Source organism: Barbatula barbatula (assembly GCF_947034865.1).
Source record: "Barbatula barbatula genome assembly, chromosome: 6".
Lineage (NCBI taxonomy): Eukaryota > Metazoa > Chordata > Actinopteri > Cypriniformes > Nemacheilidae > Barbatula > Barbatula barbatula.
The window spans coordinates 1,894,371-1,966,459 of record NC_136765.1 but is presented as its reverse complement, the minus strand read 5'-3'; the positions used below and the strand labels follow the sequence as shown (position 1 = coordinate 1,966,459).

At 39.4% G+C, this 72,089-nt stretch overlaps 2 protein-coding genes across 3 annotated transcripts; both read left to right on the top strand.

Moving 5' to 3' along the window:
- The first annotated feature begins 13,267 nt into the window (after positions 1 to 13,267).
- Positions 13,268 to 47,803, top strand: LOC306895617 (connector enhancer of kinase suppressor of ras 3-like). Of its 2 annotated transcripts, none has more exons than XM_079458989.1 (25): positions 13,268 to 13,524; positions 23,176 to 23,339; positions 26,471 to 26,673; positions 27,689 to 27,776; positions 28,999 to 29,040; positions 29,282 to 29,401; positions 29,951 to 30,010; positions 30,473 to 30,541; positions 30,907 to 31,053; positions 31,965 to 32,089; positions 33,116 to 33,297; positions 33,383 to 33,469; positions 33,570 to 33,802; positions 41,050 to 41,087; positions 41,495 to 41,540; positions 44,269 to 44,322; positions 44,418 to 44,457; positions 44,583 to 44,752; positions 44,955 to 45,028; positions 45,114 to 45,185; positions 45,261 to 45,322; positions 45,643 to 45,740; positions 45,854 to 46,169; positions 46,267 to 46,457; positions 46,558 to 47,803. In XM_079458989.1, exons 1-25 carry the CDS (start codon positions 13,473 to 13,475, stop codon positions 46,726 to 46,728), a joined length of 2,904 nt encoding a protein of 967 aa, XP_079315115.1. In that variant the 5' UTR covers positions 13,268 to 13,472; the 3' UTR covers positions 46,729 to 47,803. The 2 variants fall into 2 exon arrangements, with proteins under 2 accessions (XP_079315115.1, XP_079315116.1); XM_079458990.1 differs by having other exon boundaries at positions 13,299 to 13,524; positions 41,498 to 41,540; positions 46,558 to 47,138.
- Positions 47,804 to 53,239: 5,436 nt separating this feature from the next.
- Positions 53,240 to 70,004, top strand: LOC306895394 (otoferlin; the record flags this gene model as incomplete). Its single annotated transcript, XM_079458617.1, has 41 exons — positions 53,240 to 53,288; positions 53,502 to 53,604; positions 54,534 to 54,588; positions 54,662 to 54,793; positions 54,884 to 54,946; positions 55,026 to 55,110; positions 55,203 to 55,362; positions 55,804 to 55,990; positions 56,069 to 56,255; positions 56,520 to 56,743; positions 57,017 to 57,125; positions 58,296 to 58,479; positions 58,555 to 58,675; positions 59,328 to 59,428; positions 59,607 to 59,697; positions 59,785 to 59,901; positions 59,990 to 60,142; positions 61,119 to 61,302; positions 61,392 to 61,516; positions 61,607 to 61,741; positions 61,831 to 61,992; positions 62,070 to 62,189; positions 62,370 to 62,531; positions 62,613 to 62,775; positions 62,935 to 63,005; positions 63,992 to 64,021; positions 64,126 to 64,254; positions 64,567 to 64,624; positions 64,787 to 64,875; positions 64,961 to 65,104; positions 65,330 to 65,467; positions 65,550 to 65,677; positions 65,762 to 65,932; positions 66,024 to 66,184; positions 66,358 to 66,500; positions 66,578 to 66,666; positions 66,744 to 66,842; positions 66,937 to 67,178; positions 67,269 to 67,447; positions 67,960 to 68,060; positions 69,427 to 70,004. The coding sequence occupies 41 exons, from the start codon at positions 53,240 to 53,242 to the stop codon at positions 69,605 to 69,607; spliced, it is 5,325 nt and encodes a 1,774-aa protein (XP_079314743.1). The 3' UTR covers positions 69,608 to 70,004.
- Positions 70,005 to 72,089: the final 2,085 nt, after the last annotated feature.

Here is a 72,089-nt window from a genome sequence, read left to right as displayed (position 1 = left end):
GTTAGTACTCCAAATAACAGACATCAGACACATTAAGAAGACTTGTGAAGGAAAATCTAACCTGAAGCCCATCGCTCGTACGGGTCGCTTTATAGACGGATCCAAATCCTCCTTTACTCAGCATTTTACCCATCTTATACTGACAGTTGTTGATTTCTGTTGAAAGATAAATGTAGTTGACATCTGATCACATGCAAACCACATGCAAGACTATAATTCAGATGGTTTTACTCATGAAAACACAGATCTGGATAAGAACATGATTGCTGGTGTGTAAAATATACTTTTTTGTAGTCTTTGTGTTTTATTATTGACCTAAAGACAAAGTTTATATAGTAGTCAATTTAGCCAAATCCCATCAAAGTGCAAATGTTTTCATCAGGACAGGAAGAACAATGTTCAGAAGACATTAAAACAGTGGCACAGATGTTGTGTCAAATGTGTGTTGTGTATGTTGGGATCATAGAAGTAAACTCACTATAAATCACATTCCCGTCCTCATTATTCTCCAGCAGATCAACACTTTCTTTGTCGGAGACTGAAGAGACTGTGGGTCGGGGGACGTTGGGATTCACGTCAAAGAGAGAGAGAACCGGTGTGAAGAGCCCTTCATCACTGGAGTCAGACACTTGATGTGAAGTCAGCGGGTCTCCGGCCTCCGTCAGATCATCAGATTCATTCAGGACATCAGGAGTTTCCTGCATCTGATCTATAGATGGAAATGATTTCATACAGATGTTGAAATATCAAACACTGTGCATTAAACTTTGCTTGCAGAACATTAAAAAGTGACAAATTTGACTCAGATTCAGGATTTGTTCATTTCCCAGCAAACATCTTCCTTTCATTGAAGAAGATCAATGTGACAGACATCATGTAACATAACAATAATCATACAGAACAGAAGCTTAAGCACAACATCAGGACTATTGTCAACACTACAGTAAGACACATTTAGACATAAATAACTCTTAGCAGATCATGAACTTAATAATCAACAACTGACGCTAAACTTGAACATAATCTCATAATAACGTGTTGATATTATTCACCTTCAGGATTTCTGTCAGACTCTTCTCTCTCACTTTCAGCTCCTCTGGAGCGTACACACACAGAAAACAACATGTTTGACCTTTAGAGACATGATGTGACGCTTCTCGCCCCATGTGTTGGTCTCTTTATAATTACCTTTTTGGTGTCCCTCCAAACAGGCTGTCAATCACCTCGCTTTCAACAGTTCACTTTGGCCTGAAACGAACAAAACTCTTGTGTATAGTCTACATATATGACAATGACAACAGGTTTGACTTGAAGATCAATCTTAGCTGACCTGAAACCAATCGTGAAGCAGGATGTATTTCAGCCAAGTCCGTTGATGTGGATCCTCATGCAGACAATCGTTAATAAACTTGCAGCAGTCTGTGCAGAAAGACGGAAGAAGCCGGTATTACCTCAAACTATGTTTGTTCTGTTAGATATCATTTTGAAATACAGTTGTTCTGATGAAGATCTCACTTTTGGTCAAGCCATTCTTTTTCCGCATTTTCTTGTCGATCCAGCAAAAGGTGTATTTTTCAGGACGATTCTTGCACACCAATCTGTACAACATCAGGCCGAGCGACCACACCGTCGCCGGCAAGGCGTGACACTCGCCCGTTTCCAGCATCTCAGGGCAGCAGTCCTTCTGTGTGCCTGAAACAGATTTGATGTGATTTCTACGGTTACATCAAGACTAAAAGTGAGTCTAATGTGAATTCTGACATCTCAATATTAATGTAAAGGACTCGTCTGAAGAGATAAAACATACCCATATATGTGTTGTAACTTGTTTTTTTGAATAGATCGCCACAGTCAAAGTTGATGAGTTTGACCTCGAATGTTTCGGTGTTAATCAGGAAGTTTTCCAGTTTGATGTCCATGTGGAAAACTCCCCGTTTGAAACATTCAATAACTGCCTCGATCGCCTGCTTCATGATGCTCTTGGCTAAGTCCTCTGGGATGGCTCCTCCTCTGCATTCAATAAATTGACACAAGTCCATGCATGGAGAAGGACACTCTAGGACCATGATGCATTTGTCACCACGCTCCTCCCAGTCCAAGAGCTGGACGATCTCAGTCTCATATTCTCCTTCACTGGCGAGGATATGTAGAGCGATCTCTCGTGGAAGGGGGTCAGGTTCATCGGGCTACAAGAAACACAAGTTTGTCAGGATCAGCTCGATCTTACACAAACTCTATAAAAATGATGATGATGGTTTAAAATGATTAACAGTTTACTTACTATGCAAATGCGATCCAGATGCCCGGTCCTGGCAATTTTCACCGCCACCTGATCGACAAAACAAAGCAAAACATGAATTACAGTCGAGTCATACAGAAGTTATTCATCCTGAACAGACATATAACACATTTAAAACAATAGAGAGCATGTTAGTACTCTAAATAACAGACATCAGACACATTGAGAAGACTTGTGAAGGAAAATCTAACCTGAAGGCCGTCGCTCACACAGGTCGCTTCATAGATGGATCCGTTTCCTCCTTTACTCAGCATTTTACCCATCTTATACTGACAGTTGTTGATTTCTGTTGAAAGATAAATGTAGTTGACATCTGATCACATGCAAACCACAAACAAGACTATAATTCAGATGGTTTTACTCATGAAAACACAGATCTGGATAAGAACATGATTGCTGGTGTGTAAAATATACTTTTTTGTAGTCTTTGTGTTTTATTATTGACCTAAAGACAAAGTTTATATAGTAGTCAATTTAGCCAAATCCCATCAAAGTGCAAATGTTTTCATCAGGACAGGAAGAACAATGTTCAGAAGACATTAAAACAGTGGCACAGATGTTGTGTCAAATGTGTGTGTTGTGTATGTTGGGATCATAGAAGTAAACTCACTATGAATCACATTCCCGTCCTCATTATTCTCCAGCAGATCAACACTTTCTTTGTCGGAGACTGAAGAGACTGTAGGTCGGGGGACGTTGGGATTCACGTCAGAGAGAGAAAGAACCGGTGTGAAGAGCCCTTCATCACTGGAGTCAGACACTTGATGTGAAGTCAGCAGGTCTCCGGCCTCCGTCAGATCATCAGATTCATTCAGGACATCAGGAGTTTCCTGCATCTGATCTATAGATGGAAATGATTTCATATAGATGGTGAAATATCAAACACTGTGCATTAAACTTTGCTTGCAGAACATTAAAAAGTGACAAATTTGACTCAGATTCAGGATTTGTTCATTTCCCAGCAAACATCTTCCTTTCATTGAAGAAGATCAATGTGACAGACATCATGTAACATAACAATAATCATACAGAACAGAAGCTTAAGCACAACATCAGGACTATTGTCAACATTACAGTAAGACACATTTAGACATAAATAACTCTTAGCAGATCATGAACTTAATAATCAACAACTGACGCTAAACTTGAACATAATCTCATAATAACGTGTTGATATGATTCACCTTCAGGATTTCTGTCAGACTCTTCTCTCTCACTTTCAGCTCCTCTGGAGTTTTTCCTCCACAAGCTCTTCCAGAAGCTCTTCTTCTTCTTCTTCTTCTTCTTCCCCTCATCTCTGTTTTCATCCACCTCTTCATGAACATCTGCTCGAGGTGAACGGTCGCTTTCATCAGCCTGAGCAGATCTGCGGTCTTTCCTCCAAAACTTTCTCCCAAATCTCCTCTTCTTCCTTCCACCATCACTGTTGTCACCCACATCTGTGTCGCTAGCGCCCGCTGGTGGAGGCGAATCAGCGGTGGATTGTACAGGTAGCGTGAACACATCCCTCCGATCGCCATCAGCACTTTCAGCTTGAACGCATTTGCAAACTTTCTGACCCATTTTCACTCTCAGATAACAGCAGAAGTCAACCGTAAGCGCGCGAGGAGCAGAATGACGAGAAACGCGCAGTTTGAGGCTTTAACTGGAGTCAACATCATTGTGACGTCATGTTTGGAACTCAGAAGGTTGTCCGGACCAATCCGGTTGAGTTTCACAGCGTCTGTTTTCTCTTAAATGTATATTGTTTTCATGTATCTGTATGTTTTCATGTTAGGCTGTTTTTTGCTTGTTTTCGTCATGTTTGACACTGTGGCTTTGGTGTAGGGGAGAGCGGGGACGATAATAACGAAAAGTAACGAAAGTAACAGCGATTTACTCAGAGCCCGGACAACATTTGCGTTACAAGCTTTGACGTCACGTTCGGCACGCAACCTGACGTTGCTGCCGAATGTCACGTGATTTCGTGGTCGTTTCCCGCGGTTAGGTCCGGAAAACAGTCTGATGGGGTCTAAAGTCACAATGTGCAACTTTGCTTCAAAGTGAAGTTTTACAAAAGGCTTTCAACACTTGAACAAAACACCACCTGGTATTACTAGACCACACTTGTGAGTTACCGACCACAGCAACAAATGAATTTTTGAAAGTTTTACTTTCGTCCCCGCTATCCACTGAATGTACGTAGCTCGAAAATAATTTAAAGATGTCCCAAATATAAACAAGCAATAAGTTGTGAATAAGGGTTCATATACATTCTATTATCATGTTTTGGTATCTTTGCAAATGTTTTGGTTATTGTCATTTCAGTACTGACAATAATAATTCAAGTAATACTCTTTAATGAAATAATATGCTTCAATTGACAGTTTCTGACTATTCATTATTTCAGTTTTATCATAGATAAAAACTTGCAATGCATTTTAATATAATATACCATACACTTAATTTATGAATCGATCATCATTATCGTTTCATGTATAATGTATGCAGGGCTGCTGGACATAAAGAAGTCATTGTCATCGGTGCGGCAGGTTTAGACAAAAACTCAAATGACCTGGGCTGCATCCGAAAGCACTAAAATGCCAAGGTAGGAGGTTATCTTGCTGTTTCCCGAGACACTCGTAGAATTCTGAATGCAGCACTGATGTAGCCTTCACTTCCTTTAATGTCCCACAATCATGTGCGCGGGCCTCTGTATGTATGTATATATCAAACTGAAATCCATTACGCTGCACTAGGTGAAACCTATCATCTGTCATTACTCCATCTTGTGTTTGGTCTCGCAGGACTTCACGTTTGTGACATCATGCTAAAGGAGTCCAGCAGCAGCATGGTGAAGAACCACACACGCCAATGCCAGGTGGGTACAGGCACAAATGTATGTTTACAGGTAGAAACTAAATAAACGGACACACAAAGTATAACTACATGCACTCACAACTGCTACTTACGTGCTTAAAAATAAGACTCAAAGACATTTCTCAAAATATATTTTGCGTTTAATAACCCTAACCCATATTTGGCATTGGAGACATCAGTTCAGTTCAACCAGGAAGACCTTAGAGTATATAATGCAGATATAATGACATGTATCCAGACATTTAACAAATCACATACTTACGCTTGTCGCTTCATACGGAGTGTAAATGTACCGTCTTCTCTTACTTACATATATATAATCCACAGTCTCACAACATATGTTCTTGGACGTCCGTTTAAAGCTGGACAGAACTTACCTGTCTGCACTACTTGCATTTAACATCACATGAGAAGATAAGAAAGAGCAATAGCAAAAAAAATGTGTGTAAGTGAGTCTATTAGTCAGTAAAGAGAAATAGAGCTACTTAGTACCTGATCTCTTGATATACAGTATGTCTGTCATTTACACTTACAGAATATGGACAGTATTCTTACAATTTACTTATTGTGGATCTGTCTATATCTATATTCCTCAAGTCATTTTGTGTTCACTGCTGAGTAACTTAAAAAATAGTGCTGTGCCTTATTTTGAAAATAGCTAGTAAACTCGATTATTAATGATACATTGGAATTGCAGGACAAGATCGGCATTTTTGTTATAGAAACAATAAACGATTTATACATGTAAGAAAATTGTATTGTATTGCATTACAAACGTGTAGATTCTTTAATAAGAAAAACAAATCTGAAGTAAAACAGGGAATCGGACAGTAATCGAAAACAGCAGCAAGAAATCGATTCTTTCGACTCCCAAACCAAACCCGTATCATGATGACCCATTTTAATAAGTGTACTGTTTAGTCTTGTATGTCCTAATCTCATCCTTGATATTATTATCTCTTCTCTTCTCTTTTTCCTGCACTTCTCATCTCTCCCACTTTCCTTAGATTTTTGTAAAACCACTGACCTTTCTTCTGTGTATCTCATATGGATAGTGCCACCTTACCTTCAACCTTTCCTTAATAATACTTTTGATTTCCTTCTTACAAATACTAACACTTATGTTAATATCATTGTTTTTAATGGCTTCTTTTGCTGCCTTGTCTGCCATTTCACTTCCTTTGAAACCAACATGTGCAGGTACCCATAAAAATATCACTATACGTCCCATTATTTGAATTCTGTATAATGTTTTCTTTATTTCTATTAAAATGTCTGGTCTACTTTCCGAATGACTGTATTGTAAGCTAGCCAATGATGAGTCTGAACAAATAACTGGTTTCAAGGGTCTTACATCCTCTATCCATTATTGCTAATAATATTGCAATAATTTCCCCTGTATAAACCGATAACTCATCACTGATCCTTTTCCTTATTGAAACCCAGTGGCGGCCGGCCAATAGAGGGCGCTAGGGCGCCGCCCCCCTTAAGCCACAAAAAAAAAATTAAAACAATTAAAACAAAAATAGTAGGCCTAATAATAATGAGAAAAACATCAGTATGTCAATATTTGTGTGTTTTAAATATGGAATGCACCCAGTAATACATGTAAAATATGATACAAAATCATATTTGCAACCTTTCCTCTGCCTGTCTGACCGCTTCATCAGCTCTGGGGCGATAGAGAAAGCGCCCCAAGGAGGCGGGTCTATGTAGCAGTTAAGCCAATTGCTAATTTAAGATATGAATGTATGACATAAAATTTAGCCAATCAGCGTTCTTAAATAGAATCCAAGAAGGGCGATCATTTTATCGCCCCAAGCCCTGATAAAATAAGGACTGGGCTCTAGGGGCGCCATTTTTACTAAACGACAATGGCGATCGCGGACGTTACTCCTCCAAGACCCAACCCTAACTCGGTGAAATCTCTCCTCCAAGATCCGTTTGAGAGGGGGACTTTGTCGGAGAAAGTTCGGGTGAAAGAGCTGGGCCCAGATCAACCTGACCTCTCAATCAAACAGCAGGCTAGCGAAAAAGGGAAGCAGTATATGCGCGGCTTCTCCCGTAGCTTCACACACACACACACACGTTTCTTTGTATATAGTTGACCTTAGCATAAAAATCATTCAGTTATATATGGTACTCTAAAAAATGTTAATAGTGTGTTTGCTAATATTACTGTATATATGTTTTGTATCAATTAATTGTTGCAGTTCTGGAGCACATTAACAATTAGTTACATTTAGTTTGATCATAAAATACTTTATGCTATTCTTCCAGTCAAAGGTTTGAGTTCAGCCACTTGATATCCATTTCTATATTATACATCCTTTATACAGTGTAAGAATTCCTATAAACTTTATAATAATTTAATGTTATTGTCCACTTTCCACTCTGTTCTGACAGCATGCATATTGTGTTGCCTATTTACTATCAATGGCACCAACAGCCTTTCCAAAAGATGTTACTTATATGTAGAAATAGTCAATTGTTTACAAGTTCAGTTTAAATGCAAATAAAAGGCTTGTGTTTGTGCATCATGATGTTTATGTTTTTGTGTACGAATGCCTCAACTTTTTAATATTGGCATTAAATAATTACTGACTATTTCACTGAGCACTGCTGTCCTGCAGTTTGTGTTAAATTTTATTGCGATGGTTACGGAAACAAAAAAGTATGGCACAGCCCCACCGAGAATATTTTTCACCAGCCGCCACTGTTGAAACCTGAATCTCTGGAACAATAAAAGCAACTCTTATCATCTTATCTCTACTCTTTGATGCCTCTGTGTGAATCTGAACATAGCTGTGGTACTCATTAATATATGTCTGCGCATTACATGACTTACATTCCTTTTCCTTTCTCATAATTGAAAATCTACTATTGCGTCTGAAGGTAACTAAGGCTGTATTACTGGTAACGGTACTGTTGGACTAACTTTTAACTGATTCGTTTTAAGTTCTATTGCTTTCTCTATTACTGTCCATCTAATACTTTTCGTTTTCCTCCTCTCTTTTTCCCCAACTAGGCTTTGAAGTGTCTAATGTTGGATGCTCTTGACTGTGACCTTGTAAATTAGCCCAATAACTCCTGTAACCTTCTCATTTCTAATGACATTTCCCCCATTTCTACCTGTAGTGTTGTAATTGGTGTAGTTTTTATAGCTCCTGTACATAATAATCTCAATACCTGAAACTGTCTAACTATTCTAATTTTTTTCTCTCCCTGATCAAAAAACCCTTAATCCCTGTATACATTTGACCTTTAATACCTAATTTACCTTATTTGATTAATAACCCTTCTCTCCACATCATGTCGTATGCCTTCTCTATGTCAAAAAACACAGCCACTATACTCTCATTATTTATTTGTGCTTTTCTTATTTCATGTTCTAGACACACAGCTGGATCCATCTCCTAAAACCACTCTGATATTTACATAAATATTTATTATTTCCACATAATACAGTAGCCTTTCATTTACCATTTTTTTTACAGATATTAGCTGTCAAAGTGATAGTGTCACGGTTATGGACACAACCCAAGCGCAGGCAGACTTGATATAAAAACAAAACTTTATTTAAACAAAAGACCCACGATGGGGAAACACATTAACAAAAACCAAGACACAAATGAAAACTAAAACTTCCCACAAGGGGGACAAAACAAACGAAGTCCTTAGAATAATAAATCAACAAAATCCACAAATTTAGAACAGGTACAATCCAACAAGGTGACTTCAACAGGGGTGATGATAACAGATAATGACAATGAACCGACAAGAGACAGAGGGAAACCGGGACTTGATAAAGGGAAACACTGACGAGGACTGATCACACAGGGAGAGTGGCAGCAGGTGACAGGAATGAAACTCTAAGGGAAAGCTAATGAGAGGATTGCAGGAGGCAGGTGAGGGAAATGAAACACTAAGGGGAAGATGTACCAGGGCTGGTGACAAGACTAAACACTAATGGGCCGCTAACAGGGAAACAAGGGGGCGGGACTAAAGGACACGACACCGGAGAGAGAGCACTGCGTGACAAACCAAAACAATGTTCTTTCTCCACACAAAACACATGGGACTGACATGAAAAAACCAAGACAAGGAGAGGCAGGATCATGACAGATAGGTCTATAATTTACTGGATTTGTGCAATCTTTCCCTGGTTTGCGTATTGGAACTATCACCGCCTCCTTCCAATTTTGTAGTAATTTTCCTACTCAAATCTTATTGTACATTTTTTATAAAATATCCTTAGATGATTCACTAAGATGTTTTATCATTATATAGCAAGTCTGATCCATGCCTGGAGCTGATTTCTTGGTAATTCTGAGAGCGCTATTTGACTCTGTCTTCGTAAATGGCAAATTTAATTGATCATTAATGTATTCCTTATTCAGAATTAGCTCTTTATACTTCTCTAACATACTTTCCCTTCCTTTTTTCTCCTCTACACTAATATTATTTGAGTTATGAATTTGATCAACATTTTCCGCCAACATTTCTGCTTTCTCTTAATCTCTTACAGCTATTGTTTCTCCATCCCTTAATATTGGATACCCATATTATCTCCATACTTTATCCCATTCATTCTTTTTATCATTCCCCCTATTTGTTTCCCTTCCCACTGTATTTCAAAATTTCCTCCAAAAATCCTTCTTTGTATTTTTAATGATTCCCCTTACATTTGCTTGCCTTCTTTTATATTCAATAAAAATCTGAAATCTTTGATTCTTTTTTTAACATTTTAAATAAAAAATACAAAAAGCATAAAAAAGCACTTTTCCACTCTTTCTGTACTACATTCTTCTATACTTGTATTAACTTCCACGACTTTAGGGTAATGATGTAATCCTCCCGTTATCTTCCCCATAGTGTTTCATCCCAGTCACCTGCCCCTTTCTCTCTCTGTGTAATCATGTCTTGTTAGTGTTTCTCTTTATTTAGCCCCAGTGAAACGACTTCTGAAATGAGAAAAAATGTAGGGCGGGACTGGATAACTGATTGGATCGTTAAAGGTGAAAGATTTGAATGCCAGTTTGCAATCTGTAAGGTGCTGTAATGAATAATTAGGAGAAATGTCTTCTCATTGGTCAAGAAAACAGTCTCATTAAGAAACAATGAGACACAGACAAGTCATCAATGTCCTATAGTACATCGCCACACATGCCCTGATGAGGATTTTAACCCTGCAAGGCAACTGTAATAACATTGTTTCTGTGATGTTCAATACAACCTACTTCCGTTAACATCTAAATAAATGTTGTTGAATGTTTCGTGGCGCTTTAAGCAACAAAAAAGAGGTAGGACTATACTGACCGTCCAATGGCAAGGCGTTTTTAGCCAACCAATCAGGCAAAATAAAGCCCCGCCTTACATTTTTTATCAAAATAATTGAAGCCGTTTCACTCGGATATACGTCACGATATGGAAAATAAGTCAATCGCAACTTCGATTTCATGGTGACGTACGTTTTTGATTAAAGATTACAAGCGCAAATGAACTTACACTGGAGTGTGAAGTTTTGCTTTCAAGACAATTCAGCAATTTATGTACACAGAAAACATATAGAATGTACTCAGTGAAACTGAGGTAACAATTTGCATTCAGTTCCACAGCTCCTAGATTTAACAGCTATAGGGAGGCACCGATATTTGTCATCTGGTACTCGCCGATACCAATGCCTGTACCTTTCCACAACACAGTGAGACTGATAAAACAAGCAACTCCACCTTAAACAAATTATGGATTATGAAAAATTTCATGTGCTTTTCACAAACTTTTAAAGCCAATTTCAGAACAAATTTAAGTAAGTTATGTCACATGAGGTATCAGTCTTTGGTATCGAGTACATGAGCTTAGCCAAAAAAACGCAATCTTAGAAAACTTGGCAACGATGAAAGGTCCTGGCAGATCGCAAGCCAGATAAATTGTAGAAGCGACATTCTCCTTTTGGACCTTTTTATATATGTTGTGGAGTAATAAGTATGATATTTGTCTTTCAAATTTTACTTTTAAAGTACAAGAACTAAGTAAAGTACAGATACTCAAAGGTTTACTTAAGTACATTACTCAGGTAAATTTACGTCATTACTGAAAAAGTCCTTTAATATTAGAATATTATGTTTTTTACTAGAATTTTTTTGTAATCTGTTACATTGTGAGCCACTTTTGTCACTAGAGCCGTTACAGTGGATTCAATAGCACTTCAATGATGAAATGGATGTTTGAGTTTAGTTGATTCACAAAAAAAGAAAACAAAAGGAAACAATTACTATAATGGTATCGTTTAACAATCTTACTCCAAGAAACAGCCAATTGTAACCTTAGGTATGTGGTAAGTGGTGCACCTCAGTCATTCATCAAAACACATTTTGATCACACAGAGACCATCTCAGTGACTTATATGTCACATGTGCTTCTACAGAGGATTCACGAAGAGGCTGCATTAACTCATTGGGATGTTGGCTACTTTGATTCCAGGAGAACAATTTAGGACTCGAGAGGATCTGCCATTAAATTATTAAAACTTAAAACTTTCTTCATGGTGAATCGTAATATCGGCGCTCCATTGATGATGGCTTTTTATAGTCGTGGTGCAAGCGCTTAACCCAGGCTCACCCAGAGTCAATTGAACTAATTCAAATCAACTGTTCTGAAACCAAAAACTCACAACACTTTCTGATTTCTAAGTAAACCAACTCAGAGTTCAAGTTTTAACCTAGAGTTGGTTGAACCTCCTGATCGAAACGGGCCCTGGAGGGCCGGCGTCCTGCAGAGTTTAGCTCCAACCTGCCTGACCACACCTGCCTGCAAGGTTCTGCTGTGCCTAGTGAGATCTTGATTAGCTGGTTCAGGTGTCTTCGATTGAAGCTAAACCATGCAGGACACCGGCCCTCCAGGACCGAACCTAGGGACCCCTGCTTTAAACCATTTGTAACATTGACGTTCTGTTGCCACCAGGTGTCACTATTCTGACATCAACAATAAACCAAATGGCTCGAATAGGTATTCTTACCATGTAATCAAACTTAATGTAAATATATTTGTGTGTGTTTAAACATGTCTTTTAAAAATGTTATGGCGCATGAGAATATCAGTCATGGACACTTCTTTCTTGTGAAAACGAGAAAGCGTCAGAAACACAGAAATTAAATGGCAGAAGCGCGCATGTAGAATGGTTCACAACGCATTCATTCTGTCAACCTATCCAGCAGCACTGAAACACAAGAAATAATGAATCCTATAAATGCAGATCTTACCCTTAAATGAGTTGATATTTGCATTCCTAATGATATCATCACGTTAAACAGAAATGCACCTGCAGCTTGACACTTCTCATCCTGCTGATGAAATGAAAGACGACGGGTCCAGAGATTCCTGCCTGGACATCTTGTGATTCCAGGGCCACACATGGGGTATGTTGCACTAACAAATGACGTTTAGTACATTGGTGTATGTAGAATGTGCCCATTATTAAACGTTTTTCCTGCTTAGATGATATTTCATAGACTTACCACTCTCCAGAATAGCTTTTGCTGAACCAGACATGATATGTTTGGATATGTTTTGCTTATTTAAATTCAGTGCTTGTTTTTTGCCTTTTTGATGTTGGCTTGTGTCAACCACCTTATAATAACAGAATTGATTTATGAACTGTTTAATTCACTTAATGCTAAATAAGCTAAATAAACCACCGGGAGACTGCATTTATTAGATATCATTTACTACAATCATTTCACTTGTAATAACTGACTGTGTTTTACCTTTTTTGTGTTTTTAGTTGTTTCTTGTTTTCCCCTGTTAAGCTGCTTTGGAACAATGCACACTGTAAACGCGCTTTATAAATAAAGTTGTAACAGAATTGATCCTTAAGTGGACATTTATCGCCAGTTGTGTGATATGGATTATTCAATAACATATATTTTTGTCATGCATACACCAGCCTTCATTTAGTATATTTACCAGTTATTGCCAATGGATGAGCTTTTAAAATGATCTTCTTTTATATGCCATAGTCTTAACTATTTAGCTGCTATAATAAAGGTCTAACTATGTTAATTAAATGAATTACACTATATATTAGCAAAGTTAAACTCGCTCGTGTTCGTGGACGCTGCTCCTCCTCCTTCGACGCGTCAGAGGGAGGAGCGCGAGCTGCAACACGAGACTCTTGTAAACTCTTGTCGTCGCGCGAGTGTGAGGATCAGACAGACACATCGGACTGTAAATCAGACACACTTCAGGATGAAAGAAAGCTCGAGCTTCACACACTGATGCTTCATATACGGCTGGACTCTACAGTATTGAAGCGATGGAACCGGTCACGAGGTGGACACCACAGCAGGTTGTTGACTGGATGGGAGGTGAGACTTTATTCGGCTTTTAATGTCGAGTGCGATTAAAACCTCTCGGTGGAGAATAAACCTTTTACAGGCGTGTTATGGTTTGGCATCGTTTGTTTACCTTTTGTGCAGTTACCGTAGTTTTGCTAATGTGGTTGCGCTGTAGTTATTGTCGCGAGACCGTGTTGTCGTGTTATGGTAACTGTAGTAAAAGCGACACGTGCATGTAGTTTACTCGCTGTTTGTCAGAGATTCATCAACACTTGTAAGTTACACGTTACTAAAGGGGTTTTTGCTTTGGATGCGCTATAAATTGTCGGCCGATAAATGGTCATTTTTAATGTTATCGGTGATAAATCATAAATGTTTTCCTCTGGTTAAACTTCTTCAGCTGCTCACGGTTCAAATAAAGTATTTCTGTCGCGATCATTCACTTACCGATATTAGCTAAACATTTGTGATTTATGAATGTAAATGATGGGAACATAAGCATATTGTTTGAATCAGACTTCTGTCTGAACGCTTCGAGACCTGTTAGACTCGTGAAACGAAGAACATCTATAATTTGTTTATTAAATAAAAAATATAAAAGTTCAATCATGTTTAACTAGTGTAACGCAGACCTGGTACAAGATTTTCAGGGGAAAAAGAGAAGAAACGATTACCTTGTTTTCTACAGTGAAGGTTTTCATATAAAAGCAGTCGTCCACATTTTGACTTTTGTTTCAGTTTTAGGAAATGTTATAGTAATATCTAAATACTTTATATCGGCCGAGATATCGGTTATCGGCTTCCAATGTTAAAGAATCATCGGTTATCGTTATTGGCCAAGATGTACATATTGGTGCATCCCTAGTTTTTGCCATTGATTTTCTTTACATGTACATTTAATTGAAATCAGACTCATCAGATTCGAATTTGCTCCTTAACGTTTGTGTCCATCGTTTGCAACATTAAAGTGCTTTGAATCTCCAAAAACAGCAAAAGTAGACTCCATTAATGCCCCTTGAGAAAATTAACCCTGGTTTTTCTATATTAACTAAATGAATAACTGTTGTATTTGTAGTAAATAGCCTTTTACAGAGGATAATAAGTCTGACGAAACCATACTTAACTCGGTCGGGTTGATTTTCTTGATGTTTTAGTTTACCATTTGTTAATCTGTTCTCTAATAGTTTATCAGATGTGGTTTTCATTTGGCAGTGTTTCAAAACCTGTTTTAATTTAGCATGGCTAAATGTTTTATGGGTTCACTTCTCGTGGAATAGTCTCGGTAAAAAAAGACTTTGCTCGGAGACATCTGGTGTTATTTAATGGATAAAACCTCGGGGTTAAACCAACAATGCAATTTAAGCGGCATTGATCTTTAACCACTATTACCGCACTATCACACTGAACTGCATTAGTACGTTTTTGAGCAATAACACTTATAATTCCCTTTTCAAAACTGGTCTTTAGTGTTAATCTTTGGCTGTTGGCTTGGAGTTTATTCATGGGATGTTCTGTTGAAACCGTTGCGAGCTAATTTCACACTTCATCCTCTCTTTCTGCTCCCACACTTCAGAAGTCAATATTCATACTTTCTCTGTTTATGTACACAACAAGCCTAAAGAAAATGTTTTATTAGAAAACAAACAAACAAGACTCTTCATTTTGTCAAATGAATGTAGAGGTAGTAGGCTTTTATCTGGATTTGGGTCAATTTGATGAGAAATGTTTGAGTTCAAATTGAGATCTTCAATAATATCGACTTTTGATTGAAGACTAGGTGCAGATGATAATGAAGGCAAAGTTTCGATTTGCTCTCCATTTAATCACATTAAAATCTAAGAGAAATAATTGAGATATTAAAGACATCGAGGAGGCCTTACGTGGGTTTCTGCTCATAATCTGTGTTCGGTTGTGTGGAATTGATTCTGTTGTGCATCCATCAAATGTGACCAAACGTTTCGAATGACCAATTGTAGTCCTTTTTTGTAGCTGTATTCATGCTTAGTTGTCTTTTCATATCAAACAAGTTTTATCAACTTACTTTACACTTCAGCTTCTATTGTGAACTCACAACAGTTGAACATTAATTGTTAGATTCCCATCTGACCACTGGAACCTTCTGTAAGTATAGTACCATAGATCTAGTTTTGTCAGGAGGAATTGTATGGGCCGGTGGGAGATGTTGTTTGGATGTGTTTTGTAGCAGCAGGTAAAGATATTGAGGATTTCTGATCAGTGGTTCATACCAAACACTTATTCACTAGTGTCTAAAATCGTAATCTGTGTTCATTCGTCCAATAATTCTTGGGAATTCTAACAATAATAGATGTAAGTGGTGGATATGAAAGCACAACATGTCTCATGTGCCAGTCTTTCAAAAACAAAGGTACATTTGGTACACGGTAGAAATTCCAGATGTTGTTTTTGGAACAGTACGACAGCAATTTTTACACCTTTAGTTAAACTGCGTTGTGGTCTGTGCCAGCGGGTTTAAAAGTGATTTTAAATCATTATTGTCTGCATGTAAACATGAAAAACGTGGATTTATCATCATGGACATGTGTAGTTTTTCTTGACGAACTGACATTGCCGAAAAGTGACCTGGCATACAAAATACAGCTCTCTTAGTTGAATTCGCAGATCTGTGTGAACAGGAAACAACAACGCTGTATGTCTGTACGGGAACCAGAACCTTTGCATTGCTCCTGAGCTGCCTGTAAAGTCTATACCCCATCCATAGGTTCTGTTAATTATGTTAAAACTGTAAGCTAATGTTAGTTTCCATTCACATAATCACAACACCATCTGTAAGCCCTTAGATCCACGGCTTTGCCATACGGTGTCTTATTGAGATTCTCGTAAATATTTAATAGAGATTTCACCCGAAACTTCAATGGCAGGATGGCGGCATTCTGTAGTCCTCTTTAATTTTATAGGAGTGCATTGTTGCCGGGTGAGGAGCATTAAAGAAACATTTCGCATTGATTTTGTTTTCCACAAAAGGCGCTTGTTCTCAGCGTGACAGTCCGTCGGTATTTGCATAAAGCTACGCTCCGTTTCCAACAACAACTACAACTACCTTTTTTATTATACGTGGAAAAGATGCATAGCTTTCTGGTTTAAACCCTATAAAAAATTTGTACCAATACATACAATTGTGTATTGTCATTTTATAACTAACAAAAACAAACTTGACCTTCACTTGACTCTCTGGAGATTTACAGGGGCGCTCCAATAATGTGTTTCTGGTGTGTTTTACTCATTTCCCAGGGAGACAAAAGACTCGGTCTCCCGTTTCACGCTGTAAAGGTCACTATTATAATAGCTCTCCTACAGCACCTGTATTCAGATAAACCGAGAGAGAGAGAGGAGTTACTGTACAAGCACAGGCAAAGATCTCCAACCACATCAGGGCATTATGGGAAATCCTGCAGTATAGCCAAAAACAGGTCATAAAGAGACACCTGTTTCTTCACACGCTCAAAACTAACCTCATTTAGTTTGCCGGTGGAAAAAAACAAATAATGATAAATTCCAGTCCAGCGTGTGGCATTCATAAATGCATGTGTATACTTGACTTCAGTCGGATGGGCGTGCGCGTAACCGCATCATGAGTTGAGTCAGCTGTGTTGAAGCAGCCGGTTGTCTCAGAACAGCTTGTGTGGATGTGACTTATCTGCTTATGAGGTCTAATATCCTTCATGTTAACATTCACTCGAGATCATTTCTTAGGCTTGTTTTGAATGACACCAAACAAACACGTGTAAGTAATGGTAATAAGTGTATGGGGTTAACTTACTGTAATTGAAGTAAAAGTTAACACGTCTCTCGCGTGCTGCTTTCATTCCCTCAACACAACAGAATATAATGTTGACACTCTGGAGTTTGGTGTCTAAAATGTCTGTTTTTGTAGGGGAGAGAGAGCTTAGAACGGATCAATGTCTTTGTGATTTGGGTTACTACATTTAAATTATAGGATTTAATAGTGAACTTGACACGACCTCTGACCTTATTTCGGTTGCTTGTAAAGTTTGTTAAACAAATGTTAGTTTTGTGTGATATGCGTGTGTAGGTTCAGTATGAAAACGCTGCTGGCAGGACTGTAGAGAAAGATAACTGTATACAGTCACGATGAGATTAATATATATTCAAATGGCGCTTGCCGTTTTGTTTTATTATTTGCTTTACACCATAACTATAAAGATAACATTTTAAATATCTGAATTGAAGATATCACAGCTAAAAGACTTATTGACCGACAATCAAATGTCATTCTTATTTCAAGGGCTTGCATGCAAAAAAGCATGGAAGCCTAGAATTACACTGCTTCTTAACCAGAGCAGTCAAAATATATTATTAAAAGTGAACTTTTCTATGTTTATTAGACTTTTATTTATGTACACTGAGTTGTGGATGTTTGTGGTAATGCACAGCTTATGTGCGGTACATCATATTCAGTGAATGCGATCAGAAAGTTGCAGATTGACACAAAATCCCATAACAAGATCTTTTCCATTGTATGTTTAAGGCTAAAATAAGTTGCTTTGTTGCGATATGGGGGCAACACGGGAGGTGTGTTAGTGTAATTGTGGTTTGGCTTGTGTTTTCAAAGCGCTTTCAGTCTGCCTTTCACCCGCGGGTGTCTGTGCCGTTTCATTACTGTATATAGAGTTAATGAGGAGAGATCTGAGCCGCTTCTACAGGTTTGTTTAGGAATGGCTGCAGGGCAGAAACGGTCTCTGTGTTCAGATCTCTGAGACGTGTGAAACCCGGCAGCATTGTGCTATTGTGCAAGTTCACATAGTCATTTCTAAAGACTGTAAAGAGACCGATCATCTGGCGAGAATTTAATAGCATCACTATGGCTTTGTGTTCATACAGCCGATTACATTTTTGATGTGCACCATGCATGCACATTAGTAACTAGAAAAGTTTAGTTTTTCATACTTTAAAGTCCAGTCCTTTGGCTGATGTTCTCTAATTGTTCTAAAACATTTTTCTAGTAACGTTAAAAGAGCATTTCAGCAACATTGCTAAACATTTGCAAAAATTGCTAACACAGGAATAAATTGGTATAAAAGGTTATTCTTACATCTGTAGTGGAACCTTCAAAACCTTGTGAAATGATGTTTACATAACTTCATGGAAACGTCAGCAAAGCATTTGTAAAACAAATTGTCGCTAGCTGAGATGCTAGCAACAATACAAAAACACAAATATATAAAGACTAATGTCCAAACGCAACAATAAACCAATCACAACGTAACACATCTTGTGACGATTTTGGAAAACAAAATAAAAGGCGTGAACTGGGAACACATGACGGCTCTAGCTCGCAAGGCACTGTTTCAAGATGGCTGATGCCAGAATCCTTGACTTTCCAATGAGATTTTATTTCAGTTATAAAAAGGCAGCTCCACCGTTTTCGAAACGGCGCTTTTGTAAGAATAAAGAGGTGATAATGTGATGTATTGGCTTACATGAGGGCTTGTCTTTCTAAACATCTGAAGATTGGCAATGCTTTAACTGATTGACCCAGACTCTGTAGCCTCTTTTCCACTGACAGGTGTTTGAGACGTGCTCCGTATTGACCTCTATAACCTGCTGGTCTTAAACCAGAAGGGAGGGGGGATGTAAAGTCCAAAGCATGTTTCTGCTTTACAGCACTTTGTTTACTTGCCCAGTTTTTTGTGTCTAATTTAGCACACAAAGGTTTTTTTTATTATGCATTCACACTAACAAACGTCTATTGACAGTTCTGGAATTCCCACAATGGGTCGCCACCCAAAAACAATGGACATTCCTTCAATCCCCATAGGTTTACTGGAAATCTCGACAGAAGAAGATAGGGTACCAGTGGCTATTGTACCAGCTTTTTGCTTATGAGGGCACAGTGTATGTGTGAAGCGGGAGGTCAGACTCCCACCGGGAGACCCTTCATTCTGTTCTCATGCAATCAAACCCCTGAGAACCACAGCCTGCGTTTCTTTTGACATGCGACCTGGTGCTAGTGTCTCTGAGTGCCTTTGGGAGGGGGCCGAGGACACATCCTGTTGGAACAGATGTGCAGGTTTTAGTTTCAGGCCATTACAGCGAGGTGTTGGACTTATCGGTGATCACATCAAAGTCTGTTTGAGAGAGCCGGAAGAGCAAAGAACATCAGCTGATCTAATTGTGCCCATTTTCCGGAAACATGATACTTCAACAAGTCGTGCTTTAGACCTCCGTTTCAAGTCACCTTAAGCCTATACAGATTCAAAGCAGCTAAAGTTCAGGAATTCAGGAACGGTGATGTCATTCTGTTAGTTGTGTTAGTAGAGAAAGAAACATGCAAGCACTGTTGTGTAATTCTCACTTGAAGGGTCAGGTGCATTGACTCATGTGTGAAGATACACAGTCATTACCTCAGAAATGTTTCAGACAGCTCCGGCACTCCTCCATGCTTCCTAAAACAAAAGACAACAATGTTTGCCGTTTTGGAGTGCTCAGGAAGTTGTTGGGAATGCGGATTGAATATCCAGAGCTGAATGAATGAATTTTTTGTTTCAAATGTATTATTATTTATAATATTTGATATAAACATTAATGAAATATTTATTGTATTTCAAAATAAAATCCAAAAGATCTTTTTTTCAACCTTTCATGAGTATAATCAAAATTTTGTTCTGAAAGAAACTATCGTTAGGTTTAAGAAAATGAATTTTTCAAATCTATTATGGCTCTTCGGCATTCAAATTACATTGGTTATTTTATGTTTCGTGAAGAATTGTCTCGTGATATTTGAAACATGCTAAAACCAGTGAGATTATGATGAGAAAACTGGAGTATCATACCCCCAACTTTAGTTCTTGAAACTAAGATGAACTTTAGTTCTTGAAATGATGATATTGAGCTTTTTTAAAATGCTTGTAAAACATTCTTTCTTTGAAGAAATGTCTCGGGCACTCTTTGTTCACCTCACATTACACTGATCTGGTGTTTTCTATTGAAATGAAAACGGATCTTTCTGTGGTCTGTGTGTATGTAAATACAATAGTATTAGAGCTCAGTACTGTAGGGATAATGGACCGGGAGAAGCTGGATATCCCATCGTCTCATTTGTGATCACTGAAGCTTGACAGGTTCAAAGAACAGGTGAGATGTCCCAGTTAAACGCTTTTGCTTTCCTCAGAATCCCTATTTTGTTGGTATTCTTTAACTGACAGGAGTTTTTAGTGTGTCGGATTGTATTGTATTCCTAATCGCCCCAGATTCTCCTTTAATGACTGGAGTGACCATCACGGCAACAATACATTAAAGATAGAACTGTTTTATTTAGTTCTGCATATATCTCGTCAAAATGATCCCCGTTTTTACTATGGAATATAAAGAAAGATGGCATAAACAGCAAGTGTTTTTTGTCGGGAAGTGTTGATATTAGAAGTGTTAATCTTTAACGGCACACGGTTGTCAAGTACTTGCTCATGCCTATAGATAGGGCTGGCCGATCTTCCCAAAAAAGCTAATCACGATCTTCATAACAAAGATTCTCGATCCACGATCCGAATTGAAATACAGGGCTGTACATGAAGTTGTTTGCACATAGCACCCATGCTACAGAGGTTTGAAGTTTTGTAGCACAGGCCAAACAGTTGTAGCACAAGTATAAAACAGTGCAACACATTCACATACACACAGAACCGGCAGATGACAGATTTCAATAGCAGGATTCCGCATCTGCATCACAGAAATAACAGCGCTCTAGATATAATAATATGTATCCACACATTTAATAAATCATATAAGCACGTTTGCGTTTACTCTTACTCTCTAATATTGACGTATTTGGTTAAGGTGTTTGTTATAGAAACAATAAACAATTAATACATGTAAAAAGAGTTACAGCTTAGACAATTGTATTGAATTAAAAATGTGTTTTTTAATAATAAATAAAATCTGTAGTAGTACAAGGGAATTGAGCAGGAATCGAAAACCGCAGCTAGGAATCGATTTAAGATCGTCGATCGCCCACCCCACCTATAGACTAACCTTGTTATATACATGTGCATGACGTCAGTGTTTCCACAGAGACCATATTCTTTTCAAAAACCTGTTTTCCAAAGTTTGAGGTCCCCAGTTATCATAAAAGGAATTGTGAAAATGCATAAAGATAACATTTACAGCAAAATTTAAATCGAACGTACAAAAGGCTTTAAACTTAAAACCGTGTTAAAGAAACCGCTAAAATGTTTCACCTTTTAAGGGTGAAATCGTTAAAACGACTTAATAGTTTAATGCTTCTAGTTGTCGTTTCTTTGAATGTACAGGTTAATTTGAATGCCTTTGTTAAAATGGTGTCGTTCAATGAACGCATTGAAAAGTTTTACTGTAAGTTTTCAGTTGAAAACTGTGTTGTGTAAACGTTGCCTCGGATGCAAAGTTGTCCAACAATATCAGTAACTAGACCCCAAACATCTAAACCGTTCATGACCTCTGATTCAGTGCTAAAAACACAGTCCACATGATTCTCCTCTGACCCGTGTTTTACTATAAACACCCCCAGAATCCAGCGACTTTTACGCTCTGAGAGACGAAAAACTATGTCGCTATTTTCAAATGTTCTTTTGCCATTGTTATCTTTTGATATAGCGAGAGTTTTCCAAAGATAGACGGAGTTAGTTGTGTGTTGAATATTAAGATCATTAGTTTTGTCTGGGCTGTCGAGGCTTTAAAGCCGAGGGCATGGGGCCAGACCGCTGCAGCTGCCGTGTTTCTGTAGCGCCTTTGAGCAGGCGAGCACCCCTCAGCCCCGTCCCACCGGACCATCCGTCACTGTCCTTCACTTCTGCTGAAGTCTGCCTAACTGAATGCTTTGTGTGTCCCTTCATGCAAACAAGGCTGCTGAGATTATAAATCCATTACTAAAGCTCTGTTTAATGTTAGTGATTGCACAAGTGAAATAAGAAGGAAACACTTCAGCATTTCTATTGGTGTAGAAACTGAATGGGGCCTAACAAGGCTCTGAGGAATCCCGCTACACTGGTCTGTTTGCATTGTGTTCTCGAGGTGAACTTTCTTTCAGGTTTATTTTGACCACTGTAATTACAGCTGCCCCTCTTCTCAAGAAAGTAAACCTGTGACTTGTTGAACCAGCTCGTGCGCACATGTACGCACTCTGACAGGTGGAAACCACATGATGTTTATGGTAACACCTGTTGCAGGGTCAACACAAGGTAAAATGAAGATTTACTAGATCAATCAAGACAGATCTGTTTTTAGATCAACATATTTGCAGTTTACTCACAATTATTTTGCAATACGTGTTCAAGACACCATAAAGGTTGTTACATTTATGCATTTGGCATTATGCATTTATTTATGTGACTTGCATTTAAAGAAATGAGAATTATTTCATGGTGTACTCACCCTAATGTCATTCCAAACCTGTTTGAGTTTATTTCAACATTGCTAACCAAACAACAGTGACCTCCATTGACTTCCATTGTATTAACGCAAAACAACTGCGACGTTTCTCAAAATATCTTCTTTTGTGTTCCACAGACGAAAGAGTCATATACCGGTTTACAACCTTTTGGTGAACTGTCCCTTTAAATCCTCCTCAACAAATGTGCTTATCAATTTACTTTGAATGTTCTCCCAGAGAGTTTACCTAAATGTATTTTTCCTCTTCTTCATGTGAAGGTCTGGATGAAAGCCTTCAACAGTACGTGCAGAACCTTGAGAGGGAGAAGATCAATGGAGAACAGCTACTGAAGGTCTCCCATCAGGACCTCGAGGAGCTTGGTGTGACTCGGATCGGTCATCAGGAGCTTGTTTTAGAGGCTGTGGATCTACTATGTGCTCTGGTTCGTTTCCATCGCCTAACATTTTAATCTTTTGATCATAGATAAGCGTTACACACACATTCAGCTCGTGAGATAGGAAGTAGTTTTCTGTTTAAACCTAGGATAAGGTCAGTGAATAACATGGGACAAATAACTTCAAAGTAAAATGTCTTTAAAGATTGCTTTGCAATTCCAAAAATGTTTTTTATGCATGATCGTTACTAACTTGGCGTGCACGAAGAGAATCAACTGACAAATGAGAATGTTCTTTAACCTAAGACTTTAAAATTCGAAACTCCTATAAAAATATATTTTTGGTGACTTGGAAATAAGTAGTCAAGTGCAAATAACCTAAAATGTTCAACATTGTCTATTTATGTGATGACCTGCTCTTTTTTTAAAGATAATAACAAACGTAGACTTGTACAACTGTAAACTTTGAACCTCTGTAGCACCGATGCTGTGTACAAACAAATGTTGCGTACATGTTAAGGCAAAGCCCCATGTGTTGTTAAGAAAGTGAATAATCACATTTATCTCCACAATACTTACACGTCATTTTAAACAAATTGACTGGGATTCATAAATCTGTTCCCGACTGTTATCTTTATCATTATTGTCTTCTTTTGAAACACTATTCAAACAATCATACATGTCATTTATTTTAAGAAGTTTCACCAGAAACCGGATTTAGTCTTTGAGACCTGTAATAGGCCTCAGAAGGGTTTCGACAGACGTCCGTGATTATGGATGCTGTATGGAGCTAAATGTACAGATGGAAATGTTTAGTTAGGAGTTTGACGGATGGTCACGTCATTTAATATAAATGATACCTTACTTCCCAGTGTCCAGCATTCTTCATTTTATACATGCTGTAATTCAGCCCAGACCCCTCGCCTCCCTTATTCACTTTCATGTAAGTTTATTTATTATCATTCCACAAATCTATGGACTTTGAACTTCATTGAACTTTTAGCTATCGAGGTAGATAAGAGCCATCAATACAGTATGAGAGCGAGAAAGAGCTGTCTAAGGATTTAAACGTGTGTTTAGTTAATGTCTTCATACGATGGACGTCAGTGGGGTTCAGTGTTGTTTGGTTACCAGCGTTCTTCAAAATATCTATGCATAAGAAAGAGATAACGTCCGTGTCGTTGAAACAAACCGAGACTCTGAGATGCTTGATGGTTTCTTCAGATCATCTCTTAAGACAGGTCTGTTTTGTTCTTAATGCACATTATTCTCCTCAATGGAAAGATTCTTCTATTGTCTCAGATCTCTGGAAATGATATTAAAGGCTCTCGGGCCAAACTTTACAGGCAAAGCTCTTTGCGTTAGCAACACTCCAGGTCACTCCTCCGGGGAAACGTACTGAAATCAGTTTCATGCAGGACAGGACGGGAAATAAATTTCCACCCCCATCTGTCAGAGGTTCAGCTCCGAGATCTCTCTACGGTCTGATGAAGAGACAAATGAGGAAAGCAATCTGTCTCTGTTCCTGTGAGGACCACATCGATCACCTCCTCGACCAAACAGAATCCTCTCAGAGTTATGAGGACACCAGTTAGGATTGACTTATTGTCCATGTCATTCTGGAATAAACATGAACTTGACACTGGACATTGTAGCACTGACATGAATATAGAGTCCAACAGTTTGTGTTCTATAGACATTTGGGGTTTGATGGACATTTTCAACGAAAACACAATCAAGCTGTGCCCATGACTACGGTGTTGTTTTAATGCCCAGCTAGTTGAGTTAATGTGTGTCGTGCATTTCGTTTTAGTAAAATATCACTGAGATTTATTGTAGTTAAAGAAATGCATGTCACCATTGTTCAATTCTGTTTTATGGAACTTTTTCATAGAGCTGTAAAAGATCTGTCATTCAACATCAGACTCAAAGAACTGCAATTATGACACAATTTTGTTAGCCTTTGTTAGCACTTTTATTGCGCGCTGTTTTTCTAAACATGTATGATTAGGATCTTTACAGCCAAGAACAAGTTTTAAAGAATGTTGAAGGTGCACTGTGACCACTGTGAATCCTGTTTTTAAACTTTCTTAAGATGCAGTTTCTTGATAAGTTAAGTCAAGTGTAATGGAAGGCAATACCACAAGAAACATATCTGCCCAAGGAGTAAGAGAAAAAACTGAATTCAAAGGGAACGCAAAATGATATTTCCTTTTTTAGAAAGCATATTAAAGGTATAATTCACCCAAAAACAAAAATTCTGTCATTTACTTGTTCCAAATGTGTATAAATGTCTTTGTTCTGATGAACACAGAGAAATATATTTGGAAGAATAGTTGGAAAATAGTTGGAACAAATGAAGGTGAGGAAATGATGACAGAATTTAAGTTTTTGGGTGATGCATCCCTTATTTTGCATTTGCAATAAAACATGACTTGATTTAAGAATGTTGAGATATCGAAAAACAAGACAAAAATACGAAGTCTAACCTGCTAGATTACATTTTTCAAAAGTGAATTGTAAGTTTCAGCCGAACTTACTCTCTCCAGTCATTCCAAACCTGTATAACTTTCTTCAAAATATCTTTTGTGTTCTGCTGATGAATGTCGATGATCAAATGACACCGAACACTGTTGACTTCTAACCACGGAGACATTTCTCTTTTTATTTTGTGTTTCACATACCGGTTTACAAGCACATACATGAAGACAGAATTGGTATTCTTAGCAAAACTATGTCTTTAATTCTGTATTCGAGAGACCTGATGTCAGTTTTTGTTCCAGAGGTGAACAGGCAGGTTTTCTGCACAAGAGAGAATCTTGAATTGGTCAGATCAGATGTGTGCTTTCCAAGATGTAAAATATGTCTCGCAGAGGTTGCCAGGTTTAACAGCTAAATCGAGGCGCACGTGTTGCGGTCAAAAACATTTTCTCTGTCTAAACTGGGCTGACATTTATAACAGTGGAGTTGCATGACATCATGATCACTGGGTGCTGAATTATCAATATGATATCGCTGGTGCCAGAAATACAACTGCCCTGACATATTGAATTAATTGAATGCTTTTCGACCGCCAATCGTCTAGAAGGAGAGAAATGTTTTTTATGATTAACAGGGTTGACAGTATCCCAGTATTCGCTACGGGTCTTCAACTCACCCCGTGTCATTTTCTTCCTCAGAATTACGGAGTGGAGACGGATAACTTGAAGAACCTGGTGGTGAAGATGAAAAATGTGACCAAAAGCCTTCACACTTCAACATCGGATCGCAGAAAGAGCCCAACGCATGACAGCGGCACATCAGGCAAAATCCCAAATCAGTTTCTTTCGTCTGTGGTTGAGCTCATCGGAACGGCCAAGAGTCTCCTGGCATGGCTGGACAGGTACACGCGCTTCCCTATTCACTTCATGCATCACGCTGCACAGGGAATTGAAGTCATGGGTTAAGCCCACATGATTTATTAAGAGATTCATTCTTAAACTCTGTAAGTTTGTAGATTTTATTTGCGGAGCATGGCAGACTGCAGGTTGTGTGCAGACAGTTTTCCAGAGAGAAGGTCAAGAACAGACGGTTGAAATCAGATCCAGTCTGTCTGTCTCCCTCAAACCACATCTCGCTCATACAGACCAGCGTTTCGACGACACGAGCTCCGTTCCAAAGAAGACGTGCTGTCTGCTCCCTACAGAGTCAGCTGTCTATTAAGGCGGCATGCTAACTGAAATGGATCCACAGGATCAGAACTTAGACACGATTAGAGATACGAGAACGCAAACCAAAGCGCAAGCTTTCTTTTGTAAAACTTCCTTTGACAATGTTGGTAATCAAAAATGATTCCAGATCATTTCTTCAAGAAATATTGCGACTTCTATTCTCTCCTTTTGTAAAAGAATCATTATCAAAAACATTTGTACTGAATCACTGTAATCACATATTATAAGATTGATGTCCTTATATTATTTACCAACAACACATGCTAACTTATTAAAATATCAGGACTCCAAACACAAGTATGATTGAAGGGATGAATGTCTAGAACAGAAACAGCCGTATAGAACTGAAGTAAAACAATCTCAATTATTTTCTATGATAATGACCAACATGCCAGTAATTCTCTGTTGAATGTTCCTTTGCTACTGTTCTTACTACTGCTGTTTTGAAACACGATGAGATTCAGATGTGTGTGTGTAATGTGTATAACCTCTCGCGTTACATTCTCATCCATCTGGGAAAGAAAATGGAAAACTTTTGACCGAGTTGAATGCTTTGCTGGCAACACGTTTAGTCCCTTCTGGAGAGTCTTAAAGTCCACACACGCGCTGATGGAAATAACGTTCTCTCTTTTGCTATTGTGAACGTACCAAACACTGATGTTCTGTTCTCTGTCCCTCAATCCACAGAACTCCGTTGTCGGGGATCAGTGACTTCACAGCCACCAAGAACAAAATCATTCAGTTGTGTCTGGAGCTGACCACCACGGTTCAAAAGGTCTGTATGCAAACGTGACGACTTTCCCCTTCTGAAATCTCCCCGTGGGTTGAGTTAATCCCACCCTGAAGCTAGTCATGTTAATACATGTTGTCTTGGGGGGTGGTGGGTTACCTCAGACGGTAATGAGCAGACCCCCCGGCACACGGGACACAGGGTCTTGGTTTACAGTTTCATTAAACACGCCAGGACACTTTTAAAGTTGCTTGCCAACATATCCTCATGAGTCATCTTCCTGACCGTGTGGTTGTGATGCTCATTATCAGAGATGCTCTGAGAGACGGGTGATGACGCAAGCAGTTTATCTTCAATCCGTCTGTCAGGTTTCTGTGATTGCTCAAGTGATGACCGTGACACATGGTGTGAGGTCTCTTTGGCTAAGTCACTACAATATCCATATCTTCACTGTTCTCTGTAGTTCATGTATGACGAAACGCTCAGCAAAGATGGCCATTAAAAGCAAGACATTGAAAAAATAGATAAAAAGCAGGAAATCCTTAAAGAACGCCGGGGAATGCTTGAAGGATTGTGTATGTGACACGGGTCAGGAATGTTTGCTATTTTATTTACTGGGAGTCTGTTGCTTAACAGTGTGGGAAAAAACTCCCGTGAGTTTATGTCATCTGTTAATGGACAACAGGAACGCAGTCTGACAGAACAGAACGTGGCTTTCTTAGCTGACCTCAGTTCTCCCTGTGCATTTCATCTCCGAAAGAATTCAGACGCTTGGTTTAGTTTACGTTTGAGGAAAATCTTGTCTAGTGCGATGCTTCACGCTCAAACTATGACCAACTGCACTGTCCGGCTTCGTGTTGTTAAATCCTTGTTCATGTTCTCACACGACACAGGTTTAAGACTGAGATGTTTTGAGTTTTCGTCCTATAACGAAGACCTGAAAGTCGCGTGGAACACTTCATTACAGTCATGTTGTCTATGTAGGGCAGATACGCAGTTTTCCGTCAAAATGTTTTTATTGAACTCGTCTCTACACCTAATGCGCCAGATGTTTGGTTTGACGTCCTCCTCGTCTTCTCTGTGTCGTGATGTGTTATTATCTTGTCTCGGAGTGGATGAGGAGGTTGTAATTCAAGTCTGAAAGCTGTTTATTTGGCTGGAGGTCTTTCTGTGTCATTACACAATCTTCCTCCCGCCTCTGAACTTTGTGTTTCTATTATTGGCTGTGTGTTCACACCACTTGTGTGTTCTTTGTCTTCCTGTGCAGGAGTGCACCGTGTTTGACATGGAGGAAAAGATTTTGGATGTTGTAAGTATATATTTGCACTGCATTTGTTACACGTTTCATTTCATATTCAATAATCATTCTTGTCATAGAAATAAATCTCACGTTTAACTTTATTTCATGTTTAATATATTTTCACAATCAACACTTTCCACATTAATGGTGACGGGTGATTTGGCGCTTTGAGAATGCAAGGCGAATACAGTTTGTTTGAAAGTCCTGTCCATTCATTCAGCACTAAACATTCTGTTCTCCTTCATTGCAGTCGAAGGTGTTGAACTGTATTTGTGATCAGACTTTGAGGACCACCTCTGGTCCTCTGATGTGTCAGTCTGCATGTCTGGAAGAAGTTCAGCTGACCGACATCAAACCAGGAGAGGGACTGGTGAGAAGACAAAAATCCTCTTTTATTGTGAAAGATTCTGCCATCATTTACGCACCCTCGTGTCATTTCAAACATGTGTGACTTTCTTCCGCCGAACACAAAAGAAGATATTTGGAAGAATGATGTTAACTGGACCCCGTTCAATTGCGTTGGTTTTGTGTTCATACAATGGAAGTGGATGGGGTCCAGTGCTGTTTGGTTATCAACATTCTTCAAAATATCTTCTTGTGTGTTCTGCGGAAGAAAGAAAGTCATACAGGTTTGACATGATAAGAGAGTGAGTAAATGATGACAGAACTTTAATGTCTCAGTCAATTATCATTTTTATCTCAAAAGAAAACTAAGTTAGAAGATTTAGAAAGATGTATATTTTCCAAGACTGGACAAATCTAAATTCATCTCATGTGGTTTTAAACCCGTATGTGATATTTTAAGAAATGTTCTCAATATTCTCAAAACATCTTCTCTTGTGTACTGGATAGTGGATATGTGTGACAAGATGAACAAAATCTGTAAAGATTATATTTAATATTTGATGTTTTCTCTCAGGGCATGTACATCAAATCCACCTACGACGGGCTTCACGTTATCACCGGCACCACGGAGAATGTGAGTAAGAGCTCTGCTGATGAAACTCTTTCATTCATCTCTGTGTGTGCAGTGATCTGTTTCTATATTGAAGAATGACGAGTGTTGGCTACTGATGCTTACAGTTTGCCGTATCTTGACAGTCTGGACCGTTTAGAAATATTCATTTGGTCACATGCTTCTGTTCACAGCAGATATTCTTGACTACATACTTCTGAAACTCGATTCATCACGGGATGATTCATGCACTCCAGATCTGTTCATGACATTGCATGCTTGTGTCATTCTTATTTCCAATTATAATAATAGACAACAATAGCACAAGCTTGTATGAATACACTTCATATGCACAGTGCTGATAAAAGCAAAGCTAAATATAATTCACATGTCAGTCTGTCCCGGTTACTAAGAGCTCATGTTATGTGCATTTCAATTCATTAGAATATCCTGAAAAAGGTCAATATTGTTTGTCACTCATTTCAGTCTGCAGCTGATATGACACACAGGATCCACGCTGGAGATGAAGTCATCCAGGTCAACCAGCAAACTGTGGTAAGCATCCCAAGTTTTGCTCCAAAATGAAGATTGATGACTTTTCAATATTGATATTTTCTGCAAGACTAGCTAAGCTAGTTAGCATAAACAAGTTTAGATTTTCTCGAAAGCAAAACAACTTTCTTCTACTTTTCTTCTCAAGTTGTTACATGACCTTAAAACTTTACTCACAAATGATCTCATGTTTTCTTAATGGTCTACATATTCTGACAGAAATCTCAATCTGTATATTTTTGAACGTGTAGAATGCTTTTCATTGGAAATACACGATAACAAGTGTGTATGTGTGCATTTACACGTGTTGGACCAATATATCCAACTAATAGTGCATATAAATAGAATTCTGTTTCTGTTTTTTTTAGGTGGGTTGGCAGCTGAAGAACCTAGTAGCCAAACTCCGAGAAGACCCCAAATGTGTGGTGCTTCTGTTAAAAAAACGCCCCACAGGGACGTCAGGATTCACCCCAGCGCCCCTGAAAAACATGCGCTGGAAACCACCCGTGCCTCAGGTGGGATTCGCACTTCAAACGCTGGAAATAACTCTCATGACAACCCCATTTATGCCACAGCGCAACAGACATCATGTATTAAACACTATTCTTTTCAATTCAACGTACTTTAAGATTATTCATCGTTAGGCAGAGAGTCGGACTGTACGATTGTGAATTATTGTGCATGAAACATCACAGCATTTTTTGAGACTTGAAGAACAGAGTGATGCAGACGTTAACATCACACGTCTCTCGTCGCATCAACCTGTTCACAAAACACACAACAACAAATGTCCAATAAGTGCTGACTTGTCTTTTGAAGCAACTCATTGTCATTGAATACACAAGCAGTAAATGGACCGCCGCCCTCTTTTGTGAGGAGGTCCTTCTCTCTATAGCCCTTTGTGAAAGAATAAGGTCTCAATCTTAGGCTCTTTGTATCAAACATGTTCCAACATTTGCAAAAACTCAATAGGAGCTTGTTTTTCTTAACCTCCCTACATCTACTGTATAGAAACAACGGAGTGTTTGGCTGTAAAGTCTGTCTCGCACGCGTGTCTTCAAATAGACCATGTCTTAGTTGAAACCACACTTTTGTAAATGTATATTATAATGATTTAAATGGGATTTTTTATGTGGAAATTAGATCACTCTTTTTGTATTCTATGAAGAAAACAGCGTTTTCATCTGAACGGTCCATTTTTATTACAAATTAGTTTTGCAAGTGTAGTTTTGAATATGTAGGCACGGCTGTATTTCAAACATTTGCCTAAAGATCGAAATAATTTTAAGATCGTGAGACTTTTGACCGGTAGTAAATCAATGTACAATCCACATAGCACATAGTCTCTCATTAATACATTCTTACATCTTGTGTGTGTATTCATGTGTGGAGTGAAGAACATGATGTTATTTATCTCTTTATACAGAACTCCAGCTCTCCTAGTAAGAGGCAGTCACCGACTGATTCCAGCAAACTCAACAGCAGGAAAGAAAAGCCAGCGATACTGGACCTGTACATCCCTCCACCTCCTTCTGTGCCTTATACACCACGGTATGACTGTCACCCAGAAACCTCTGAAACATTACATGTTCAGAACTCTGTCTTTCTTGGGCTGGTTTGGATAGTTTACAGTCGACATGAAACGGAAGAATGTTTTTTTTTTTACTTATCACGATGCACACCCGAGTGAAACGACTTCTGAAATGAGAAAAAATGTAGGGCGGGACTTGATTTCATCCACTGATCATTTTTCATTTTATGACGACTTTTAAATAGCTTGAAATGTTGAGGTTTGACAAGTTCAATACATTTGAGCAGAATGCTAACATTTTAACAGGAGGCAAACACGTTTGACTATGATGCTAATATGGTTTAGCATTATGTTCATATACTTAAAGCCAGCGTGAAATTGAAAATGATCATTCTTATTGTTTTACACAGTGTTGCAGGATTCATTATTGATTATTTATCCGTGCACATCATTATTAAAAAGGTTAACGTTAACACCCCCCCCCCCCCCCCCCCCGTGGAAACAACATCTCTTCACTTCTGGTCACAAGGAATGGCGCCAGCGTCGGTCTTCAATGTACTTCAACAATCCAATCAGTACTCGAGGAACGAAATAAAGTCCCGCCCTACATTTTTTTCCTCATTTCAGAAGTTGTTTTACTCTGAAATATGTTGCGATACGGAAAAAAAACAATTGCTACTTCCGTTTCATGCCAACAATAAGCACGATGCTACTAGACTTTAGCATGAAGCTAGCATGTTTTACCATGAAATTGTGTTTTAGCACAATGCGAACATTTTAAGCATCAAGCTAGATTCTTTTTAAAGTGGTGCTAGCACTTTGAACATGAATTTAACACGATGTTAAAATGAAACACCTCTAAGCATGTTAGTTGTAATCTTTTCCTTTAGTAGAAGTCAATGGTTATTCTTTATTCCTGATTTGTTACGAAGGCTAGAGCGGCCCGAGTCACTGAAGCTTTGATGGATGTTGCTTGAAAGCAATAATAATGTCAGGTCAACATCATGATTCAATTTACCATAGTTTACTTTTGTCATATGTTATAGGGAAGTAAGAAATGGATCTTACACTAGCGTCAACGGCAGGCCTAAAGGTTCAGAGTCCCCAAACTCTTTTCTGGATCTGGAGGGCCGCCGGCGCTTCACCGTCACAGATTACGACAAACTGTCCAATCAGCCTGTTGAGGTCAACGTACAGATGCGCCCGAGAGGAAGAACTCCCTCACACGGTCATTATCATCATCAGCTTTATTATCATTGTTACACACATCTACAGTGTAGATGAACTCAAAATGTTTGTTTGCTATGACACAGGTAAACCACGACCCCTGTCTATGCCAGCAGTCACATGTTTAAATGTGACGGATCTGTACGCAAGGCCTTGGGCACACGGACGGAAAGGTATAGATGTAAACCGCATCCAAATTTAATCTTCACACTAAAGAGTCACTAAACAACCCGGCCTTTAATTCCATGTATCTTTGAATGTTCTGGTGTGTAGGTGAAGATCTTCTGCACAGATATTTAAGCAACGAGCGTATAGCGACTATCAGTGAAGAGACCCCGACCCCCGGCTCCTCCTCATACACATCTGTAACAGAGAGAGACCCTCACGGATTCCTTTATAACACAGACCTACACAACACTGCCACCATCCCTTATCACGAGGACTTCATGAAAAAAAAACCAATGACATCCAGCCCCAAACGCTCCCCCGCCGAACCTTCACTACTGGTCAGTTGGATCACACGACTTAAGCTTTTGACTCACTAACGTCAGCACCTGTCTGTCACCTCGCTGCCTTTGTCCAGCTCTTCTCACGTGTTCTTCAAGCTTTCACTCTCCTTCTGCTGGGATTTCTCTTTGTGCCTCTTATTTACCCATAATGCCATTAGACTACATGCCTTAAAATGTTAAACACAACTGGATTTAACCTCACAAAAATATGAATGTTTGGAAATACCTCTGAGGGACAGCGAGATGCATTATCTCTCCTTAATTCAATAATGATAACGAATATAATATTAACATTGGTTTGAAAAGGAAAGCTATTTTGTTTTGTATATAAAGTGAATGTATATCTACCTCAGATATTTTCTCCGTGTTTGTTACGACTACAGTTTGCCTAAAATCTAAGTTCAGAAGTCATTTTTTTAACAAAACCTCATGTTTTTCCAAACAGTTAGGTCAACCCCATTATTTCCATCTTATCACATTTAAAAGAGAAAAAAAACACATCCGCTTGTTTCTCGTTGATTTGCTTTTGCTGATAAATGACCATGCTTGCTTTGAGTTTCATAATATGAATATATTGTCTTCTCTATGTGTTTAAAGTTCCTGTGAACAGAAAGTTACGATCGTTTTTACTTCCGTATTTTGAAGCATTTCACAGATGGAATTTCAATTGAGAAATAGTGGGCGTGGCTTGTGTTTTTCGCTGGGATTTGATTGAATGTATAAAAACTGCTGCTGCATTTTGAAAGTTGAAGGGGAGGAGTTAACAGATGCTCCGCCCAAGCCGTCTAACATGCGTCATTTAAGATGGATCGTCACCGCAGGGCGGAAGTGCATTTTCAGATTTTAACTAAAGATCATGAGGGCACACGAATTTTAAAGAGTGTAAAACCCACATTGATCAACTATTTACAATAAACGCTGCAATACGTCATGGAAAAAAAGCATTTCATTTGTTATTTCACTGGGACTTTAAAGAAACTAACTTATTTTGATCTTATTGTGGTATCATGCTTTGCTTTGTATGGCACATAACACTGGCAATTTAACAAGCCTGACATTTCTTCGAATGCTTCTTATATGTTGAAAGTGTTTGTTCCATCTTGTTTATTAAAGGTTTAGTTTACTCAAAAATGAACATAATCATTTGCATTCTTTCAAATATGTATTTGTCCGCAAAAAGCTCCAAAACATATGGATGAATGAACCACATTTGTAGTGTATTTTTGTATATTTTGTAACTTTACAAACGGTATTGAACGGAGCTTTGCTTTTACCTTTCACGCACGAGACGCAAATACATATTTTTTTGGCACTATGCATGATTATGAACTATACTTTCATCAAAAGAAATCTTTCTTTGGTACAAATGATTAATCCTATGCACAGTGTTTGCTGACTGTGTTTGTCATTGTGGAGATAAAAGGGTTGGTTGATGCAGAAATGAAAATGTCAACATTATTTACTCGCCTCATGTTTTTCAAACCCACAATACCTTTCATTTTTGTCATAAACCAAACACATTCGAACAGAAGTGTTGTTTTTGGAGTTTAGTTACAGTGGGAGGGGACGGTGACCAGCTCTTCTAAATTCAAAAGAGTGCAAATGCTTCATAAAAGAAGTCCACACGACTCATGGCTTGTATTCCAAGTGTCCTGAAGGCAGACAGGCGAGGTACAAACAAAAATAACATTTAATCATGTCTCAGGGTCTGTTTGAAGGCGGTCACCATCCACTCCCATTGTAAACCAAACATGGATTTGATCTGTATGTGTGTAACAGCAGCTGGAAAGTAAAGCTTAATGGCTTGGGATTCCCGCTGAGCTTACAGTTTTATTGCCGTGTCTGTATTGTGCAGTATTAAGGAGTTTTGTACCGTATTTACCTTTTGTACAACAGAAGTGAAGTGTGTCCATTAAATGTGTCGTTCCAGATGTTTCATTTGTGTTGTCTTCTTTTAATAACAGGGTGGTTTTAATGAAATACATAATGGTGGCGCTCAGTAAACTTCGTGGTCTGAATTGTATTTCATTGTTTTGGATTGAATTCTACAAGCAATAAAACTTGTGAAGTTTGACTTTGTATGTAGTGACAAATGATAAAATACATAAGCATATGAGAGTGACATACATTTGTTCTTCTTAAAGGGACAGTTCGCACTAAAATGACAAATCTTTCCTCAGTTGCTCACTCTCGTGTTGTTCCAAACCTGTATACATTTATTTGTTCTGTTGAACACAAAGTGAGATATTTTGAAGAATGTAGGAAAGCACATTTGACTAACATTTACATTTCTACTGTTGCAGTCAATGATGCCCAAGAACTGAAAACTGCTAACATTCTTCCAAAATCTTCCTTTGCTCTCTTTTCCCCTTTAAGATTTTATGATCTCTGTTTCTATGTTTCTAACAGTTTATCTTAATAATTGTTCATCTTAATCATTCCATTTTCACATTCAGTTTCTTTTTATTCGTCCTCACAAGACTAAAACCCCGACTGTTGATAAAATCCTGAATGAAACGACACTACAAGAAATTGTGCAAATGTCTTGAAAGCAGCTACTGTACGATTTAAAGGGATAGTTCACCCAAAAATACAAGTTCAGTCATCATTTACTCCCCTCAGATTGTTCCAAACCTGTATAGATGTCTTTGTTCTGCTAATCACAAAGGAAGAGATTTGTAAGAATGTCAGTAACCAAACAGATCTCTTCCCCCATGTACTGCCAGGGAAAATAAATACTATGTGAGTCATTGGGGGATTTCTTACTTCGTGTTTATCAGAAAAAAGAAACGTATACAGGTTTGGAAGAACCTAAGGGTGAGTAAACGAAGACAGGATTTTTATTTTGGGGTGAACTATCTCTTTAAAACACAGGATCTTCCAGCATTGGATGTACTGAAATGAGTATTTATAAATACATAGTATTTATGCCTGATGCATGGAATTATGAATGTGCTCAGTCACTGTAGCTTTCTGTCTTTCCTCTGACAGCTCTGATATCAGAAAGATACGTCATCCAGTCAGAGACAAACTGAAGCTTTGGATATATACAGCATCTCAATTAATGTGAATATCATGAGAAAGGTCAATATTTGTTGTCACTCATTTCAGAAAGTAAAACCAATATATGATATAGATTCATTACACATAGAGTGACATATTTCAAGCCTTTACTTCTTGAGATGTTGATGATTATGGCTTACAGGTAACGAAAACCCAAAATGTTGTGTCTCTGAAAATATGAATATTAATAATAAAAGGATATTTTAAACCGAAATGTCAGGCTCAATACTCGCCTGTTTTCCTAAGTCCACAGTCAACGCAAACATCTACCAGGGCATTTCAGAGCACTTCACGCTTCCTCCTGCTGTTAAGCTTCATGGAGATGCTGGTTTCATTTTCCAGCAGGACTTGGCACCTGCCCACACTGCCACAGGTACCAAAATCTGCTTCAGTGACCAGTGGTGTCAATGCGCTTGACTGGCCAGCAAACCCGCCTGACCTGAACCCCACAGAGAATCTATGAGAGACACCAGACCCAACACTGCAGATGACCTGAACCCCACAGAGAATCTATGAGAGACACCAGACCCAACACTGCAGATGACCTGAACCCCACAGAGAATCTATGAGAGACACCAGACCCAACACTGCAGATGACCTGAACCCCACAGAGAATCTCTGAGAGACACCAGACCCAACACTGCAGATGACCTGAACCCCACAGAGAATCTCTGAGAGACACCAAACCCAACACTGCAGATGACCTGAACCCCACAGAGAATCTATGAGAGACACCAGACCCAACACTGCAGATGACCTGAACCCCACAGAGAATCTCTGAGAGACACCAGACCCAACACTGCAGATGACCTGAACCCCACAGAGAATCTCTGAGAGACACCAGACCCAACACTGCAGATGACCTGAACCCCACAGAGAATCTCTGAGAGACACCAGACCCAACACTGCAGATGACCTGAACCCCACAGAGAATCTATGAGAGACACCAGACCCAACACTGCAGATGACCTGAACCCCACAGAGAATCTCTGAGAGACACCAGACCCAACACTGCAGATGACCTGAACCCCACAGAGAATCTATGAGAGACACCAGACCCGACACTGCAGATGACCTGAACCCCACAGAGAATCTCTGAGAGACACCAGACCCGACACTGCAGATGACCTGAACCCCACAGAGAATCTCTGAGAGACACCAGACCCGACACTGCAGATGACCTGAACCCCACAGAGAATCTCTGAGAGACACCAGACCCGACACTGCAGATGACCTGAACCCCACAGAGAATCTCTGAGAGACACCAGACCCGACACTGCAGATGACCTGAACCCCACAGAGAATCTCTGAGAGACACCAGACCCGACACTGCAGATGACCTGAACCCCACAGAGAATCTCTGAGAGACACCAGACCCGACACTGCAGATGACCTGAACCCCACAGAGAATCTCTGAGAGACACCAGACCCAACGCTGCAGATGACCTGAACCTCACAGAGAATCTCTGAGAGACACCAGACCCAACACTGCAGATGACCTGAACCCCACAGAGAATCTCTGAGAGACACCAGACCCAACACTGCAGATGACCTGAACCCCACAGAGAATCTATGAGAGACACCAGACCCAACACTGCAGATGACCTGAACCCCACAGAGAATCTATGAGAGACACCAGACCCAACACTGCAGATGACCTGAACCCCACAGAGAATCTATGAGAGACACCAGACCCGACACTGCAGATGACCTGAACCCCACAGAGAATCTATGAGAGACACCAGACCCGACACTGCAGATGACCTGAACCCCACAGAAAATCTATGAGAGACACCAGACCCAACACTGCAGATGACCTGAACCCCACAGAGAATCTCTGAGAGACACCAGACCCAACACTGCAGATGACCTGAACCCCACAGAGAATCTCTGAGAGACACCAGACCCAACACTGCAGATGACCTGAACCCCACAGAGAATCTCTGAGAGACACCAGACCCAACACTGCAGATGACCTGAACCCCACAGAGAATCTCTGAGAGACACCAGACCCAACACTGCAGATGACCTGAACCCCACAGAGAATCTCTGAGAGACACCAGACCCAACACTGCAGATGACCTGAACCCCACAGAGAATCTCTGAGAGACACCAGACCCAACACTGCAGATGACCTGAACCCCACAGAGAATCTCTGAGAGACACCAGACCCAACACTGCGGATGACCTGAACCCCACAGAGAATCTCTGAGAGACACCAGACCCAACACTGCAGATGACCTGAACCCCACAGAGAATCTCTGAGAGACACCAGACCCAACACTGCAGATGACCTGAACCCCACAGAGAATCTCTGAGAGACACCAGACCCAACACTGCAGATGACCTGAACCCCACAGAGAATCTATGAGAGACACCAGACCCAACACTGCAGATGACCTGAACCCCACAGAGAATCTCTGAGAGACACCAGACCCAACACTGCAGATGACCTGAACCCCACAGAGAATCTATGAGAGACACCAGACCCAACACTGCGGATGACCTGAACCCCACAGAGAATCTCTGATAGACACCAGACCCAACACTGCAGATGACCTGAACCCCACAGAGAATCTCTGAGAGACACCAGACCCAACACTGCAGATGACCTGAACCCCACAGAGAATCTATGAGAGACACCAGACCCAACGCTGCAGATGACCTGAACCCCACAGAGAATCTCTGAGAGACACCAGACCCAACGCTGCAGATGACCTGAACCCCACAGAGAATCTCTGAGAGACACCAGACCCAACACTGCAGATGACCTGAACCCCACAGAGAATCTCTGAGAGACACCAGACCCAACACTGCAGATGACCTGAACCCCACAGAGAATCTCTGAGAGACACCAGACCCGACACTGCAGATGACCTGAACCCCACAGAGAATCTCTGAGAGACACCAGACCCAACACTGCAGATGACCTGAACCCCACAGAGAATCTATGAGAGACACCAGACCCAACACTGCAGATGACCTGAACAACACAGAGAATCTCTGAGAGACACCAGACCCAACACTGCAGATGACCTGAACAACACAGAGAATCTCTGAGAGACACCAGACCCAACACTGCAGATGACCTGAACAACACAGAGAATCTATGAGAGACACCAGACCCAACACTGCAGATGACCTGATCCCCACAGAGAATCTCTGAGAGACACCAGACCCAACACTGCAGATGACCTGAACCCCACAGAGAATCTCTGAGAGACACCAGACCCAACACTGCAGATGACCTGATCCCCACAGAGAATCTCTGAGAGACACCAGACCCAACACTGCAGATGACGTGAACCCCACAGAGAATCTCTGAGAGACACCAGACCCAACACTGCAGATGACCTGAACAACACAGAGAATCTCTGAGAGACACCAGACCCAACACTGCAGATGACCTGAACAACACAGAGAATCTCTGAGAGACACCAGACCCAACACTGCAGATGACCTGAACCCCACAGAGAATCTATGAGAGACACCAGACCCAACACTGCAGATGACCTGAACAACACAGAGAATCTATGAGAGACACCAGACCCAACACTGCAGATGACCTGATCCCCACAGAGAATCTCTGAGAGACACCAGACCCAACACTGCAGATGACCTGATCCCCACAGAGAATCTCTGAGAGACACCAGACCCAACACTGCAGATGACCTGAAGGCCGCGATCGAAGCTTCCTGGGCTTCCATTACACCTGAGCAGTGCCACAGACTGAAAGCCTCCATGCCACGCCGTATTGATGCAGTAATTCATGCAAAAGGAGGATTAGACCGAGTATTAAGTGCTCTTTTTATTGATCTTATGTAATATTCTAATTTTCTGAGACACTGAATTTGGGGTTTTCATATCAAAAAGTACAAGAAGTAAAGGCTTGAAATATTTCACTCTGTGTGTAATGAATCTATATAATATATTAGTTTTACTTTCTGAAATGAGTGAAAACAAATATTGACCTTTTTCACGATATTGACATTAATTGCACCTGTTCATACAGAAAAAGACATCTGCATCCGGACATCCTTTCCGACTAAAAAGATCCAGATGCAGAGGTCTCATTTCTGTGTTCAGCAGTAGTAAGGTGTAATGTTTTAATTGAATGATGAAGAGGAAGGATTTCAGTGGTTTTGTCCGGATGTTAACTCTTTGTTTATGTCCCGCCGCAGGATCCTCAGTGGACCTCCAACAGTTCATTGGTCAACAGGTGGGTTCACAACACAGCAGCGTCCGTCTCTGCTTCTCTATAGCACTGCACAGCCACGGTGAACCGACATGAGACGACATGGCAAACATACAACCAGTTTGTTTTATTGTGTTGCAAAATGAGGGAAGATGGTTGATCCGTTGAGTCTTGTTTGTATCTCATCATCTTAATGTTATATGCATGTTTATCATGATATTAGCACCTGAGCAGTCGGTCATCTTTTCAGTCATTTATCGTCTTATCATGCTTTTGACAACATCATCTGAAGTGGATTAAATCTACAGTATCCTTTATATGTGGTAAAGGATATCGATGCGTCATTTTGTGGTCACCAATCATTGAGAATTCATTTTAGACATTTTCTTGTGATGTTTCACGTGTCTGGTCTTGCATCATCATCTCTCCAGCAGGTACAGCAACAGTGCCGTGAGGTCCTGGTCCTTCTCTCAAGCGGTAAGAATCGTCTCCGTCTGAACTTGTTTTTATTAGACATTCAGATTTCAGAAGCTGACTGGAGTTATGAGGGTGTTGAGCTGCTTGACGGTCTTTTGTAGATTTATGGGATGGGGCGACGGGCTGAAATATCGGCATTTATATCCACATTCAAGTCAAAGTGTCAGAAGTCCAGGTGGTATTTCCATCTGCTTTTCTGATTTTCCAATTCGACGTATATTTTTTAGATTATTTAAACATCGTAGCTAGTTAACAACATAAAATCGGTCTTATTAACCAATTAACAATACAGCTCGACACTGTAAAACAAACCTGAAATTTGACTGTTTTTGTAACAGATTTTTCACGTATAAGGTCCAAAAACAAACCTGTAATTTTACATAATTTAACCATACTGTTGTACCTTTTAAATAATATAGCCCACACACCTCACTGCATACGGTAAATATATATAGAAATAGGGTAAATTACACGCACCCTTTTAAACTCTGATCAGAATATCGTAACATAAAGGGGACACTAAAGTCTCGGGTATTTCTAGAATAATTATGAGTCAAGGAGGACAACTAGGCAGTCGAGCCATAGAACGGAGGAGGTTTGTCAGTCCACTCCACAAGGTTATCCTCCATTGCATTTTAACCTTCAGCTGCTTCCAAATACTGAACAGTGGTCCAGCAGAGGGAGCCAAATCCAATATCACAAATGAAGCGTTATCACAAAACACTTCAATGAAAGATACAGATATTAAATACAGACCAAGAGCTATACACCAATATATTAAGAGATCATTTAAACGCATAAAAATGATCATAGACAATCAAATAAATGAAGCAAAAGTTATGTTAAATGGCTGTATGCTAAAATAATAATAAGTAATTTGTTTCAAAGGTTTCCGTGTATGGTTTAGATGTTGCGTGCGGTGCTTGTGTGCGCAGAATAAGAAGTGGAGGGTGTTTTGAAATGATGTTGCACAAGCAGAAGTCATTTTTATTCCTCTTAAATGAACCGTCTGTGCGTGGGAACATTTGACCGTGATAGGATGGTATTCTTTCTTTAATGATATTACAACACATATTATTCAGCTGCTCACAGGTGAGGTTTTTTAATACGTACAGTAATACAGAGTTCAAGCAGTGTCAAACATGAAGAGCAAAATGAGTCCTTGTTTAATGTCTGCTCACAATACTCGCGCTTAATGATGTTTCTGTTTACTAGGCAAAGAATTCAGGTCAATTGTGCAAAAAATACTCGTATTGACGTTTCTGAAACGTATTTATATGATGATTTTAGTTCATGTATTATAGTTTGTACGGTTCTATCATTCTGTAATGAGAGAAAAGAGGAACATGAGCGCTTTGAGGAAGTTGGGCAATGGATAGTTTCAACGTTTGTTTTCTACAATGAACTCTTCTCTCCTCGTTCAGTCCAAACCTGTATGTGACTCTTTCACCCGTGGATACTTTGAGAAATGTCTCCGTGGTTTTGCGTTTGGAAGTCAATGCGAATGTCAATGTTCTTCAGAATATCTTCTTTTGTAAATGGCACAAGGGCAAGTTATTGATGACAGATGTTTGGGAGTAAACCACTGTATGACTAACAGCCAGTATCACATGAAATAATGGTCATTTATCGATTTGTTTAAAAGAGCTGATGGTATAAGAGAAAGTTTATAAGATATAAAATCATTTATTCATATTCAAGTAGCTCCAGATAAAGATGTGTTTTGTAAAGCCTTCATTCATTAAAATCATAAGCTTACGTTTCCTTACCTTTTGATGCCCCACTGCAAACCTGACTTACAGAGTCAAATGTACAGATAGTTTATTGCTGTGTTTATTCATGCTGTTGAATATCATAAATGTGTCCTAAAATAGTTGACATGACGAGTTTGCTCTGTTTTAACCAGCGGTGTCACAATATATGCTGCTGGTCTTGACTATAACTGTGTCATTAAACCCATGAATATCATGTTAATTCTACACATATCATCATATCATCAACAATTCAGTACATGTTTCAGGTTTTGCCTTAGAAACCACATGGCTTACACATGTCCTCATTGCCCTTCTACACTAACATCCGTCATTCAGGGATGATTTATTGCTCAAATTAAAGATGAATTGGACACAGAGAGTAACTTATCTTTATTTCAGTAGATATCATGATACTATATTGGCATCATGAATCCCTTGACCACAGTGAAGGTGTGGTGAAGATATGTGTCGTGCACATAACATCCAGCAGATGTCGCCAAACTACTTAAGTCACCTTTATTTTGTTTTGTTTTCGTGCACTGATGATTAAAAACTACATTACAGCACAAAATAAAATTTAACATTCAACAACTTTATAAAAATCAACATTTGACAATTTATTAAATATATAATAATTTATATTTTATTGTGTTTAATGTGAGGAATAAACAATCTACAATCTAAAACGTTTTACTGCGTTTTACTTTAAAGTTTACTCCGTTCTTTAATAAAAAATAAACCTATGAAATATACTGTTTTAAATTGAGTAAGTGAAAAAATGTAAGTAACTCAAATATTTCACAAAAAAGTTTATATAAAAATATATGTTTTTAATACTAAAAAACGAATAATTTGTGTCAATTGTAGAGAAATAAACGTCCCACTGAAAAACTGATTAAAAAAGATTGAAGGTGTTTATTTTGTGATATTTCCTTTACTAAGCCACTGAATAATTTGATCATGTCTCTTCACAGGCCTCCTTCCCCATTTCACTGACCCGTCCTCTGACCACTGATGAGTACAATCCAGTAATAACATTACTTCATTCCTGATCCTATTCTACAGTGAATGATCTCATTTGACAATCTGAAGGATATGACATGTAACGCCTCTTTTTGTTCAGGTGTCCCTCAGACAGAAGTCAAAGAAGAAGAGCCGAGGAGGTACGACACACTTTTGTTCGATTCAGACACGCATGAATGAAAACGGCTCTAGATGTAGGAGCATTCAATCATTTTTCAGCATCTGACTAGAGTGACATGAATTGTCCTCGTGCGATTGTGTTCAGGAATGTCCAGAATGAGTCGCAGGCGAGTTTCAGTGAGAGATCTGGACCCGGTGGATTTTCAGGGCTGGCTCTACAGAAAGAAGGAGGGGAAAGGGTTTCTGGGTATGAAATGGAAGAAGTATTGGTTCGTGCTGAAGAAATCCTCTCTGTACTGGTACACAAATCAGATGGTGAGAATGGCACTTTCTCTGCTTATTATATATAAATATTATATTGTTATCTTCAGTAGGTTTGTTTTCCAAAAGCTTCATCAGGAAATGTGCAAATACTAGAAGTATCTTTATGCATCAGCACAATTCACAAGAACCTAAAAGAGAACAGCGCTCATCACAATAAACAAATGTGTTGTGATTTTGTGTTGTTGTTTTCTAGGCTGATAAAGCAGAGGGCTTCATAAACCTGACTGATTTCATCATTGACAGGGCTCCGGAGTGTAAGAAAAAATTGTAAGTGGCTTTTTTTAATCTGATCTGTCACAGCTGGTTCGTCACACTGATGTTCTGAAGTTCTTGTGTGTTTGTGATGTCGCAGTGCCATCAAAGCCTGTCATCCACGAGTCATGATGTTTTACTTTGCAGCCGACAGTAATGAAGACATGAACCTGTAAGACATCCACACCACACACTCAACACTTACAGTGCTTATTGAACGCTTGTTGATTTCTTTCAATGGTTTCAGATGGTTGAATAAACTGGGCCTGGCATCTATTCAGTATGAAGCCACAGATGCTCATATGGCCGGTAAGTCACGTGACACCCAGAATTTTTTTGTTTTATTTATTAGTATCATAAATTTGCTGTTTTGTTTTTCGTGTGTTTTTAGTTACATTTGTATTTTTTATCATTGCTATGTAGGTTTATTTATCAATTTTTTATTTCCAGTCTCTTTACAGTGTTACATTTTCATTCTTTTCAGTTTGTAATGATTTGATTTGATTTTATCGAACAATGTAAATAGTTTTTTATGTAAAACACATGTTTGAAGTTAACTATAATGGTAAACACCCAGTTCTTCTTACAGTTTTCACATATTGATTTGCATGACTTTTTTTATTGCACAGAATGTTACAGCGAGGCCAGTGATCACGAGGAAGCCGAATCCACGAACATTCCCCCTCCACCATACAGTTTCAATGGTCCAACAGTCACCACACACGAGGTGAGATCCCAGTTACCATCCCAACGTGTTTGAGACTCATTTGAGACTAGAATGGATGTTGACCGATATACTGATGACCCTAATGGTCCTCCTCCATGTATCCCATCCATCAGGGAAGTCTTCCACCTCCGTATTCCTCACCTGTTCCCAGCGAAGTCACCGGTACCCCCGTCAGTACCATGACGTCTCACAGTTCCGTGTCATCTCTGAACAAACACAGACGCTCATGGCTGGATCTGGTGTCACAGACCACCTCTAGTGCCGGAGAGACGCTGGTCTGTTCTGCTGTGGTCCATACGACAAACCTCGCGATAAATGAAGCTGCATCTCAAGAGCCCCTCGGATCTTCATCTAACACAGCGTGCATGGAGACAACCACAGAACTGAACACAGAAACACAGCCGGCATCGGATGACTCCACACGTGACGGTAAGATAAACAGGCATTTGACATTTCTAGTATTTCCAAAAAACACAACACTTTATCGAATGCATGTTTGCTTAGTTCTTGTTTTTTACTTTTTCAGATGATCAGGAAGCGGCTGGTGATGACATGGAAAGGTTATATTTGCATTTAAAAAGAGCCAGTCTGTCTCCGACCGGTGTGCGCAAGCCAACGTCAAGATGGGAATTACGAGCATCCTTTATAAAGCGTTGTAAGAACCAGACGCTCAATGAGAAGATCCACGTCATCCGAGCCCTCAACAGCACTCTGAAGGTTCAACCGGAACCACATTTACACTTTATGAAGAAAATCATAGTGAAGCTACTGAAACAATGATGCGCTGGTCATTTATTTCTCTCTTTTGTGTGTGTAGGCTAAAGAAGCAGATGTGCAGACTTTAGATCAAGTCCTGTCTGACTCGTCTCTGACTTCTGAGAAATTTAAAGAGTGGAAAGAGAACAACAGCGTCCTGCTGCAGGAGGTCCACTTGAGACACCCCCTACAGGCCGGACTCCTAGAGACCACTGACAAAACAACCACATAAACACTGAGAACAACACTTACTCTTACAGTACATCACAACCAACAGTAAACACTGAAAAACCTGAGTGAGAAGTTAAAACCTCTCTGTGTTAAACCTGAGACTTCATTTATTTTTTACGGCTCTTGAAGCGGTCATACGGTTGTCTTGTAAGATCATCACTTCTGTAACACAACTGTTAAAAAGTTGTGCAGTGCAATAAAGATAATGATTTATCAGAACCTTTCAAGATGTTTGTACATAATCTAAGCTTTTTTATAGTGGATTTGTTTCGTTGTCTTAAAGTGTGAACAAGGGTTAACCTGCTAGTAACTTGAAGTGCTAATATTCATCTGCCTGTATAGTTTTTCATTGGATTGTAAATAGATATTTAATAAATTAAAAGTATGATGTCACATACTTCTGAATAATACAAATCTGTGTTCGCCTGCCACACCTCTGTGAGTACACGCACTTGTTTTTGAAGTCCGTCTGGCAACAACAACCATGCCACATTCAAAGTCACTTAAATTCCCTTTCATCCCCATTCTGATGCTCAGTGTGAACTTCAGCGAGTCGTCTTCAACACGTCTAGTTGCCCACAGTGAATGCATTGAGTTGCTGACATGTGATTGGCTGATTAGCATTTTGTGTGAAAACATCATGCACTTACATTTAATTGCACCACCTTGAGTACAGCGCGTGTTCATTGTGCTATTTTTCTGACAACTTTATGCAATGTTAAAACTCAGAGTTGGGTCGAGTTCTCCTTAGGTGTCCCTTGTAATAGGCTTTGTCCCTTCTGAATACACGGATCTTTTCCACTATGGCAGGATATGCCTTCTTAACATGTAAGGTATTGAGAAGCCAGTAACTGACTTAAAATAATAATTGCCTAAAATACTAATCACTACAATAATCATTCAACCTAATGTATTTGTGTATAAAAATGTAATTTAAAGCAGCCCTTTTGGCCAGGCTGTGTATTTTAAAGAGTTCATGAAATGAAGAAAGACTCAACCCAATACAATATATATTTCACCTGTATCTTTAAAAAAACATTTATCTTCAATAAAATGCATAGAGTCAGCAGAATCCCCATATTTCTCTCACTTGGCTTCTTTTAGAAACACCAAATTCAGGTCTTACACAGTCTCTGCTGACAGGCTGTTCACTTTCTACACACATTTTGGTGATCATTTTCTCACCCCTGTTGTCATCCAAGATGTTTATGTATTATTTCCTTTAGTCGAAAAGAAGTTAAGGCTTTTGATGAAAAAATTCCAGGATTATTCTCCATATAGTGGACATCAATGGACTCCAAACGGTTGAAGGTCAATATGACTGTTTCAGTGCAGCTTCAAAGGGCTTTAAACGATACCAGACGATGAATAAGGGTCTTATCCAGCGAAACCATCAGTCATGTAAAAAATAAAAATGTATATGCTTTATAAACACAAATGCTACCCTTGCTACGTATTATGTAATTACGTTGAAAAGGTCACGCTTGATGTAGGCGGCAGTCAAATGTTATAGTGTAATCTTGTAACAGTTCAAAGTCCAGTTCACCGTTAGTGTAATATAGGGGATGTGGTTAATGTCCATGGGTGTGGGTCAAGGGCGAGGGCACTGTTCAGGCTGTTGTTCTGGTCCGGATGGACCTGTACCTTCTACCTGAGGGCAGCGAGTGGAACAGTTGGTGAGCAGGTTGTGATGTTGGTCCCGCAGGATGTTATAAACTCTCCTCAGACGGCGGGTGGTGTAGATGGTACTGATCTCAGGGAGAGTAGTCCCAGTCATTTTCGTTTACAAGAGTTTACGCTAAATCTGACAGTTCAGCTGGGCTTCATTTTAAGATGAATTTATTTTCACTGAATCACATGTACGCAAATTTCAGAAATGATTTGACATCAGATGATGCCCCTGGTGTAGTGCTTTTGTATTGCATATGGTGTTTTGTGCTTCATGCTCGCTTGCGTCTTGTGTTGTAGCTCAACCCTTTGTTTCCCTGCTAAAATCTTCTACTATGGGAGTCAATGGTGACCCAAAGCGGCTTGGTTACAAATTTTCATTAAAATACCTTCATTTGTGTTCAGCACAACAAAGAAAAGTATACAGTCGCAAATGATGATGAAATGTTCATTTTTGGGCCAACTTTTCCTCCAAAACCAGCTCTGTGATTTGTTTTGTCTAGTGTTTATATAGGTTTTCTCTTTACAGAACTTCTCGAGGCATACCATTGTAAAAATGAGCCTAGCATTAGCATAAGATCAGCTGATGGTTTGGGTGTGAAGTGAGTCCAGCAGTTGCTGAATGAGATACACTACACCACAGCCAGATGGCACAGCAACAGAATCATTGGGGCACAAAGACTTGAAGATAATAAGATCAAAGCCAAGAAAAGCCTTTCAAGAGAAAGCGGATAAGATTGCAGCCTGCTATCAGGTTGGCTCGGGTTCGTCCTGAATGACATCCATGAAGGTGTCAGTCTGTAGACTCAGTTACAAACTCATTTATATTTACGTCAACCTCTATTCTCTGGAAGCCAAACATACACAAAAACAACAGAAAAATACCAAGATTATATAGATTTATTTATTATTTCAATATAAATACTTTTGAAAAAGAGTTTAAAGGCACAGGTCAGTCAAAGTGAGAATTCTTTCATCATTTATTCATCCTCGTGTCATGTCAGACCTGTCTGACTTTCTTTCTTCTTCAGTAGATATTTTGAAGAAAGTTGGTAACCAAACGACACTGAATACCATTGACTTCCAGTGTATGAACACACATCCATTGAGACTTTTCTCGAAATGTCTTTTAACAACCACATAAGACAAGCTTTTCGTAGTAATGTACAATGTTTAGCACATTTAGTATGTGCTTTTATTGCCAAACGGTGTGTAATATCCATCAGGACCACGCCGATGATACTACAGTTACTCATTGTGGGTGACGTGAGCTACACTGATTGGCACCATTTAATAATTGAAGGCGTTTCATTGGATACGAGCAACTTTAGACTTAAATGTTGAATTATTCATGAGCTGATTACTTAAGTTGGATCAGCCGGTCGTAACACACGTGCTGTGCTTCATTCACCTTCAACGTTTTTGAAAAACATTTGACATTTTCTAAAACATCAGAAGAGATGGAATTCATATATTCACAATGTGTAGTGTTGCACTGCGCATCATCTACAAATCACAGTTCAAAGTCTTTAAATGCAACTTATATTTGAATGGCGTAAGACCAACACAAAGATAGCTGTGAATTGAATTCAATCTTCTGAATTCAAAGACCTTTTGTGTAACTTTATAAATAAGCTGTTCCGTGTCACGTTTCAACACATTTGCATTGTAGATTGAAACAGGACGCTACCGTTACCAAAGCTACGTGTCATCAGGTAGTCTGTGAGTTACCGGTGGAACAAGACGACATCAATTATTTAAGACGGAGCCTGTTTGATTTCTTAGCAAAATCTATCAACACAAAGACTTCATTTACTGGGGAATTACTCGTACCTCCCTTCACACATTGTATAATTAATGGAGTATCATATGATGCAGAAATATACTGTATGAGGATACCATACCGCACATGCTGACATTGACTATGTGTTTTTATTTCTTAAAGGGATAGTTCACGAAAAAAGAAAATTCTGTCATCATTTACTCGCCTTTGAGTTGCTCGTAATGTCTTTGTTCTGATGAACACAGAGAAAGATATTTGGAAGAATGCTCATACCAGACCGATCTCAACACCCGTTGACTCATAGAGTAGGAAAAATACTTGATCAGTTTTTTGTTCGGTTGAACACAAAAGACATTTTGAACAATGTATGACAGCAAATAGTTCTGGGGCACTTTTGACTATCAGTGTATTTTTATACAGATTAAGAACAACTTGAGGGTGATAAATGGGTGAAGTATCCCTTTAAGACATGGGAAGGACTCCAAGTCAGGTACATGTGTGTAAACTATACCACCAACACTGCAGCATTTATCATGTAGTTCATATGTTACATGAGCTATTTCTAAACATCGCGGGTCCTTTTGCATGGAATTCATCATGTTGTTTATAGTATAGCGTACACGGACAAACCTAAACACTGCTCGAAAAATCTCATTCGGAAAACATGGTAGTCCTGTGTGAGCCACCGTAATGCTTGGAAAGGGAGGGGTGAAGTGAGCCGTTGAATGCAATTCGCAACCTCACAGCTAGATGGTGCTAAAATCTCCACGTCACTCCTTTACATTTGTGCATTTGGCAGACGCTTTTGCATCGTACTATTCGTTTGTTTCTGACTACGTGCAATCGCATGGGATCGAACCCACGGGCTTGGCGTTGCTGGTGCCACGCTCTAACCACCGCGCTACAGGAAATGGATTTTATTCAACTTTCCTCCTAGACATCAGTGAGATGAATCTATGTTCAGATTTTTCTCCATTTGTTTCAGAAGATATGGTGACAATGTCTCAAATTTGTGAGAAAAGTAATCTCATTGTGAACTCAAACTTTTCTCATTATTTGACCTTTACAATCTACATTATTTGACACCTCTTTACTCTTCATGTGTTTCAACAATGACACTCTCATCTGTTTGTTTTTGAGATTAAGTTCAAACCTGAACTACATGTTTCTGAAATCACGCATCTTGTTTGGTGACTTGATGCAGAATAAAACCTAAAGGAGTGACCAGAATATCATATGTAGACGTGTGGGTGGAGCTTGTTTCACTAAACAACCACATGAACACCCCATCAACTTCACTTGCTATTTCTTCAGTCAAATTCACTGTACACTTACCGTGGGACCCCTCATCACAAGATACTGTCTTGCTTTCTTTTATACTGAATATTCATTTCCACTTATACTGTTAAGTTAGAAGTGCGATATCAGAGTAGCTGAATATGTTTTTGTTGTGCGTGTCAATGGTACAGTATTGATTCTATATATATATACTGTAAATTCAACAACAGGTAAAAAAATTGACAAAGAATCTGCTTGAAAAGTGTGTGCGTGTAAAATATGTAAATGATAGAGGTTGAGCGTTGCAAACGCAGCACACATGTTGTGGGTTTGAACCCCAGACAACACACATACTGATAAAATGCAACACAATGTCATGTCAGAGATGAGGTTGATCATTCGTATGAATTCATGCAAACTTGCTACCTTGTAAAGAAGTTGTGAAGTTCTGTGAGATCAGGCTTGTTTATCACAGCGTCTTGAAACCTATGAATGTAAAAGTATTGATTATAAAGATCAGGTGAAATAGAAAAATATAATAACTGGAAGGAGTTTCTCTTCATACCTTTGGTTATCAGGTTGGTTTGCTGTTTTGTTTCCCTGATGTTCATCTCGAGACTATTCCATGTGATCTGGCATCAGGATCTAGTTCTATTTACCACAGTGTCGGGTTCAACACTCATTCAGTATTCATTGGCATATCACATCACTCCAGACCAACTTCAGGCTGACAGCAAACGCAACTCTTTTTGAGATACTTTTGTGGCCTCTCTGATTCTCTTATCCAAATGTCAATAGCGAGTGTGTAGATGAATTATTTCCAGGACATCTGTTGAAGTATTGGATCAGTTTGTGTCTTCTGCAAACAGCTGGATGTGTTTGAGAGAATAGAGGAGCAGACGCATCGCTCGGTGAGTATGAACTCCTCGACTCAGACTCTCGGTTCCTTTACCTCTCATAGGAAACTAAATATTGTACTTTGTCATGTAACTCCGTGAGAATGGCTTTCAAAATTGACCTGCATGGGTGTTTAGGGTAGAAATGAAACTGAAAATGCTTTTCTTTATAAAGATAATAAGCTTTTGGAGGCTTTGCGACAAGTTACTCACTGCTGTATTGTATGATGTTTAAAGGTCATGTTTTAAATAGACTTTAAAATTGACACCGAAAATACTTTCGCAACATTATTACACAAAGTTATGAATGCGATTCTTAAAAAAAGGTTTTCTCTGTAGAAAAAAACATTTGGATTTCATAAATCTTTTCCCATTATACTATTGACCTTTAAAGGATACAACCACTGTAGTCTATACCACCTTATTGTTTTGTCCTAATTTGTGTAGATTCATTAAAAAAGTGTCTTTCAAATTGTATTGCTGTTTATTTGGCTTTTCTTTTTATTCACATGTTATTAGTATTTAAAAATATATATATACAGATCAGCGGCCAGTTTGTGCAGACCGTATATTCTATTCAATGATCTCATTTGAAATGTAACGCTCATTATTAACGGCTTAAGGTTTATTATTACATTATAGGATGTGCACTCAACCCATAACTCGGCGGAGGAGTTTCTCCATATTTGACCCCAAAATGGAGTTAAACCCCAGCATTCTTGTCTTTGGATATCAGATTTGTTATGTTTTATTGTATAAATTGATTTAAAATGGAAACAAATATCTCTATATAAAGCTACATTTAAAATATTTGTATTTCTGTCTTATACATTTAAATTGTTTATTATATGTTTTTACCCAGAGAATAAATCCACTCATTTGCAACAATGAAACGCAACAAGCATCGTGCATCAAAGGATGATGGAAAAGCTCAAGGTCAAATTTTCTATTTACCTTATTGTGTAAATCCTATTATTGTGTGCATTTTACAATATGATTATTTTTGTCTATTTAAAATACATGGGTAATATACTATTATAAAATAGATCTAGCATTGATGTGAACACAATTCTAATTTCATATTGTAAGAAGTACGATGGAAATCAACAGTGCTGTTTGTAATGCTATTTATCTTTTTTCATCTTTTAGATGAACCTGCCATACTGGAGACGGAAGACATGAGAATGCCAGACCCCGACACAATCTCACTAGCATCAGTGACCGCAGTCACCACCAATGTCTCCAATAAAAGGTGACTGTTGTTCATCACATCCGTGGACCACATCTGTCTCTGACATTAGCTGTATACAGCTGGTGTAAAACTAAATCTTTCTTATTACAGTCATCATATTGACAAAAATCATATTTTGGACATGAACTCTCAAGCAGGATTGTGATATTGTGTTGTGCATCAACCCCGTTACCATTACAGTATAATATATCACTTTTAAAGGGAAACTCCACCCAAAAATGAAAATTCTGTCATCATTTACTCACCCTCTTGTCATTTCAAACCTGTATAAATGTCTTTGTTCTTCTAAACACAAAGGTCTGCAAGAATGTCAGTAACCAAAAATATCTCATCCCACATTGACTCCCATAGTATTTTTTTTCCCTATATGGAGTAAATGGAGGATGAGATCTGTTTGGTTACTCACATTCTTACAAATATTGTCCTTGATACGGGTTTGGAACAACCTGAGGGTGAGTAAATGATATACGATTTTTTGTGTGACCGATCCCTTTAACTATCATTGTAGGAATAAGATAATATTATCATTGTTTTCTTCTTTTGAACACAAAATTAGATATTTTGAAGAATTCAGGAAAGCAACCAGTTCTAGGCCTTTGACATTTTTTCTACTATGGTAGTCAATGATGACCCAGAAACATTTTTTCCAAATATCTTGTTTTTAACAACCTTGTTTTGTCACCAATTAAAAAATATCAGCCCCGTTACCATGACTACTTTATACTTTAAACTACTGATAATGGACAAGTGAATTGGAAAAAAACATTCTCTATGTAGTAAAATATCTTTAATCTGATGATCACGACTCAACATGTTCAACACTTTTTATCTTACATACATTTCCTTCACCTGTTTAAAAGTGAACAGACACCGTTTCAAAGAATTGCCCAAATATACAAAGTCAATAAATTTTTCCATCAATTCTGCAGATCAAAGCCGGACATCAAGATCGAACCTAGCGCTGGAAGACCAATGGATTTCCAAGTATGTGACAAAAATACCTCTGAATACACTGTAAATATCACATACAGTAATCTTATCATTTATATTATGCCAGGTTAGTGTAACTGTCATAGAGGCCCGTCAGCTGGTGGGTCTGAACATGGATCCGGTGGTGTGTGTAGAAATCGGAGATGACAAGAAGTACACTTCAATGAAGGAGTCGACAAACTGCCCTTACTACAATGAGGTATGTTGAGATTGTTACAGTGCCACGTGAATATGAATATACCGTATATAAGATCAAATCCACCCTTAATGTTCAACATGTCTCCTGCAGTACTTTGTTTACGACTTCAGCGTTCCTCCTGACGTCATGTTTGACAAGATCCTGAAAATATCAGTAAGTGTCACGTAACAAACAAAGCTTTAGTTAGTTACCATTTGTTTCATTGATCAATAAAATCTGATTCCCCCTGCAGGTCATCCACTCTAAAAATCTTTTGCGAAGTGGAACGCTTGTCGGAAGCTTCAAGCTTGATGTGGGCACTGTATATTCACAACCTGGTAAAGCCTTTTCTTACTTAAACTTACAACATCCCTGTATCACAGATGTCTGGACATCTTCAGTAATTCTCCATATGTCTTTACCTCCACAGAGCATCAGTTCTTCCATAAATGGGCCACTTTATGTGACCCTGATGACATCACCGCTGGATGCAAAGGCTATGTCAAGTGTGACATCTCGGTTGTTGCAAAAGGCGATACTATTAAAACTCCACATAAAGCAAACGAGACGGAAGAGGACGACATAGAGGGGTAAAAACCACCGCTTTGTACTGTTGGAATTAGCTGTGCTTATTGTTAGCATAAGTCAAACAAATCTTTAACCTTAAGTTTGCACTGTGCGCCCTGTTGATTTGGGCTAATAGGTGACCACCAAAATTACCCTGGCGACTACCTAGCAAAACCCTAGCAACTGCATAACAACACAAAAGACAACACTTACAACACCCTGGCAACCTTAGCAACCACATAGCAATGCTATTAACAATCTCCGCCCCAAATATCTGATGCAGTGATGAAGCCCTGCTCAAAAACCGGACCATTACTGGAGCAAATGCAGATCGTATCGAAACGTACAAACGAGATTGTACAAATGCATATTAATGAGCAACCTTTCTAAAATAGTTACGAATCCCTATGAGATTGTGTTAGACAGGAAAACATGCATCTTATTTTTCCATTGTCTTGTTCCAGGAATCTTCTGCTGCCAGAAGACGTTCCAGCTGAGCGTCAGTGGGCGAAATTCTACTTGAAGATCTACCGAGCCGAAGGATTGCCAAAAATGAACACCAGCATCATGGCTAATGTCAAGAAAGCGTTCATTGGAGAAAACAAGGACCTGGTGGATCCGTACGTCCAGGTTCAGTTCGCAGGACAGAAGGTGGGCACAACTCTGTCAAAATTCACCAGCATCTTTTTTTACAGAACAAACTGAAGCTGTCGTCTGTACACAATGCAGGGCAAGACGTCTATCCAGAAGAGCAGTTATGAGCCCATCTGGAACGAGCAGATCGTCTTCACTGAGCAGTTTCCACCTCTGTGTCGTAGAATGAAGGTGCAGATCCGCGACTCGGATAAAGTCAATGATGTGGCCATAGGAACGCACTTCATCGACTTGAGAAAGATTGCAAATGATGGAGACAAAGGTATAGTCACGGTGCTTTCAATATGTTTCCCCACCTTTCAAGGGGTCCAACAGGGTTCATACGAAAAACTAAGAAAATATCAAGGAATAGTGATTTCCAAGACCTGGAAAGTCAACACAATCTTAACGAAAGCTTGTAAAATGCTAGAAATTTCTCACATTCAAAATAATGAAATCATTTTCAGAAATGCTCATCCAACAGACATCATAAAATCGTCATCGGTCATAAGGTGGGAACATTGACGGATATTTCTCTCACTGATAGGCTTCCTTCCAACCCTGGGGCCGGCTTGGGTCAACATGTACGGCTCGACGCGTAGTTACACCCTCATGGACGAGTACCAGGACTTGAACGAAGGTTTAGGGGAGGGGGTGTCGTTCCGTGCCCGGCTGCTCGTCAGTCTGGCTGTGGAGATACTCGACACCTCTTCTCCGGATGTCATGAGCTCCACTGAGGTGCAGGTGGAGGGGATACCCAACATCTCAGATGTACGTGATCCATTGACAGGACAATGACAGTGAATCATTTATTACCTGTATTTATCTCTCTTTACATTATTCATTGAGCAGTAATACTCATAGTAGACCTTTATGTGCCAGACAATCATCTACACAGCCAAAGTTTGGCTTTGTTCGGCACGTGACCTGCTGTTGAACACAATGAACACAAGTCAAATATCTCCAGCTGTTCCAGAGCACTAGTGAATTGTCCATGAGCACAAAGATATCAGAACTGGTTTATTTGTGTTTCTGTATGTTTAGAATGCCGCAGGAAAAATCGAGGAATTCTTTCTCTTCGGATGTTTCCTGGAGGCCACGATGATTGACAGAAAGATTGGAGACAAACCCATCAACTTTGAGGTTACAATAGGTAAAACACAGCCAAAAGTATCTGCCTTGTTTTTTCACACAGATTTTTACATTAGAATGTAGTTCAGAGATGAATGGAGGAAGCCTTCATAACTTCAGTTCCTGGATTTGACATACAATATAGATCGGTGGCGTAGGAAGTCAGGTCCGGGCTTTATGCAAGAACGTTTAACGTGACTCATCCATCCGCATCTGGTTTGCTATTATAATTGTTTACAATCGCGTACAAATAGTAACAACAAACACAAAGGGAGCGCAAACTCGCAAACGCCAGAAAGAGGAAGAAAACGAAGCAGCCATCCTTTTTCACATCTTCTTACATGCAAACGTCCTTAAAATATCTATAATAAAACAGTTGTCAAACATTAAAATTAGCTACTTACATTGCGCTCTTTCACAAAATAATAACATATTTTAACATAAACAGTAAACGCTGTTTTCACTTTAGAAAGCTCAAGTATTTTTTTGGTCTGGAACAAGCCCTAATGTCCCCATGAACCGAAAGTTGCGATCAGTTTTACTTCCGTATTCGGACACATTTCCAAGTGAAAAGGAATTTCAAAGGAAAAAATTAGTGGGCGTGGCTTGCATTTTTCACTGCGAGTTGATTGGATGTGTAAAAACAACTGTTGCATTGATTTTAAAATGAAACTGGCGGCAGACAGTTGAAGGGGAGGAGTCCATGGATGCTCCGGCCAACCCGTCTAATTTACGTCATTTAAGATGGATAGTCATTTCAGGGCGGAAGTGCATTTTCAGATTTTAACTGAACATTATGAGGGTACATGCATTTTAAAAAGAAAATGACCCGCATTGATAAGCGATTTACTATAAACGCTGCAATATTTCATGAAATCTTTTATTTCACTGGCCTTCTGTGAAACCGGCATATATATGTTTTAAAATAATTAAATGGATTCCAAATAATTGGGACAATAAAGACCTCCCTACTACCCCTAACCTTACCATACACTTTATTATTAAACACCTGTTAGCCATTTTCAAATATTCTTTTATTTTGTTGAAAATAAATGCCTGCATGATCTGATAAGAGATAATTGAAATATGAAATATTCCATACGAAACCAATAAATACAAAAACAAATGATCCACCACAATAATGCCATTGGAAATGATTTTAAAATCCACATTATCAAACTCTCAACCCAAGGAAACTATGGCAGTGAGGTTGATACTCCAACCAAACCACGATCAAAGAAGAAGAAAGGAGATGGAGATGGAGACGATGAAGAGTCTGAGCTCATTCACGGCTCCAGTGATGAAGAGATGGATACTGATGGAGACATAACTTCAGTTTCCACCACACCTCCGATGAAGCCCGTCATCACCGAAAGGTCTGATAACCACCGCATTCATTTCTTATCTGTGTGTGTTGAAGTCCAGTATAATGTATATTCTTATTGTTTCAGAAATTATTTCCACCTGCCCTATTTCGAGAGGAAGCCCTGTATCTGTATCAAGAGCTGGTGGCAGGACCAGAGACGACGGCTTTATAATTCTAACATCATGGACAATATAGCAGATAAACTGGTAACATGAACTGAACATGAGACCAATGTTTAATAAGCTCAAATATCAGAAATGGTATTCTGCAAACAGTATGTACCTGGTTTAAAATAACAAAATCTGCAACAAGGAGAATTTACTCACAACAGGAGTCTTGACCTTCCTCGCTGTATTTAACAATTCATATCGTGTTATCATTTTGATACGGGATTTTACAAATTTACTTGAAATTACATTACTTTAATTATTACTTTATTTGCAAAAATATACTGTTATCCATCTTTTACGTTTTAAGGTCATCCGTGTTACTGCATATATCTGTGTTTAATTTCTTAATAAGCGTTCGTGACATGTTTTGATATTTTGATATAAAAGAAATAATGTTATTTGAATCAGATTTACAGCCTCCATTCACTTTGATCCATAAAGCCCAAGCATTCAAACCTGTTTCCAGGTTATTGTAGGAATTTTTTTTTTAATATAGGAAATATATTTATGAATCCTTATAAACACACATTTAGTCAAAAGTGAGTCAACTACTGAGCGTCAACCCTGTTACTTGCAACCTTTGTCTACTTTGTTTTAATATAATATGTTGTATTTAACTAAACAAGTCTGATTACAACTGTTGTTTATAATACTACATGTAAAACTAAAGCTGTATATTGTGTAACAGGAGGATGGATTAAACGATGTTCAGGAGATCATTAAAACAGAGAAGGCGTATCCTGAACGCAGACTCAGAGGAGTCCTGGAAGAGCTCAGCCAAGGCTGCAGGTTAGGACACGTGTTTTTCTGATGCATATCTTTCTGATGTAAATCTTACCAGCCTTTAGTCATTTTGGCCGATGTATATCTGTATTTTTTATAAAGTGATACGAAAGGATTGACGTCTTATAATATAGTACAATAACATTTGCTGACCAAATTATCAAATAAAAATGAATTCTTTCAGTACCTTCGTCACTTTGGTGAATAATGACCAGAACCAGACTGGAAAGACAAAGCTAGACCGGGAGAGACTGAAGTCCTGCATGCATGAGCTGGTAAAACACACACAGATCTCCAGCATGTCCCGTCCATACTGTGAGGCTGTAGACTCAGTGTTGTGTTTCTGTTTATGACGTCTTCAGGAGAACATGGGCCAGCAGGCAAAGAGCATGAGATCACAGGTGAAGAAGAGTAACGTGAGAGACAAAATCAAACTGGCGCACAACTTCCTTCAGAAGCTCAGATTCCTGTCTGATGAGGTGACACATCCTACATCCACCTGTTCGCTCGTGTACATGATTCATATCACTGCAAAATATTCACATAGATGCTAACTTTTCCTTTCAGCCTCAACACAGCATTCCAGATATTTACATTTGGATGATAAGCAACAACAAGCGCATCGCGTACGCTCGCGTTCCCTCCAAAGACATCCTTCACTCTCCGCTGGAAGAAGAGAAGGGGAAAGACTGTGGGAAGGTCCAGACCCTCTTTTTCAAGGTTAGATGTCTTTGACCCGCTGGTGCTCACACTCGTACTCCTCCTGGTCTAAAGAAACTGAATACCTTCAACTTTAATTGAACAATTTACAGTTTCTAACAATCCAACATAGTATTTATTTTGGTTCATTTATATCAATGCACAATGCATCATGAAAATATCATGTATTTTAATACAATATATTCTCTTTATTTTCGTTATTCATCTATTCTTCTTCTTCTTCTTCTTATTATTATTATTATTATTATTATTATTATTATGTGTATTAACAGTATTGTATCATGTAAAGCTGCTTTGCAACAATGACAATTGTGAGAAGCACTAAATATACTTTAAAAATTAAACTGAATTAAATTTGGATTGATTTATTTTAGAAATCAAAGTAAAATATTTAAGATCAATAATATTTGACCTACCTTACATATTTTATGGATTGATGTAATATTTGTGCAATACAAATAATATGTTTTCCATTGAAATAATTGAATATTCAATAATATATGGTTTATGGCATATTTATGCAGTAAATACTGACTAAAACATTATCATGACAATAAATATATTTATTATTATGATGATATTATTGTTGAGTATAATTTTGACAGATTTTGGGGAAATGTTATAATTTTATATCAAATGTATGCAATAAATATTATATTTAACAGTAAAATAGATTATATTACAATTCATTTCCTATGGTGGTCGGTCAGGAGTAAGAATGTGACACTTCAGGTCGTTTTTAATCACATTCATAATTTTTGTGACCCAAAAGTCGCCATGTTTGTATCATTCAATCAAACAGAACACTTTTTGCTGTTTCCAATTCATTTCCTACGGAGGTCCTATTAGGACCACATGTGCTTTAGGACCATTTAGTTTCTTCAAATCACTTCTATGATTCTCACACAGTTCACACAGCCGCAAAAGTAAAGTTTCGCACAATGTTACATTGAGCACAGATTCTTCCTCTCTCCAGCTCCCTGGTAAGAAGAGTTTTGGACCTGCGGGGTGGACCGTTCAGGCCAAAACCGAGCTGTATCTGTGGCTGGGCCTGAACCGACAGCGTAAGGACTACCTGAGCGGATTACCCAACGGGTTTGAGGAGAACAAAGCAGTCAAAGGAGTGCAGTCGTCCCCACCCATCAGTCTACAGTACACCAGTAAGATGACCCAGTAACAGAGCGTTCATCATAATATCGTAGCACTCCAGACTAACGCTTGAATGCCGTGTTTAAATGTGTCTGAACAGTGAAACAGATCTTCCAGCTGAGGGTCCACATGTATCAAGCTCGGAGTCTGTTTGCTGCAGACAGCACGGGACTGTCGGACCCTTTCGCTCGGGTGTTCTTTTCCACTCACAGTCAAGTAACAGAGGTACCATAAACGTCCCACCTAACAGACACTTTGGCTTTGAAATGTTGTGCGTCAGAAGGAGAATGAAATGTGTTGACTGTAATCCGTCAGATCCTGAATGAAACCCTGTGTCCCACGTGGGATCAGCTGATGGTGTTTGATAATGTGGAGCTGTACGGTGAGGCAGGTGAACTGAGAGATGATCCGCCAATAATCGTCATCGAGATCTATGATCAGGACACAGTCGTGAGTGCTCGTGACATTGAGTGTGTGGTTATTGATGACCCTCCCTGCTGCTGTTGTGTGTCCATCTCATTCTCATTCTTTGTGTGAAGGGTAAAGCTGATTTCATGGGCCGCACGTTTGCTAAACCCATAACCAAGATGTCAGATGAGCATTATGGACCTCCACGATTCCCTCCTCAGTTAGAGTATTACCAGATCTACCGGGGTAACGGCACGGCTGGAGAAATGCTCGCAGCCTTTGAACTGTTACAGGTAGGTCACGTCACATGTGTGTGTCCGTACTGTGTGTGTGTGTGTGTGCTCACACATCTCTTGTGTAACTCTTTCAGATTGGCCCCGGTGGAAAGGCTGATCTGCCTCCTATAGATGGACCTACAGATATTGACCGCGGTCCAATTCTGCCTGTTCCTATCGGAATCAGACCCGTCCTGAGTAGATACAGAATTGAGGTAAACAGCTCAGATGTGTATTTATTTTTTTAAACACTTTAAACCGTAAACAGTACAGTGATGGATATAGTACAGTACAGTCGCCCACAACCATATATTTGTATAAACATGACAGAAGTTAGCATGTGAAAATCTCTCTCATGACTTGTTAACTGATCAGGGTGTGTAAATACACCCCAGGTGTTGTTCTGGGGTCTGAGGGACCTGAAGCGAGTGAATCTGGCACAAGTGGATCGTCCTCGTGTGGACATCGAGTGTGCGGGGAAAGGCGTTCAGTCATCGCTGATTCAAAACTACAAGAAGAATCCTAATTTCAGCACTCTGGTGAAGTGGTTTGAAGTGGTGAGTTGCCACTGCGGTGTATCTTACGAATATCGTCGGGTGAATCACAAACACTTGATAACATTCACACTTGTCGTTCAGGATCTGCCTGAAAACGAGCTTCTTCATCCTCCTCTGAACATTCGGGTCGTGGACTGCAGGGCGTTCGGACGCTACACGCTGGTGGGCTCTCACGCCGTCACGTCTCTGCGCAAGTTCATTTACAGACCGACAGAGAAGAGCGTCAATAACTGGTCTGCTATGGGTGCGTTTGATAAGAGAAGACAAACCTTTTGTTTGTATCTTCAGCTCAACTGCGTATGGAATTTCAAAGCTGCAAAGCAAGCACCACTGTTTGGCCCTATTATTTTGTAAGTACATTTTTTTACAGTATTTTTTTCTAACACTGTCGTTTCCTACACAGAAGAGGTTGTTATCCACACAGAACCGGAACCAGCTGTCAAGAAGATAGAGACTGTGGTCAAACTGGACTCAGTATGTAATATTGCAGAATACTTCACGTTTCTGTCACCTTCGCTGTTATACACCACCAAACAAACTTTTGAAACCATTCTCATCACGTACGGATAAATAAAACTCCCTGTTGCGATATCGTGTAATACACCAATGTTCAGTTGTGTGTGCATACAAATCGCCTATTTTTGCGTGCATATGATCGACCAATTTTAACGTGCATGCAAATTAAACAGCACTTTGCGCTAAAGCTAATTTTAGCATGCGTGCATATTATAACCTCAACCGTTAAACAAACCCTAAACCTATCTGTGTTATTTAAATTATTTCAGTGTTTCCTCTTCATGTACGACTCAAATTGGCAGCTCTCCATCGAGGTGCACGCAAACATTGGCATATCATATGCACACACTATTGAACTTTGTCGTATTTATTACACGATACTGCGACAGCATGTTATTTATACGCAGATCAATGAGAACGGATAGAACTTTTACACTCACTCAACTGAATTCTCAGGATCATTAAATGGTTCGATTCTCAGGCTGTAGTATATTTGTGTTACTATAGTAAACTGTATTGAATCACGGTATACTGTAGAATATGATATTGTACTATAGTCTGTAGTATGAAAAAAATGATTGCACCAATTAGTTATCACAACTTAACATTTTGAGTTAAGTTAACTTCTCTAGATTTAACTTGTTGAGATAACTCAAATTCAAAATGCTATAGTATGTAGGAAGTTTACTACCCTTGAAATATAGTATTTCGTAAATACTAAATAAACTAACTGAATATATAAAAAGGATTATTATTAATGTTTTTAATAAATAAACTTCCAAATTAAATGACTTTATCATAATTAATTACTACTGGAATTACAAAATTGTTGGACAATAAAGAAGGTGTTTCAAAACGTTTAAATGGCAATGTACATAAAATCATATATGAAAAACAATAAGAGTAAACAATAAGTAATGACATGTGCATTGACTGTGTTGCAGTCGTCTGACGCTGTGGTGAAGGTTGACATGGTGAGTACAGTAAATGTACAGTAGAGTTTTGGTGTTAATTCAGTACAGTATGAAAGTTAAACGTGTGTTGACCGTGTTTATTTTTGTTCTCAACGCTGCGACAGGAGGAAGAGAAGGGTGGAAAAGGCAAAAAGAAGCGTAAGAAGGGGGAGGAGCCAGAAGAGGAGGAGCTAGATGAGAGCATGCTGGACTGGTGGTCCAAATACTTCGCTTCTATTGAGACACTGAAAGAAGTGAGACGTTCTTATACAATATATGATCATTTTCAAAAATCTTGTTTTTTTGTGCATTCCAACTGATATTAATCAAACTGCAGAAGCTTTGTTTTGATTTAAGCCATAATAACAAAAAATACAGCTTATTAACACAATAAAAACATGATAACATCATAAAAAATAATAAAGTTATATACTCTTCATATATAATGTATTTTAAAAACATGTAAGCTACTAGCCTATATGACAATTATGTTCCTTTAAACTGAAACATGACTATACAGGAGCCTTCATTTAACTGTTTTAAATGTGTAATAATGGTTCTTTAAGGTTATTAAAGCACAAGAAGCAGAGGCTGAAGAGAAGGATGATGTCGACTCTGGAGAAGGTAACTCAGTATTAACATCATAGCGGATCAGAGGTTTTTCAAAATACAGTTCATACAATACAACCTCTATTGCGTTAAATACTTGTTTTCTTTTGTTAGGTAAAAGCTTGTGTACATATTACACATTTTTATGATGTTTGCATGTTTATCTTGATCTGACAGGCAGGAGGAAGCGAGGGAAGGGAAGGAACAAGCCAGCGCCTGGAGAGAGCGGACCAGAGAAGAAGAAGCAGAAAATCGAGGAGCTGAAGGTCCATAAATATACACACTTAAAATTGAAAAAGTCCAGTTGTTCTTCATGTGTGGTTTCATGTGAAGGTCTTATGTTCTTCACAGATGTATAACAGAGAACTTGAGATTGAATACAACAGTTTTGAAGACTGGCTTCACACCTTTAATCTGTTCAGAGGGAAATGCTCAGACGATGCTGATGTGGACCAGAACGCAGCCGATGAGGACAGACTCATTGGGAAATTTAAGGTCTGTTGTTGAGTTTTCTTCTCTGTCATCAGGGAAGTGGGCCATTTAACACTCATTGGATCAGGCAACCAAGATAGCTACATTGTGTCGGCCCAGATCCGTCCCACTTCTGGCCCGCGTGAGATGTATCAAAGGAACAAACAGGAACCAATATGTTACTCAAGGACACTAAGATGTCGAATTTCTGTTCAGTTGAATTAGTTTTTTTATCTGTGTGCTCTGCAGGGATCTTTGTGTATCTATAAAGTTCCTCTGTCAGATGAGTTTTCCAGAGAAATGAGCTTTGATTCCAACATGGGCATGTTCCAGAACATTCCACACAACGACCCAATAAACGTCATGGTCCGAGTCTATGTCGTAAGGGTATGTGCGACTCACATAACTGCGGTTTTATTCTGTTTGCATATGTTTAATAATCATTTATGATTGCACGACTGTGTCTCAGGCAACAGATCTCCATCCCGCAGACATCAATGGGAAAGCAGATCCTTATGTCGCAATTAAGCTCGGAAAATCCGAGATAAAGGACAAAGAGAGTTACATCTCTAAACAGCTCAACCCTGTGTTTGGAAAGTTAGTACATTAGCTGTCATTCTCATTCACCTCAATGATATAAATATTACAATCAGAATGAACTAATTTACCCCAAACATTTAGGTCTTTTGATATTGAAGCAACACTACCGATGGATTCCACCCTCACCGTGTCCATCTATGACTGGGATTTGGTGGGGACCGATGATCTGATTGGAGAGACGAAGATTGATTTGGAAAACCGTTACTACAGCAAACACCGGGCAACATGTGGCCTCACCTCCAGCTATGCAATGTAAGCATTGATCTGCTGCTGTCATGATCTGGAGTACATACTGTACTTACAGTACAATATCAATAACAACTTGTCCTGCTGTTTTGTTAAGTCATGGCTATAACGTGTGGAGAGACCCCCTGAAACCGACGCAAATCCTTGCCAAACTCTGCAAAGACAGCAAAATGGATCAGCCCCAGTATGGCCCGGGAGGAAGAGTGAAGGTGGCCAACCGAGTTTACACGGGACCCACCGAAATCGAGGATGAAAACGGTATTACCATGAAGCATTTGAAATGAACCAGCTCGGGAGGAATTTAGAAATCATTTCGTAATCAGTTTTGGCATTTTTGCTCATGAGCTCCAATGTAAAATCTGTAAGATATAAGGCCAGCTGGTTTAACAGCAGTGATGGGGTTCTAGAGTTCTATAACATCTCTATGACAGGACTAAAGAAACAGACCGATGAACATCTGGCTCTCGCTGTGCTCAACCGCTGGGAAGATCTGCCAAGGATTGGCTGCAAACTGGTTCCAGAGCACGTGGAGACCAGACCTCTCCTGAATCCCGATAAACCCGGCATCGAGCAGGTCAGGAATGATCTAACAGACAGATGATCCGTCCAGAGATAAAGATGATGAATTAACGTGTGATTATTATGATGCAGGGACGTATTGAGATGTGGGTGGACATGTTTCCAAAGGATATGCCTGCGCCTGGACCTTCTCTTGATATTTCCCCACGAAAACCAAAGAAGTAAAGTCCATTTACTGATCCTAATACAGCATTTCATCTCTGTGATGTTGTTGTAATGATATTGTAATGATGGACAGATTCGAGCTGCGGGTGATCGTGTGGAACACAGATGAGGTCGTTCTGGAGGACGATGACATCTTCACGGGAGAAAAGTCTAGTGACATATTCGTTCGCGGGTATGACGTCACGCGTGACATCACTACACAAACACCAATTTAATGACTTGAAGAAATGAAATGAAGATGTTGTTTTCACGTTTGTATTGACCAGCTGGCTGAAGGGTCAACAGGAGGATAAACAGGACACTGACGTCCACTATCATTCACTGACCGGCGAAGGAAACTTCAACTGGCGCTTCATTTATCCCTTCGACTATCTGCAGGCAGAGGAGAAGATTGTCATCTCAAAGAAAGAGTCCATGTTTTCCTGGGATGAGACCGAGTATAAGATTCCTGCCCGACTGAATTTACAAGTCTGGGATGCCGATCATTTCTCCGCCGATGATTTTCTGGGTGTGATGTTGGATTTTTTATCATAAAGAGAATCATTAAGAGTCTCAGTCGTCTTTCATGTCATCACACAAATGTTTGTTTGGGATTCAGGTGCAATTGAACTGGATCTCAATCGATTCCCTCGCGGGGCCAAGACGGCCAAGCAGTGCTCCATTGACATGGTGATCAATGAACAGGACATGCCCATGGTCAACATCTTCAAACAGAAGAGAATTAAAGGATGGTGGCCGTTCGTGGCCAGAGATGAAAACGATGAGCTGGAAATTACAGTAAGTAACCAAGTCACCAATGAATCTAGAAATCATAAAGGCTTAGGAGAAATAAACATGAGATGAGACTCTAGAGGTCAAATAATCTGGATTTGGGTAAATTTGATGAGTAATGTTTGAGTTCATATCGAGATCTTCAACAATATTGATGTTTGGCAGACAAATTTGTGTTTGAAACATTGTTGAGATCTCTTCAGAAACTCTATTTCTTTGGAGAAATATCTCGTACGATACTATCTCTTGCGGGATGCAGATTAAGAAAAAGTTTCCATTTGCTCTCCATTTATCTCATTGATGTCTAGAAGAAATATTTGAGATATTACAGAAAGCTCATCTGTGATTTATCTTTTGTTGAATGTTCAGTATTTACATCGGATCAATGTTGCACACCGCCTCTTGAGACTCATTGCTTTATCTTCACACTGAGTCTTAAAAGCACAAAGGTTTGGACAGTAAAATGCAGATTCCGGACCTTCAGCACACACTCGTTCACACAGGTTTTATTTCCTCAGGGGAAAGTAGAAGCGGAGCTCCATCTGATGACGAGTGAAGAGGCCGAGAAGAGTCCTGTGGGTGAAGGACGCAATGAACCCGAACCACTCGAGAAACCAAAGTAAGATCTACAAAACCTTTTCATCTATTTCCCTTTTTAACATCCCTCGTATCTTATCATTCAAATAAAAACGCCATTCACACATAATGTGTTTTTGTGTAATAAATAAAAGGGACAGTTTAAAGTTACAAATGTGGTTTTCTAGAAATAACACAGAGATGTGTTCAGTTACAGACCGCACACAAAATGTGGTAATGGTTTAAGATTGTAGTATTAAGTAGTGTACTTACAGTACAAGTAAACTAGTACTCGTACCAACAACATAAAGTATTAAATTAAAAAAATTAAATATACTACAACTTTGCTCAATTTTATTTAATAAAAGGAACTTAAATGAGCTTTACATATTTTTTCTTAGCATGTCCATAAAAAATAACATTTACTTTTATATGTACACGACTAAAGTTATGGCACATTCAGTCAGGACAAGAAAGCTGCGTTGTGCTACTGAGTTTTACCCGACACAACCTTCCTGTGGTTCGTCAGTCGGCTAAAGCCAATCCGCCATCTCATCTGCAAACAATACAAGTGTCTCATTATCTCAAGTGTTTTGGCTCTGTTGCTATCAGCCATGCTGGGGCTGTTTTTCTACAGTATACCCACATACATGGTGAAAACACTTCTAGGGGCTTGAAAGGCTTTCCTGTGCTCTTCAGTACGTCTGTCCCAATGATATTTCTGATACTTGATGGTTGGAGAAGTCTTACTGTCTCTCAACTTTGTTCAAAATCATTCAATACAATAAACTGAACAGTTAATCAAACCCTAACTAACAATATGTCAACATTTGACAGAGCTTTTATATTCTCATGCATAGTTGCGTAGACATAATAACAAAGATGTCTGGTTTGCATCTCCAAGGTTATAGTAAAATGTGTTTTTTAGAACTTTGGAGATTTATATTGCATTACTGAGATGGTATATTGTGTGATTTGAATGGTACAAATAAATCAATAAAAGCTATAAAACGTGCATTTGATTTATTAGCAGTTCTTGATCAGAGCAGCACAAACTACCGTCTTTATTATTAACTTATTATTTATGATAAGCTTTAATTTCAGTACTTTTAGTCCATAACTGAATGCTTTCATTCTGAATCGATTTGATATTAACAAGCATGTTCATGTTCACGTTCATTAAATGTCAATTTGTTAACCAAATTCGATTATACTAGAATACATTTAGCTATTCAGACAAAGCAGAAGTTTTTCATGGAATTGACTGGTATGACTAATACACGTAGAAATTTGCAACGAACTTCCAGCAACTTCATTGTGTTAATCCATGAGATAAACATTGTGAAACTGGCAATGTCTGTGTTAAAAGTCCGTGTTTAAAAGTTTGTTTACTGGTTTTGTTCCACCAGCCGTCCTGACACGACATTCCTGTGGTTCCTTAGCCCGCTAAAGGCAATCCGCTATCTCATCTGCAAACAATACAAGTGGCTGGTCATCAAAATTGTGTTGGCTCTGTTGCTCTTAGCCATGCTGGGGCTGTTTTTGTACAGTATGCCCGGATACATGGTGAAAAAACTTCTAGGGGCTTGAAAAGCGTTCTCCTCCTACTTACAAGACTGATCTCCGGATGACATTTTGTGATATTTGTTTGTTGGACTAGTCTTATTGTTTTCAACTTTGTTTAAAATCACGAATGCAATAAACTGAATGATTAATGTAAAATGAAATAACCCAAAATATCTCTGACCTACACGCAGCAATTGAAAAAGCATACATTTCTTTCCAAGCATAGTTGCATAGAATTAAACAAAAAAATGATCTGGTCTGGTTTGCATTTACGAGACTAATGTCAAATGTTGTTTTTGTATTGATTCAGAAGTCTCTGGGTAATGGTTTGCATGAAAGTTGACTATTTATATTGCATTACTGCTATGTGTTATTGTGTGCTTTGAATCTAACCAATAAATGAATAAAAACTATAAAATGCATTTGTTTTCTTACCAGTTCTTGATAAATGCATCTTAAATCATATTTATTCTTGTTTTCTGTTTTTATCTGTTGATGATTGAGTGTATTGTGATGTTATCAAGCACCTTTAAACATGTTAAATGTTCATTTAACGTTTATTTGTCAGCATGTTACGAAATAATTATTCGGATTTCCTAAACAAAAGCAATTTCTCTTATTGACATCTGTTTCGATACACATAACAACATATGTCCAATGCATTTGTTAATGAATAAGGACATTTGAAAACTGCCAAAAGTTGAAAGTCAGTGTTTACAATGTTGTTTACCGTTTTTGTTCCACCAGCCGTCCTGACACGACCTTCCTGTGGTTCCTAAGTCCGCTCAAGGCAATCCGCTATCTCATCTGCACACAATACAAGTGGCTGGTCATCAAAATTGTGCTGGCGCTGCTTCTGCTCGCCCTCCTTGCCCTGTTCCTCTACAATATGCCCGGCTATATGGCCAAGAAACTTCTGGGAGTCTAAGAGAAGAAAGTACCCCCCTTGGCATTCATTGTTTGTTTTTTCGCTTGGTGTGACTTGCTTTTCAAGTTTAGAAATGACAACTTGGGGTTAAAGAGAAGGCAAATCCCACGATGAACTTCTATCATAGCAAGTGTTCTGCTGTTGGACTCATATTTTCAATAAACCTATTGGCATTATTGTGTTTTGTCACAAAATTGCCAAAGCTATAAATAAAGTTTCCTCAAAAATCACATAGTGTTTGACCTTCTGTCTGTACTGTGTTTAAAGAATGATGCCACTGTAAATACCACTGTATACCATGAGTTCCCTTTCTGTCGGTCTCTCGACGTTGTGTCGAAGCCGACAGATGGGGTTCGCCCTTGAGAACCAGTCATCTCTGACTATTTTGAAAAGGCCAATGAAATTTGGCGAATGAAATTTGCATGCCGGGCTCCGCCCCCGGAAATCCGGGTATAAAAGGGGAGCCGGCGTGCCCATGCATTCACCTTTTGTTCTTCGGAGCCTTCGCATCGAATGACGACCACTACAGCTGAATTCTTGACGTGGTGCAGCGGATTGTCCCTTCCGAGCGATCATCCCCCCGGCGTTTCAGCAGTTCCAGAGGTGTTTCTGAAAGAGATATTTCCTAAAAGAGCAAATTTCTCAGCGTGGCATGTCCCGCTGCTCTCGTGGTTGCGGTTCCCTCATTGAGGAGGGGGACGGACACGATGCTTGCGTCAGGTGTTTGGGGGTCCAACACGCTGAGGCAGCCTTCGTGGAGTCATCCTGCCCGCACTGCGGGCGGATGGCGATACAGACGTTGCGGTCACGGGTGGCTGCGCTCTTTCGAGAGCCAGCCACCACCTCGTCTGCTTCCCGCTCTGCGACCGCGGTGGCCACGGCCCCGCCGTCAGCAGCGGCGAGCAGCTTGGGTGGCATGGGGATTTCCGTGAGCGTAAATCCGTCAGCCGATGGCTCGCGTACCGTTCACGCCCCGATTCGCTCGTTTGACCGTTCCCAGGAAGGCGGTTCCACACCGTCTTACTCCTCCGTCACGCAATCGGCCTCGATGCGTGACGCCGATGAGATGTCCCTCGCAGCATCGGAGGGCGACCTTCTGGCATCCGACCCTGACGATTCCTTTGAGCCGTCTCCGTCCGGAGATAGAGTTCAGGAAAAAGCAGACGTCGAGATGTCGGCCATGCTCTATCGGGCCGCCGCGAGCATCGGGCTGCAGTGTTGCGCACCGCCCACGCCCCAGCGCTCGCGCCCACGCCCCAAGCCGCGCACGCCCCCTGTACCTTTTTTCCCCGAGGTGCATGAGGAGCTCAGCAAGACCTGGAACGCCCCCTTTTCGGCTCGTTCCCGTCATGCTGACTCTGTCGCCCTCTCTTCCCTCGATGGCAGGGCAGCTAGAGGCTACGTCGATTGTCCCCCAGGCTGAACGTGCAGTCGCGGTGCACCTGTGCCCGCAGACGGCGGCCACCTGGAGGTCTCGACCTAGACTCCCGTCTAAGCCGTGTAGGGTTTCGGCATCGCTGGTGTCGAAATCCTATAACGCTGCTGGACAAGCTGCCTCAGCTCTTCATGCCATGGCCA

Coding starts and splice junctions, on each gene's coding strand:
- LOC306895617 (XM_079458989.1), top strand. CDS start 13,473: ATGGAACCGGTCACGAGGTGGACACCACAGCAGGTTGTTGACTGGATG. Junction 29,041..29,281: donor AGGAAAAGATTTTGGATGTT/GTAAGTATATAT, acceptor CCTTCATTGCAG/TCGAAGGTGTTGAACTGTAT. Junction 44,323..44,417: donor CCACTGATGAGTACAATCCA/GTAATAACATTA, acceptor CTTTTTGTTCAG/GTGTCCCTCAGACAGAAGTC.